The sequence below is a fragment of the Topomyia yanbarensis genome, chromosome 2 (assembly GCF_030247195.1).
Source record: "Topomyia yanbarensis strain Yona2022 chromosome 2, ASM3024719v1, whole genome shotgun sequence".
In the NCBI taxonomy this organism is placed as follows: domain Eukaryota; kingdom Metazoa; phylum Arthropoda; class Insecta; order Diptera; family Culicidae; genus Topomyia; species Topomyia yanbarensis.
The window spans coordinates 245,872,526-245,944,614 of record NC_080671.1 but is presented as its reverse complement, the minus strand read 5'-3'; the positions used below and the strand labels follow the sequence as shown (position 1 = coordinate 245,944,614).

The following is a 72,089-nucleotide window of genomic DNA, read 5'->3' as shown; positions in this document are numbered from 1 at the left end:
GCTTTTCCAACCGGAAAAAGCACACAGTTTTCCGAGTTGGAAAATTTTAAATTTTCCATTTCGGCCAATTCATAGTAAAAACAATTATCTAGGTCGTGATTTTTTTCTTTTTTCCATAATTTGTCATTTTCTTTGAAAATAAAATAAAAAATCGCAAAAAAACACGAAAAATGGCGGATTGCCCGACGGGGGCCTTAACCGATTTCGCTCAAATTTGGACAGTGTCATTGTTTCATGATTTGGAACGACGCTAGGGGGTGTAGATTAGTAATTTCAAAAATGGTCATTTTTTTGTCACCCTATAATATATATATATATATATATATATATATATATATATATATATATATATATATATATATATATATATATATATATATATATATATATATATATATATATATATATATATATATATATATATATATATATATATATATATATATATGTATATATATATATATATATATATATATATATATATATATATATATATATATATATATATATATATATATATATATATATATATATATATATATATATATATATATATATATATATATATATATATATATATATATATATATATATATATATATATATATATATATATATATATATATATATATAATATATATATATATATATATATATATATATATATATATATATATATATATATATATATATATATATATATATATATATATATATATATATATATATATATATATATATATATATATATATATATATATATATATATATATATATATATATATATATATATATATATATATATATTTAGGGTGTTTGGTTCATGGTTAAGAATCTCTCGGGTGTGATAGACTTATTTGGAGAAAAAAAATTTCTACACATACCATCAAATCTCAACCTTTACAGAGTTATTGAGCTTTTTATGTAAAAATCTTATTTATTTTAAAATACCTCTAACTTTAAAAGTATACTTTGTATTTTAAATGTCTCAGTTCAATTCGAAAGGTGAGAAAATTTCCTATTGAATGGTGTTCTCATATCTTTTAAGTAATTAGCTTTAATTCTCTTTTAGCTGTAAAGTAGTTAAAAGTTAGTGTTTTTGAGGAGGTTTTTGCTAATTTTTTTCGAAATAATGAATCATGATTATAGCATTATCTATCATCTAAAAGTTGGGTTTTAGAACGATTCATAATTTGTTCTTGGACGTCATATTTCTATCTCTTCTAATTTCTTTGTAATTTCATTACTATACTTTTCCTGTAACCGACTTGCAAGTGCTTAAAAGACTCTAATCTAAAAAATATGCTTTATATCGTTATTTACAAGATTTCATTGGAAAGCTGAAAAAATGTCCTATCAGTGCATGTACCAATATTTTTTAGTTAAGTGTACTAAATGATTTTTTACTAACGAAATAACACAAAATTGGTGTTTTTTGGAGTTTTTTAATTATTCTAATTATTAATCAACAAAATTTATCGTTACTATTGTTCATTTGATGCCCCTTAATGTTCTCTATAACTTTTTATTTGACACTTTGTCTATATCTCTTTTCATTTTGCTGCTATTTAATAGTTAACACAGCATGAGCTCGTCACAAATGTACTGGGTTCGAAATCGTTATTTTTGCATATGAAACGATGTGATAAAAACGATTTTGCGTCGAAACCAAAAGAGATAATTGAATGGAGTCAAAGAAAGAACTGTAGAACTTGCTGAGATGCATTATTTCCATGATAATAATGGTGATGTTTATTATTTACTATTTTAAGAAAATAACGAAAATGCTAATAATAGCACTAACTTTAAACTAATTTACTTTTAAAAGAATACTAAGTTCACTTATCAGAAAGGTATTAAAGCATTTTTCACTGTAAAATTTTCCTGGCTTTCGAATAAAAAGAAAAAAAAGTACAATAAGTGCCATAATTTTTCAAAGAGAGCTGGTACTAGTGAAAATGACATAAAAATATCCAAGTTGAATAAATTGTAACAATTTGCTTACGACTAACTACGCGGACTCACACTTCACTACATTTAACGGTACACTAAAACACGAGCATTTGGGTCGTTTTCTGCGGTCTCCAGGAGAATTTCACTTAGTGGACTTTCTTCCCTCAATACGTGGTATCTGGGCAAATTTATAAAAACAAACTAGCGGACTAAATTAACTCAAGGACATCACAGCTGAATATAAAACAGCTTAATACGACAAGACCTTACATTTATTTAACAAATTTAACAAAATACTTGCGCACAGTACATTCATTTCACTTCGTTGCGGCCGGGGCGAACGTTGGTCGACATACAGCTTCCATTGGTTTCCGGGACGGCGATGGCATACAGGGACAGGAGCAGTGGGTGACGTTTTCAGACCGGGTACTTCCGTCGGTCGATATCCAGATGCTGCGGCAACTCGGCCGTGTAACGTGTGGCCTGCGTTTCCGAACGATGGTCCGGGAGTGGTACACTGTGCACACAAACTTTCGCGAGCGACTTTGCACTATCGAGTGAGGTTTATAGTCTAAATTCTGGACAGGTCTTCATGACGTCTTTTGTATTGGCATCTTTTGACCACAAGTAGCACTTGCTTCTCTTCAGTGAATCGTTTTTCCCTGGCCTTTGCCAGCGGAACACTACACTTCGATTCCACTCGATTGATCCGGCCAGAAATTAGCGATCGTGTAGTTGTTCTGGCAGATCGTGCTTCGGATCTTTTAGTTCCCACTTTAAATTTGAGGGAAAACGAGTGAAACGCACTATCCCAATATGGCGAAGGGATTTCGCTGCCGCGGGACACTCCTCGGACTCGGTTGTCCTCACTTCTCGGACCGAACTTTTACTAACTGATCCCGTTTTCGGCACGGGAAGCCCTTTTTATTTCCCCGCGCCCCGGAAACCATCTCCACTCGCGATCGATGACCTCTTCTTGTATATCGCGTAGCAAAAGCAAAACATTATTTACAAACATGTATGGGTTGGTGCCCCGATAAAAAGTTTATTTGAATTTTTAGATCGGATTGGTTTCATGCATAACCTTTACATTGTATAATTTTCACAAAATAAACAAATGAACAAAAAATGTAAATAAACTATCTGACATATAATATAAATAATTGAGTAAATAAATAGTGTAAATAAATAAATACGGAATAAATAAATAAATAACAAGCAAATAAATAAATAAATAAATAACAAGCAAATAAATAAATAAATAAATAAATAAATAAATAGGGTGATGAGCCCATTATTGCTATGTTTCTATTATCACGCTACCCATTTGAAGCCGTTGGTTAGAGCAGTGTCTGCCATCTTTGTTTAACGCATTGAGTCAAATGGTAGCGCAACAATAGGGGCACTCGATTCGTGTTTTCGTTGCGCTCAAACACGAGAATTTCACTGTTTTCAGCGCATGTATGTTATTATCTTGGTACTTAACAACAAAGCAGAGCTGTTGATGCCAATTTGTACGCATTCCATTGTTTGTAGGCCGAGTAATTAATTATTCAGTGAGGCGCCCTCCTTAGTATGGTGAAAATAGGCACTTCACCCTAGATAAATAAATACTGACGGGCACCAACCGAAGACTACTAAACATGAAATAAACATCCTTCAAACATGTAAACATGGAAGCTATGACATTTATTTCACATTTAGACATTTACTGACAATATTTACAAATATAACACAAATATATGACCACGGATTTATTGTGACCAGCGAAACACAGGTCACATGTTTACTTTGTTTTTTTCCGCGCCCTCAATTTTTGTTTATATCATTGTAATTATTGCCTCGGTATCCTGCAAAACCGTTCAAACTTGTTATCCAACCACCATGTTCACTTGTCGAATGACGGTGTTTTGCTCACACGCAAGGTAGAACCGCAATATCAAAATATTCTGGACAAGCTGAAGCAGTTTGCTGATTTGCCACAACCGCCATACCACCACTACACCGCCACCTCGCCATTCCGCCATCTCGCCACTCCACCACTATCACTTCCACTCGCAGTTTAAAAAAGTGTCACCGTCCTGAACAAAATATCAACATCATAACACACGACCAAATACCGCCCATCAATGTGTTAAGCCAACATATCTGAATTCACGACATAATTGTTCATCACCCAGCAGAAATAAACATCATCGCCGCTGCTGTGTTTTATATCTGCCAACCGAAAGAGCCACCAACCATAAACGTATACATCCGTCATTTGTCGTCCGCCTTCCTGATCTCCGGGTGCCAGAACGAGAAAGGTGAGATGTAATTCGTAGTTGTTTTGGTTAGTTCTTTCTTGCGCTCCTTTGATATTGTACCCATTTAAATTTCGTACCCAAAAACATACCTGTCATCATCTTGTAGAGTGTAAGTGGCGCCATCTGTTACTGTGCATTTCAACTAGTAACCCTTACATTACGGCATATCATGAAATGCCTGGATTTTGTGAGAGTTGCACTGATAAATTTTCCGATGGTCGTAATGCTGTAAAATGTGGCGGTTTTTGCTCTTCGTCATTTTGCGCAAAATGCTGCGGACTAAACGACGAATTATTTGCCGCTGTTGTTAACAAGTCTAACTTATTTTGGATGTGTAACACCTGCAAAAATATCATGGACAAAGCACGTTTTCGTAACGCAATAGTGTCCGTTGAGTCCGCAAACCAAATGGTGATCGAGGAGCTTAAAAATTCAACTCGCAACGACATGGAAATTCGGACCAACTTCAAGACGTTGATCGACGCTGTACCAAAAACGCCAGTTCCTGGACCGCGACAATTTTCCTTTAATTCTGCTAAAAGAAAGAGATACAACGACGATACAGACTCTAATCCTTCTAAGTTGCTACGTGATACTAATGCCGCCAGTTCATTGACACAATCCATCGCTGTGAATCGTGAAGATAAAAAGTTTTGGTTGCACCTGTAAGGAATTTCGCCCGATGTTCCTGATGAAAGCGTCACCAAGATAGCTGCGGATAAACTGGGAAATTCGGACATCACTGTCGTCAAGTTGGTCCCTCGTGACAGAGACCTAGAATGCTGAATTTTGTCTCCTACAAAGTTGGCATGCCCACGGATCTCAAAGAAAAGGCTATGGCCAGTTGGGATTACTTATCGTGAGTTTGAAGAGAAGTCGGATTCCAGAAAGGTTTTTTGGAAACCGAATGCGCCCGACTCAGTAACAATGCCTGCTTCCACTGCTCTTCGCCCTCCTCCCAACTAGTTACATCGCCTGTTTCACATCCTGTATTGCCTGTTCCCGAAGTTGGCGCACATTCCGACCAGTTTCTTTCCGTTTACTACCAGAACGTTCGAGGAGTGAGAACGAAAACACAAGAATTCTATCTAACGCTTTCTTCTAGTGACTACGACATCATTGTCCTAACGGAAATCTGGCTGCGCGAAGACATTTTAAACGCTGAACTCTCGTCGAACTACGTAATATACCACTGCGACCGCAACTCACCAACAAGTCATCTGCGTCGAGGCGGTGGCGTTCTAATAGCGGTAAAGAACAACCTAGGCTCTCAGCTAAGCTTGTCTGGAATTGAACGCTTGGAGCAAATCGCCGTGCGTATCCCTCTCCCGAATCAATCTGTATATATTAGCTGTGTTTATCTCAGGCCAAATAGTGATCTGAATTTGTATCACGCGCACGCTAATACCGTTCAAACGATTCTAGAGAATGCTGGCAGCACGGACACTGTTCTCATCTTTGGAGATTACAATCTTCCACACCTTCTGTGGTCGCTCGATAATGATCTAAAATGTTACCTACCTATTAATGCCTCTTCGCAACAAGAAATAGCTGTAACGGAGTCTATGGTTGCAGGCGGTCTGTACCAGATCTGCTCATTGACGAATGTGAACGTGAGGATCCTCGATCTTGCATTCGTAAACAACACGGATATCGTAGAGCTGCGTGAACCTCCAACTACTATTCTCATAGTCGATCCTTACCACAAACCGTTTGTCCTGCGGCTAGATGTACGTACCAACACTGGAGATGATTCATTTCATTCGATTGACGACCTTGATTTTGACTTTAACCGTTGCAACTTTGAAGAAATCTCCGCACTGATTGCCACTGTCGACTGGACCAACTTAATGTGTTGTAATGAGCTTGACGAAGCAGTCGCGCTGTTTTATGGCAAAGTATATGACATACTCCGCCAAAAGGTTCCACTGAAACGAGTCAACAGGAGGGTGGATTTCAAATTTCCATGGTGGAACGCTGAGATTCGCCGTTTGCGTAGAGCCCTGCGAAAACAACGCAAGCGTTGTTTCCGCCATAAATCAGACGAAAACAAAGTTACTCTTCGACGGGTAGAACTGCAATACGAAACTGTCCGGAATTCCGCTTTTCATGAGTATTTGAATCATGTGCAAAATAGCCTTCGCGATCACCCTGCAACATTTTGGAAATTCGTTAGCAGCAGAAATCGATCTGGTAGTACTCCCACTGACGTTTTCCTTGGAAACGCAAGCGCGCATTCTCCAGCTGATACCGTAAATTTGTTTGCTGATTTCTTTCGCGTAGTATTTAGAAGCGACTATACCGTCCCTTCGGAAGTGTATTTGAAAACATTACCATCGTACAACATAAATCTCCCCCGTCCCACTGTAAGCTGACGTCTTGAAGGCTCTGACTGCTGTTGATTTGTCGAAAGGGCATGGCCCCGATCATCTCTCGCCCCAATTTATAAAAAACTTCGCCCACGTGCTGTCTCTTCCAGTGTGCATCATTTTCAATCGCTCTCTCGCTGAAGGCATTTTTCCTATCGCTTGAAAAGAAGCTGCTATCGTTCCCATCCATAAGGCTGGAAATATTCACAACGTCGAAAATTACAGAGATATCTCATTATTAAACTGTCTCTCCAAAGCTCTCGAAAAGCTGGTCTACAACGTCACGTATGCAGCTGCATCCCACATTATCTCGGAGTATCAACACGGGTTTGTCACGAAACGATCAACAACTTCTAACCTGATAGCTACACCAAGTTGTTTCCCGCCATCGGGAAGCATCATCAAGTGAACGCAATTTAGATTGATTTTTCAAAAGCTTTCCACAATGTACCAACATCGCAATCCTGAAATTAAATCATTTGGGATTTCCCACCAGGCTGACTAACTGGTTGCAGTCGTATCTTTCCGATCGCTCGGCATTCGTGAGCATAAAAAAGCGCGCTCAAGCACATTCAGAACACCCACAGGTGTCCCGCAAGGCAGCCATCTGGGCCAGCTTATTTTTATTTTGATTATTAATGATATCTGTAGTCGGATCAAGCCTGGGATATTGCTATACGCGGACGATCTCAAAATCTTCCAAACTATCGCTTCTGCACTTGACGCCGTAGTGCTTCAAGAAGATATCTGTACTATTCAAGAACGGTGCGCGCTTAACGGAATGGAAGTCAACGTTAATAAATGCAAAGTAATTAGTTTTGGACGCTTGCTTACTCCAGGGCGTTATGAATACAGCCTAAAAGAACAATTGAAAGCGTCGACTCGATCTGTGACTTGGGAGTACTCTTCGATAGGAAGTTGAGCTTTTCCGACCATATCACCGCGACAACTGCTAAGGCTTGCGGAATGCTGGGCTTCTTAAAGCGGAACACAGCGGACTTCGATGATTTCTACGCACTAAAAGCACTTTACTGTGCCCTGATCAGAAGTGTTCTGGAGTATACTGTGCAAGTGTGAGAACCATACCCGATCAGAAATACATAACAAAAAGATTTTAAAGCTATAATTTTCTGGTATTTTAACTACTAACGAGACCAAATTTATAACACAGTATGTTACGACAATTGCATTCTATTATAATCTTGTTATTTCATTCTGATCGGGTACAATGCCGTTCAAATTGACCAACTAGAACGTATACAAAGATGTTTTTCGACTTGCTGTCAGGTAATATCTACAGTCCCGATCTTCTCTCAGGCGTTAATTTGTATGCGCCTCCTCGTGCTCTTCGTAACCCAACTCTGTTGTGGATCCCTAGACACCGTACTTCATATGGACAAAATAATCCAATGGAAAGATGTTGCCGCAGATTTAACGAAGCTTCTTCAGTGTATTATTAATAAAAAAATATATAGTTTAAAAATGTGTCTGTACGGTGTATACCGAAGATAAATAAAAAAAACCTGTTTTAATCCACCTAGCGGTGCAATTGTGCCTTTCTCATTTCTCTAAACTATGGCACGGAGGCTTTTTATGTTCAACATAATTGTGGAAATGTCCATTACATTCTTAGTACACTTTGCACTTATACACAATGGCATGCCAGCCACGAACTTGATGAGCTACGTGTCGACGGTGAAACACTTGAAACAAAAAAATATCATACTACATTAGCCTAATCAGCCTTAGATCAATGTTATCTGCTTGCTAACTCATTTTGTCATGCGGTGATGGGTATGCGAGGAGGGCGAAAGTCCCATGAACGAACGACTCCCCAGCTTAAATTGGTATGCTTTGTAATATAGTGGTGGTTTAAAGATGATGGGGTTGAAAGGGAGGGGTATGAGGTGGTAGTCTGAGGGGTGATTTAAGGAGATTTTTAAAGGAGGGGAGTGAACAGTAGAGGGGGGGGTGTAACCCCTCTCCGTAAATCATCAACTACGCCCCTGTTAAAATCCAGAAACCTTATGCGAGTCGAAAAAAAAATTGGCCGGGGTTAGGTTGACGTTTTTCAGAGTGATTGCATAACCTTTCTATATGAGAAAGGCAAAAATGTGCAAAATCCAAAAAAGTGAATCTTCGTCAAATTTTTTTCGTGTTTGCATCAAATCTCGACGTTTTATGCACCTTGAATACATTTAGCATCAAAAATAAAAATTCTATTTTTAATTTTTCCTATAGTTTTTATGAGAAATTTCTGTGTGGCCGCACTCTGAAACCCGTAATTCCGGAACCAGAATTCCGATCGATACAAAATTCAATAGCAGCCGATGGGAAGGTTGCACCTTTCATTTGAGACTAAGTTTGGGCAAATCGGTCCAGCCATCTCTGAGAAAAATGAGTGACATTATTTGACACATACGCACATACATACACACACACATACACACACACATACATACACACATACACACACACATACAGACTTTTTCCGATCTCGACGAACTGAGTCGAATGGGATATGACACTCGGCCCTCCGGGCCGGGATTGGGTTGACGTTTTTCAGAGTGATTGCATAACCTTTCTATATGAGAAAGGCAAAAATGTGCAAAATCCAAAAAAGTGAATCTTCATCAAATTTTTTTCGTGTTTGCATCAAATCTCGACGTTTTATGCACCTTGAATACATTTAGCATCAAAAATAAAAATTCAGTTTTTAATTTTTCCTATAGTTTTTATGAGAAATTTCTGTGTGGCCGCACTCTGAAACCCGTAATTCCGGAACCAGAATTCCGATCGATACAAAATTCAATAGCAGCCGATGGGAAGGTTGCACCTTTCATTTGAGACTAAGTTTGGGCAAATCGGTCCAGCCATCTCTGAGAAAAATGAGTGACATTATTTGACACATACGCACATACATACACACACACACATACACACACACATACATACACACATACACACACACATACAGACTTTTTCCGATCTTGACGAACTGAGTCGAATGGGATATGACACTCGGCCCTCCGGGCCGGGATTAGGTTGACGTTTTTCAGAGTGATTGCATAACCTTTCTATATGAGAAAGGCAAAAACCTGTTTTAATCCACCTAGCGGTGCAATTGTGCCTTTCTCATTTCTCTAAACTATGGCACGGAGACTTTTTATGTTCAACATAATCGTGGAAATGTCCATTACATTCTTAGTACACTTTGCACTTATACACAATGGCATGCCAGCCACGAACTTGATGAGCTACGTGTCGACGGTGAAACACTTGAAACAAAAAAATATCATACTTCATTAGCCTAATCAGCATTAGATCAATGTTATCTGCTTGCTAACTCATTTTGTCATGCGGGGTGGGTATGTGAGGAGGGCGAAAGTCCCATGAACGAACGACTCCCCAGCTTAAATTGGTATGCTTTGTAATGTAGTGGTGGTTTAAAGATGATGGGGTTGAAAGGGAGGGGTATGAGGGCTGGTTGGGGTGGTGGTCTGAGGGGTGATTTAAGGAGATTTTTAAAGGAGGGGCGCGAACAGTAGAGGGGGGGTGTAACCCCTCTCCGTAAACCATCAACTACGCCCCTGTTAAAATCCAGAAACCCTAAACGAGTCGAAAAAAAAATTAGGGGTTAGGTTGACGTTTTTCAGAGTGATTGCATAACCTTTCTATATGAGAAAGGCAAAAATGTGCCAAAATCCAAAAAAGTGAATCGTGGTCAAATTTTTTTTCGAGTTTGCATCAAATCTCGACGTTTCATGCACCTTGAACACATTTAGCATCAAAAATAAAAATTCAGTTTTTAATTTTTCCTATAGTTTATATGAGAAATTTCTGTGTGGCCGCACTCTGAAACCCGTAATTCCGGAACCAGAATTCCGATCGATCCAAAATTCAATAGCAGCCGATGGGAAGGTTGCACCTTTCATTTGAGACTAAGTTTGGGCAAATCGGTCCAGCCATCTCTGAGAAAAATGAGTGACATTATTTGACACATACGCACATACATACACACACACATACACACACACACACACACACACACACACATACACACACTTTTTCCGATCTCGACGAACTGAGTCGAATGGGATATGACACTCGGCCCTCCGGGCCGGGATTAGGTTGACGTTTTTCAGAGTGATTGCATAACCTTTCTATATGAGAAAGGCAAAAATGTGCCAAAATCCAAAAAAGTGAATCGTAGTCAAATTTTTTTTTCGAGTTTGCATCAAATCTCGACGTTTCATGCACCTTGAACACATTTAGCATCAAAAATAAAAATTCAGTTTTTAATTTTTCCTATAGTTTATATGAGAAATTTCTGTGTGGCCGCACTCTGAAACCCGTAATTCCGGAACCAGAATTCCGATCGATCCAAAATTCAATAGCAGCCGATGGGAAGGTTGCACCTTTCATTTGAGACTAAGTTTGGGCAAATCGGTCCAGCCATCTCTGAGAAAAATGAGTGACATTATTTGACACATACGCACATACATACACACACACATACACACACATACATACATACACACACACATACAGACTTTTTCCGATCTCGACGAACTGAGTCGAATGGGATATGACACTCGGCCCTCCGGGCCGGGATTAGGTTGACGTTTTTCAGAGTGATTGCATAACCTTTCTATATGAGAAAGGCAAAAATGTGCCAAAATCCAAAAAAGTGAATCGTAGTCATATTTTTTTTTCGAGTTTGCATCAAATCGCGACGTTTCATGCACCTTGAACACATTTAGCATCAAAAATAAAAATTCAGTTTTTAATTTTTCCTATAGTTTATATGAGAAATTTCTGTGTGGCCGCACTCTGAAACCCGTAATTCCGGAACCAGAATTCCGATCGATCCAAAATCCAATAGCAGCCGATGGGAAGGTTGCACCTTTCATTTGAGACTAAGTTTGGGCAAATCGGTCCAGCCATCTCTGAGAAAAATGAGTGACATTATTTGACACATACGCACATACATACACACACACACATACACACACATACACACACATACACACACACATACATACATACACACACATACAGACTTTTTCCGATCTCGACGAACTGAGTCGAATAGGATATGACACTCGGCCCTCCGGGCCGGGATTAGGTTGACGTTTTTCAGAGTGATTGCATAACCTTTCTATATGAGAAAGGCAAAAAGTACAGACTAATGAAGTAGAATAGAAAAACACATGTAACATGCAATCAAACTCGTCTAAATTCAGCAAATGTTCTATATTTACCATTAACGACAATTGCATGCTGCTAGACTTTCATCGCTAACTCCGCTAGCGAATGACGGATCTCAATAGTGGCATGTCTGTAATAATATACGTACATGGAACTATTGAGAACCAGAGCTACAGGTCCAAAGCCCTGGTAAAGGAGGATGGTTGTGATGATCTGGGCCGAGGTCACCACGTAAAGCAAGGTAGGTCATAACCCCAATTTCAAGGCGTGAAGCGACCCGTGCCGAGGGATGAGTGATCGAGGGGGTGAAAAAGATGCTCGATCGTTAACGGAGCCTGTGGGGTACCTGGGCAACCCCCACAGTAAGCGTCCCTTACCACGTTAATGCGGAGCTCTGGCGTGGCGGACATCTATTCTCGCGCTACTCGTGGGATTTTACATGGAGTTAACAAAAAATAAAAATAAACAGTCGGAGGTGCCAAACCCCTTCGCTAGAGGTGGTTTGGCGAGGTCTCCCCCCGTGGGGAGAGTAGTGGAGCGATGAGTGCTGCATCTGAAAGCACCAGTGACGCCCCAGCAGCGGTAGGCAATAGCCATTATCGGCGATGCGCAAAGTGGTGGAGCAGCTCGATGCAATAATCGAGTACACTAGCGCAAAGCAAAACATAAGCAAGGAGTTAAAACAGTCTCCTGGAACTCCGAAAAACTGTTCGTGTCGCAAGACAGAAACAGCAGGCTTATGCTAAGAGGGTGGAATGTCGGGAGAAGTCCGACAGAGAAACCCAGACAGTGGCCTCCAAGAAGGAGGGAAAAGAGAAGGTCGATACGGGCACTCAGACAGTGGCCTTCACCTTCTATGGAGCAGCCACGTCGCTTGAAGCGGCCGAGTTCCCCTCGAAGGGAAAAGGCAAGGGCAAGGGCAATCGCAAGACGGCGTCGAACGCGAAGCGCCCTAGGAAGTCGCCAGGCGAGGGTGCAAAAAGCGACACCACACGGCGTGCAACCGTTAAGGTCAAACGCCGTCTGGGCGAGGTAAGCGAGGGCGAGAGTGACCTCGCTGAGCAGAGCGTTGGTACCAGCAACCCGGCGCGACCGGGGCAGGGGGGCCCAAACCCCTGGACGCTGGTCACCAGGAAGAAGCCGGCACCGACACCGGAGGTACCGCGCCCCGCAAAGAAGGCCAAGGACAGAGGCGAGGCCTTGTGGTTGAAAACCGACAAGGACAAATATGCCGATGTCCTAAAGTCGATGAAGGCGGCCGAAAGCCTTTCGGCCCTTGCGCAAGATGTGCGTAGCGTGAGACGCACCAACACGGAAGAAATGCTTCTGGTGCTGAAGCGAGGCGCACAATCTAGTGCGGTATACAAGGCCTTGGCCCAAGAGGTCCTTGGTGAGGGCACCCAAGTCAGGTCGCTAGGGGCGGAAATGACTCTCCAGTGCAAGCATCTGGACGAGTTCACGACCGCAGAAGATGCCGTCGCAGCCGTTAAGGAACAATGCGGCGTCACAATCGAGCGGGCCTCTGTGCGATTGAGAGATGGACCCTCAGGCACCCAAGTAGCCTACCTCAGGCTACTGAAGGCGGATGCCAAAAAGGTAACCGAGAAAGAGAAGCTGAAGATCGGCTGGTCGGTATGCCCTATTAGTATACCCCAGCCGCCTTCAGTGGATAGGTGCTATCGGTGCCTTGAGTCCGGCTACAAAGCCTACGAGTGCAAAGGCATAGATAGGAGCAAACTATGTCGTCGCTGCGGCGAGGAGGGACATAAAGAGCGGGGGTGCACTAAGGCACACAAGTGCCTTATCTGCACCGCTAAGAAGCAAGCCCATAAACATGCTATGGGCGGACCTTCGTGTCCCTTCGGTGAGTTAAATAAGAAGAAGCCGTGAACGTCACACAGCTAAATCTTAACCATTGTGCAGCAGCCCAGCAGCTGCTGTGGCAGTCGGTCTCGGAGTCGAGGACAGATGTCGCCCTCTTATCAGACCCGTACCGCATCCCTGCCGGCAACGGCAATTGGGTGTCAGACGGGTCTGGAATGGTGGCAATCTGTACAACGGGACGGTTTCCGGTTCAAGAGGTAATACACCCCTCCGCCGAGGGTGTGGCGATTGCCAAGATCAATGGTGTGTTCTATTGCAGCTGCTACGCCCCACCAAGGTGGCCAATAGAAGAGTTCTACCAGATGATCGACAGGCTCTCGTCGGACCTAGTGGCCCGGAAACCGGTAGTCATAGCGGGAGACTTTAACGCTTGGGCAGTGGAGTGGGGCAGCCGCTGTACAAATAGCAGGGGTCAAGCGCTAATGGAAGCGCTTGCGAAACTCGATACTGTGCTAGCTAATAATGGCTCCGCTAGTACATTCCGCAGAAACGCAGTGGAGGCGTGGATTGACCTAACATTTGCCAGCCCGAGTCTGGCTCCAGGCATGGAATGGAGGGTAGACGAAGGCTACACCCATAGCGATCATTTAGCAATCCGCTTTAAGATCAACTATGGTGTGCAGCATCCGAGGGTGGGAGATTCCTGTCAGGTACGCGGGTGGAAGTCCAATCACTTCGACAGCGAAGCTTTCACCGCGGCCCTGGGACTGGAGGCCAACACCGACAGTCTAAGCGGGGATGCGCTGGAAGCTGTTCTATCACGCGCGTGCGACGCCACTATGCCGAGAAAAACACTGCCAAGAAACGGTAGATGCCCGGTATACTGGTGGAGTGCCGAGATTGCAGCTCTACGGTCAGCCTGCCTCAGAGCAAGACGTAGGATGCAAAGAGCTCGCGCCGAGGATGCAAGAGAGAACCGCCGTGAAGTGTTTCGAGCTGCGAAATTGGCCCTTAACAAGGCTATTAAAAGCAGCAAGAGAGCGTGTTTCGACAACCTGTGTGAGAGTGCCAACGCGAATCCGTGGGGTGACGTCTACCGGATTGTGATGGCCAAGACCGAAGGGGGCTCCTCATCCCCAGAACGGTCTCCGGACCGGTTGGCAACGATTATCGAAGTACTCTTCCCGTCTCGAGCCACAAGCCCCTGGCCACCTGCACTACGAGACAGTGCGGGCACGGTCGAAATGGTGGCTCCAGTGACGAATGAAGAACTACTCGCAGTGGCTAAATCCCTAGCAATGAACAAAGCTCCAGGGCCGGATGGAGTTCCAAACAACGCTCTCAAGGCAGCGATCATAGTGAACCCGAACATTTTCAGGCTAGCTATGCAGAGATGCCTTGACGAGTGCCGTTTCCCCGATAGATGGAAAAGGCAGAAATTGGTGCTGTTGCCGAAGCCCGGGAAGCCGCCAGGCGACCCATCGGCGTACAAACCAATCTGTCTGATCGACATGACTGGCAAACTGCTTGAGAGGATCATCCTCAACAGGCTTACCCCGTACGCGGAAGGTACGGACGGTCTGTCAAGCAACCAGTTTGGCTTTCGGAAGGGTAAGTCCACAGTGGACGTTCTCAACTCAGTGATAAATACTGCCGAGATAGCGATCCAACGAAAAAGGCGAGGTATTCGATACTGTGCGTTAGTGACACTCGACGTGAAGAACGCATTCAACAGCGCAAGCTGGGATGCCATCGCGCTCTCGTTACACCGGCTTAGCCTACCGGTGGGTCTGTACCGGATCTTGGAAAGTTACTTCCAGAACCGCGTACTGCTATACGAGACCGATGCCGGTCAGAAAAGGGTTCCGATTACCGCCGGAGTCCCGCAGGGCTCGACCCTAGGCCCGGTGCTATGGAACCTCATGTATGACGGGGTTCTGAGACTGAAGTTCCCTCCTGGAGTCAAGATCGTCAGCTTTGCTGACGACGTAACCTTGGAGGTCTACGGGGAGTCAATTCCTGAGGTAGAACTAACCGCAGAACACGCGATCAGCACGGTGGAGGAATGGATGTGCGCGAGAGGCGTGGAGCTCGCTCATCATAAGACGGAGGTAGTTATCGTCAACAACCGCAAGTCGGCACAACATGCAGTTATCCATGTGGGAGAAGTCGCGATCACTTCACAGCGAAGTCTGAAGTCTCTCGGAGTCATTATAGACGACAAGCTGACCTTCGGCAGCCATGTCGACTATACATGCAAGAGAGCGTCGACTGCTGTTGCGGCTCTATCGAGAATGATGTCCAACAGCTCAAAGGTGTGCGCCAGTAGACGTAGGTTACTGGCAGGCGTTGCCGTATCTATCCTCAGATACGGCGGCCCGTCATGGTCAAGAGCACTGAGGGTAACCAGTTACCTACAGAAACTGGAGAGCACCTACCGCGTGATGTGCCTCAGAGTGATATCTGCCTACCGCACGGTATCACACGATGCATCCTGCGTGATAGCGAGCATGATGCCAGTCGGGCTGGTCATTCGGGAAGATGGGTGCTTTGAGCTACGTGGAAATATGGGAGCCCGCGAGCGCACCAGGGTGACCTCGGTCGCCAGATGGCAGCGTGAGTGGGACAACTCCTCGAAAGGTAGGTGGACCCACCGGCTGATACCTAGCATATCGAGCTGGGTGGGAAGACCCCATGGGGAAGTTCACTTCCACCTGACACAATTCCTGTCAGGCCATGGCTGTTTCCGACAGTACCTCCACAGGTTCGGGCACGCGGAGGTCCCAGTCTGCCCGGACTGCCCAGGTGTAGATGAAACTGCCGAACACATACTGTTCGTATGTCATCGGTTCGACGTCGAAAGAAGAGCAATGCTTGACGTCTGTGGCTGGGACACAACCCCTGATACCCTTATTCAGCGGATGTGTCAATCGGTGGAGAAGTGGAACGCAGTCTCGGCTGCTACCATCCAGATTGCCAGTAGGCTACAGGTAATCTGGCGAACCGAGCAACAGACGACGGGCACGGCTAACTAGTGATTGATTAGCTGGAGCGAAAAAGGCCAAGTGCAAAAAAAGGGAGTGAATGGTCTGTTCATGCCGAGGCAGGTTTGGCGCAGCGAATGGCAACCGCGTAAGGGGTAAACCCAGCCACCCCGAAGCAAGACAGAAGAGTGAGTGTATAGGCGTATAAGTGGACTGCCTCATGCCAAGACGGGAGGGTCGTAGCGTAGTATGTTGGAACTTAGCTATCGATGCCTCATGGCGTTGCAGAGGAGTGAAAGAATGAGCATCCAAGTCAGTCTCACACGGCATGTTAAGGGTGAGCACAAAAGTCAGCCTCACATGGTATGGTAGAGGCTAGCACAAAAGTCAGCCTAGCAAGGAATGAAAAAGGTGAGCACACAAGTCAGCCTCGCATGTTATGTCAGAAGTAGGGCCTAAGAAAAATGTCCCACATGGGATGCCAGGGGGAGTGACAAAGGTACAATAGAGTGGCACGATTGAGAGTGAATCAGGTGATAGGGTGAGCACCCAAGTCAGCCTCACATGTATGGGTGGGGCGAGCACAAAAGTAAGCCTAGCAAGGAATGAGTAAGGTGAGCACACAAGTCAGCCTCGCAAGGAACGAAAAAGGTGAGCAAAAAAGTCAGCCTCATGTGGGAGTGTTTGAGAGTGAATCAAAGTGCGATTGAGAGAGCACCCAAGTAAGCCTCATACAGGATGTATGAACGCGTGAGTGAGAGTGAATGAGTACATTTAGTACAGCCATCCCCCCAGAAGTAATACCGAGAGGTAGTTCTTGGGAGGAATGATGGCGGAGCCCAATGGAGTTTAGTCGGTATTAATGGCTGGTCACCATTCGAGTCCGACACGCCCCCAGTGCACCCCGTGTGGTCGATTGGACCCTACCAATAGCACGTGTACCGGGCTAGGACATAAAGGTCTTCTCCATTGTATAAAAAAAAAGACTTTCATCATGCTATGCTGGCCGGGAATGGATGACTCACGTACGTCGGTAAATTCATTGTAGGGGAGACTTGACTAGGTTTTCAGTTAAACCTACGTAAATGTCTAAAAACGTTTTCAATCCTTCAAAACTGATTTAAACATAATACGCAGCAGTATTGTGCGTATTCATGATTTTTTCAGAATTTTGGTTTACTTTTTCCAAAGTTATAAAAAATTTTCAGAGATGAGTTTTTTGGTCGTCTCCCCACAGCGGGGAGACTTTACCAAGGCCTAGGGAGACTTGGCCAAGAGAATTTTGTAAAATCAAAAAATATTTTTACACATTGTCGAGATCCTTAAGTACCAGTAAAGAATATAAAAGGATTACATTTTATGAATTTCGATTTTTTTACGAATTTCCTTTTAAGGATTAACTCTACTGCTTACATTACATATTCGCACGTCACGAAATCAGCCATAATATTACTAACTTTGTTTACTAGTCTTAAAAGATATAGACTGATGTTTGTGGTGGGATATTTTGCCATTAACAGTAGGTACCACAGCATAGTAAATATCAGAAATTTTGAATCTTTATTAAGCTTATTTCTACTTGGTCAAGTCTCCCCAACGTGAGTTATTGCGTAAAATGCCGTGCAAATGTTATTAATAACTATTCCAATGTTCCGCTTTATGTCAAACCATCACTTCATAAGGAATAAGATGATATATGAGTAATTAAAAAGTAATTATTAGTCGAGTAGATATGTCCATACAAAGTTTGATAAAAAATTACATCATTTAACACAAATTTATTAATTACGGAATATTTCAATTAGGAAAGTATTTATACTAAACTTTTAAAATTACCTTAAGGAGTAGAAAAAAATATAAAAATATTTTTGAAAAATTTTTAGAACCCTCATAGAACACGTCATAGCTAATAATAGAATTTGGTCAAGTCTCCCCATGTTCCCCTACCCCAATTTATCCAATAACACTTTCCCGAATGAACAGAACCAAATGCACAAATTGAGCATCAGAAGTATTAGCCACTATTCTATCATACACGCCAGTTCTGCATCCATTCCCTGACCCAACTGTCACAAATACTCCGAGCATATACACAGATAGACATACGACTAGAACATAACAATTGTATACTAGTACGCAAAACTACGATTATTACAAAGCGACAACTAATAGGCTTCTACTTATGTATTTATCAAATTAATTTAATTATTAAATTAATTTAATTAGTATATGCACGATGACGAATTCGACCGATAAATGGACACACAATGACTCCCACTGTGAGCCCCGTCCACGAATACCGTCATCAAATTGTGGAACAATATTTGCAAACACGGCACACAATGGCAGTCAATGCACATTACCGCGCACAGACCAGTGGTTGAGCGTTTGTATGCGCAGGTGTAGAGTATGAAGAAACATAGAATATAAAAAGGCGCATAAGCTCTCTCGGTCTCCTCGATGCACCACTATCGAGGCGTAATGCAATAACCATCTTAAAGCAGTTGTTCTTTAGCGCTGATGCACGCAATATGCCTGATGATGTTTGCAATACCGTCAAACCCCTCAACCTTGGGGAAGGAACTTCTACAAAACAAAATGTTTTGTAACAAAAACGCATTGGATAATGTGTTTCATTATACTTGAGGTGCACAACGAGAAGCAGCGCCATATGTCTAATAGAAACCGAGAAAAACGGAAAAAGAGATTCCGCAAACTTGCCCCAACCGCCAACTAGCCCCGGGCTCCCCTACCCTATCAATGCTCTGAATACGTTGGTTGATTTTTATGAAGATCTGGCGTCTATTGTAAAGTACTCAAACCGAAAGTAATTTTGTTTCACGATTTTGAAGGCAAGGCAACAATTGACCTCTTGTGTAATGTTAAGGTTTATTTATGCATTAATTGTGTAAGATAAAAAATAATTCAGTCACGCCATACAATACGAGCGTTTCATGAGTAGACGAGCGGATATGACACGAAACTCATGAGAAAATTGTCTGAAACAGGAAATTTAATAAGATTTTCAAAGCTTAGACTTGTAAACATAGACTCAATTAACAAAAAAAATGTCATTGTCATTTCTCTGCCCACACCCTTGCAGACGCTCATCCGCCCATCTAGACTCTGTCAAGATGAGGACCTACAACGCCTAACTGTTCGTATGTGCTAGTCCGTATAGCACACCAGTTTCTTCCACAAGCAGGCGCCTGCTGTTAACCTGTCCCACAAATTTCAGATGCATTACATAGAGGATAGTCGGAGGCAGAAAATGAAGAGGGAGTAGAGAGATTTAGGTTTGCTGAAACGAGACAAGAAAAGCAAAATAATTGTGATAAGTATTTAGTTGTAATAAATAAGTAAGCGATTTCTCATATTTTTTTCTTTTCTTGTTCGTAGTCCTCCTTCCTGTTCCTGATCTGTTTGGGCTATTAGATTTCCGTTTCCTTGGCCGTCACGTTTTCTTGCACCGAGATGCATATACTGTAGCAAGAGAAACACATGATAAAACAATAAATGCTATCCTTCCAGACCCCGAACATAATCCTTACTTTCCCTTTGCTTATCATTTTTGTATCATCCGGAAAGCCCTTGGCCTTGTACCCACTGCTCTTTCACCATCCTCGTGGTGTTCTCCATTTATCACTGGCGTCACATGTGATATTTGGGTACGGAAAATGATTTCCTGAACAGAAAATCAAATGAAAGAAGATTGCCAGGTAATTAGTGCACTTTCTGCACCAGATATCATATCGCATTTGTAGAAAGTGGCAGCACAGCCAAGTCGCTAGAAGGTGTTTTTGTTTTTGTCTAAACTTTTTTAAAGTTTTTGAGTGAAATACAGTGTAATTTATCGAAAAACGAAACCAACCATTCACTAGGTCGTGTCTACCATTAAGCTGTGTATTATTTGGTGAAAATGTCGCGAGAATAGTGCAGCTTAACAAAAAATTTTTTTTCGTTATTTTACCAGGTACGGGTGTGATTCTAGCCACTAAAATACACTCCCGTTCGTTCTACTCAGTGCCTGCAGCGCCATCTAAACCTGACTTTAAGGTTCATCGCTTTGGTTGATCGATGATAGAGGAGAAAATTTCGCAAAGGAAAGGCATCCCATTTAAACCCATTCCGGAACCGGTTTGGATTTCTGAATGGAGTCGGAATGGATTCCAACTCAGATGCAGCAACCGATTCCGAATCAATCGGTTTCGGCATCGGTTGTTGCGTTTGAGCTGGAGTCCGTACTGACTCCATTCAGGATTCCGAATCAAGTTCCGAATGGTTTGACCGGGATAGACTGATTGATTGTCGGTGAGATCGTTTTATTTGATTTTTGGATGTATAGGGTAGTGAGTGAGCCTATTTTCACCCTGTTTCTCTTATCATCCTACCCATTTAAAGCAACAGTCTCAGCCGACAACGAAATAAAGGAACAGGTAGCTTTTAGGGCGATGGACGGGTGTCGATGGCCAACCCACCCCACAGCAATATACCATACGGGAACTGGTTTTGAAGAAACCAGCGGAAACTGAAGGAGGGATTGCGCTGTAGCTGCAAATGTGAGAAAGAGAAAGGATTGCTCGGGTTGTTTGATACGTGAGAAAGAAGCTGGAGATTTTGAGGATATCTGGAGAAGGTTTGGAATGGGACGAAAAATGGATAAGCAAGTATCAATCACTCGCGTAAGTAGGAGATGAGGAAGGAAATATAAAAGCTGGTATATTTTTCTACAGACATATTCTAATTTATTTGTACAAAAATCAAATAAATACACTAAATACGCGTCGTTTTCTTACCTCATTTAAGGAATCGAAAGTCTTATTGTAATGCTTTAATCCATTTGATACAAACATTACAGTAAGGCGGGGCTGGTTGATGGAACGATGACCTCGGAACAAGTCTGGTGCTGTACACGAACCAAGTTATTTGCAAGGATATGTTAAAATACATGCAAACATCTTTTTTTCTGTAAATCACTACCAGTTAGTGGGAGTTAGGATAGTTAACACACACATACACACACACAGATATCATATCGCATTTGTAGATACACATATTAAGTGAATCTACTATACGATATGATGGCCGGAAGGATAGATAAGCAACCCAAGCTCCACAAAGATTTTTAAAGTTTAGATTTGTAAACATAGACTCAATTAACTAAAAAAATAGGAAAAAACTACAAGGGGTAGCCCTATGGAGTTGCACGAACTGTAGACGTAGGACTATACTACTTAATGTTAAATATTTATTTTCTTAGTACTTAGTTTGTGGGAAAACACCCGGACCGGTGAAGAAAAATCAAATTTTAGACAATATAATCACATCTCATCTATAGAAAAAGCTTTCTAGTTGCTCTCAAACAGATCCTAAAAGTTCAAACACCCATGGATAACCCCAAGTTTGTAGATGTGTTTCGATGCCACAGGATTGTAAAATGGTTAATATTACGTCATGAAAGTTCAATTCTTCCGTGACAATTTTTTTGCCTGCAAAATGCCCTGTGTGTATGCAAAGCTCATGATTTGTTGGGATATTAGCATTGATCGGAAAATGTTTTCCAACGCTGCGCATTGCATACATACAGGACATTTTGCAGGTCACCAGAAGCTGTTCATTTTACCACCGCCACATGTTCATTTTACCCACTCGCTATAAACATGTCTCATTTTTGGACATGTTTAGAAATCAAGAATCATGTTTGAAAAAATGTGTTTATGACGAAGTATTTTTGCCAGATATGTACAAAATATGTCTTAACAAGAAACATAAGGTGATTGTAATATCTCATTCGCTTATTAGTTAGAAAATAATGACTTTGCTTAACGTGTTCATTTTACCGCCAGTTCCCCTACCCACCAACACATTCGCCCCAATCATTGAACCCAAGCGAAAATGAGTCAACGCTGATGATGATGGGTAGAGCGAAAGAGACAACTAGTACCACCACGACACTATTAGCGCATTTCACCAAAATTCCACGCGGCCTTTCATGATTGAAAGGAACGGCCGCGCTTAGCCCATCTGTCATAATATCGTGATTTTGCAGAGCGAAGGGCTGAATGATTTTGTTCCAAAAAAACAGCCCTGCGTTATGCAACACTTTATGCAAGTTGATTATACCAGTTGCAAGTGGGGCTAAATTCACCAAGTTCCGTAAAATTCCTTTTAAATTACAGAATTGATAAAATTGCTCAGATGAGCTAAACTAATTAATCAAACTGTCCTTGCGTTTAAACCAAAATGGGAAGCTTATTACTACCACTACATTACTTAATTTCAAGCGCAAATAGCAAATACATGTGCTAGTTAAACCAAAAATTTACTGGCAACATTACAGCGGCATTTAGGAAGCAGTTGGAGCGGTCGACTGTTGGACGACACAGGGTAGCGTCCCTCCACAGCCAGTGTAACGGACTTCTAGCTCAGCTACACTGGCTGTCAAAAACACAGCGCAGTGATCTGCTTCGCCAGCCGTTCAACAGGGAACTGAGCGTGTCTGGCCAAGTCCGTTCTTTAAATAGTCGATGATGACGTCATTCATAGAAGCGTTGCGCGCTAGGTACACCAATCCGTCGTACAGGGCTTGGGAAGCGCTATCTTCTGTGTGTTAATGCGCGATATTTTGACAAGGTTGTATATTATTTAATTTTTTAATACTATGATATCAAAAATCTTTGGGTTTATCTATTGGAATCTATTCTTAGAAGTATTTCGGGGCGATTTGTTCAAAAAAATTGAAAATTTATCGTGAGATGGCTGAATTATATGCGTTTAAAATTGGACCACTTTTCGTTACATACCATTTTTGTAGAATTTGCAGAGTGCACCCCCATATCGAAAACAAAGACGTAGTCCTACGTCAAAAGTTTAACTTTTAGCAAATGGGATCATGAAAACAAAAATTTCATATTTTAAAGTAAAATTTGCTCGCTTTTCTTCAAAATAATGGAAAGAAAATCAGCGTGTACACCGAGATTGTGCGAGATTCTAGAGCTTCAATACTAACAATGAAGCGAATATTAAATATTCGATTTTTACCTACCACATCAGACACCCACTAAAGGCTTACAAAAAACAATATTAAAATAAGTGAATGTCTGAGATACTACCTTCTTATAAATATACATACTTTTTGAAAATATTTGTGAAATGTTTGATTTTCATTCTTTGTAATATGTTTATAGCACTAGTTTTTGAAAATGCCTTAGGATATTCTAAATTTTAATTGTTGGAAATTTCTATGTGATTTGGCCTTCTTTTGAACAAGAGCAAAACCTTGAAATTGGATTTTGGAATTTTCATGATTCAAATGTAATGAAAACAATGACATGGGTTTGCTTTCCTTAAAATTTGCGTTGCATAGAATTGAAACCGTGTGAGCTGTGTACAAGGCAATCGACTTACCAGCTACGCTATACCTGCTCCCCCAAATAATAAATATGAAAATTTGTTTTTTTATTTGTATTCGTAATTGTATGTTTATTTGAGACGATAGCCTGTAAGCCAAGGGGTGAGTCGCTTAGCACAAATCGAATTGTGCTCACAAACAAAAAGCGTGGTAGCTTGTGCCGCAATGTGCCATGGTGTTCAGTAAAACAAAAGTAATGGTTGCTATGATACAGTTTGTTGACGGTTTTTGAGTTGTCACACATCGTGTTATAGTAAGTGATACAGTGTGTATGGCACATTGGGGTCGAGGCCGTAAGGCTGAAAATCGTTAGACCGAAATTACATAAGGCCGAATTCAAAAGGCTGAAAAATCAAAAGGCGGACTTTCAAAAGGCAAACTTTCTGGAAGGCGGAATTTCAAAAGGCAAACTTTTCAGAAGGCAGAATTTTGAAAGGCAAACTTTTTATCGGACGAAACAAAACAAACAAAGCAATGATAATAATGTGTTATTATCCATCACCTGATATTGATTATATTTCGAGTGAATACATTTTATAATTGATTTTGCCTTCTTTTAAATATGAGAAGTTCTTTTGAGTTTCCTTTTTGAAATTATTATGCTTGTTCATTTTTGCAATTATGGATACTTGGCTATGATTTTCGTTATAGTATAATATAGTGTAAAACTGCGATCCTCCAGACGTATGTTTCGTTTTGGCCGTTATTATTATGATTGCCAGAGTTTTGGTTTTCCATACAGCCTTGTATTAATTCCAATTAAAATTATCCTATTATCTTTCCTTATATCAAGAGCTGTTCTTTCGAATTGTGAATTTCGAAATTTTGTGAAGTTTTTCAAACGATGATTTATTGAATGAACTTACGGTCGTCAAACGGTGGGCTAACAAAATCCTCACAAGTTTCCTATCTCATGCCTCCACGCGAGTATAAGTCTTTTGAAGACATTTGATCCTTAGGGTGAGAGGTTGCGAACAGATCTAGTCGAGAAAACATTGCCGTAAAAATGAATAGTTGATCGGAAATTAGCCCCAATAAGACTTTAATCTGACTAGTATCGATGATCACGGGTCAATACGTATTGAAAATTCACCGCGTCTGGTTTTATGAACCTAATTAAAAGCTCCGCTATTGCTAACAAGCCCGTGCATCAGGTTAACAATCCTTTATTTTTCCCTTCAGTGTTCGTTATTCGTTATTCGTGTGGAGTTCAAATTGCTTTTGTTTAGGGAACATAGGATACTCTCGGTGGCCGGCTGCATAGAGTTTAAAAAGAACCAAAAACTAAACAAGATCTTTTGAAGTAGAATACTTCTAACGTTTCAATATGGGGGTCCCTTTTCAAAAAATTCTGCTGAGATATTTTCCCAGTCTTCAAATTCGATTAACTTCCGTTGTACTGATCGAAATCGCTATATTTTTGCACTATCTGATCGGAAATATGTGCACGTATATTGTAATCGATCCCGTAAAATGTACGTCTATTATAGATAACGAAAATAATGTAATTGGCAAGGTGGTAATTATCTGCGCTGATTGGTCCGTACAATTCAACCAAGCAGCGAGTGTTGTTATGACTGCCTCTTTTGACATTAAAAATGTCTTACTCCACTATCTGGGGCTAGGTGTCATTCTAAAATCTAAACTATCTCCCATGTAACGAAACTATGTAAGGTTTGCACGCTTATAACTCCGATATTACTAGATGGATTTTAATCATTCATACACCAACCGATTCAGAAACACCTAACTTAAATATTGGTAATAATTTAATATCGGCCCAATAAAAGTAGACTTTTAAAAATTGGTAAAATTAAAAAGTTCACGGAGAACGGGAAAACTACCATTCGTGAGGCAGATTTCTCAGACACAGCCGTCATTAGAGGGTAGGTTAGTGGCTCAATCACACACGAAAAGTCATAAATAGAAGCAACGCATGTCCGTTTAAATCAGTTGTTGCTCTTATCCCATAAGAGCAACATCTTCTCCGGGCGATGCAATAAGCGCTATAGATTTTCGGCAACGTTGGTATTTGCACACACTCGCACCTAAGTGACTAAACCATATACGGTTAGTTTATAAATAGAGGTGACGCGTACACGTTTGAATCAGTTTTTGTTCTTATGTCGAACGGGTAAGATCATGGCTGCAGCGTCTGGGCATTTTCGGTAGCGGTGGCCGTGTGCGGATTTTTCGGGTACCAGCACGGTGTCACAGAATGATTTGCAAAGTGGGTGGACGGGGTGGTTTGGATTTAATTCAATACGGTGTGTGCTGCTTAAGAGTGTTGCGTTTGAAAAAAATATATTTAATTTTATGCATGCGTGTGCGTTGTAACTTGTTAATCCATGTTTACGGCGCTTTGTAGCTGCGTAGGGTAAAGAGCCTATTGGTGTTCATGTTTCATATTTCGGTTATATGTTTTTTATCAGTAAGGCATCTGACAACGTGCTTTTGTAGTTATTGCACTGTTCAGCAGCGTAGTATTTTATATAGCAGAGTACACTCAGGTTTTTTACGTGGATTTTGAAATTTACGCGGTTTTCATTAACGCGTTTTTTTTTTAAATTTACGCGGTTTTCATTTACACGGCCTGTATCCCCTGAGTGAAAAATCTGAGTGTAATTGCATCGGAAACAATCACATTACCAGCAGAACTTTTTGTTTTCTAATTTCAAACACTTTTGTTTCGTACTGCACACAACGGAAAATTTTAAAACAGAACTTACCGTCCCAGCAGCAGTTGAAGCGGGTGTTCTTTTTCGATTCAAATTCAAGCCATGTCTTAAGCGTTACTGGACTTAAAATTGTTTTCCCAGTTTATCCAGTCAGAATATCTGTCCTACCCTGTGTATTTAAAACACAGTTCTAATTGCGTTTTAAAGTATACAACAAATAGAACGGTTGGGTATACTAATTTAAATTTTAAAATAAATCTGTTTTAAATTATGAAACAAACCGCTGTACTGAAGATATAATTATGTCAGTCCTATTACCACATAAAACACCTATATTACATAAAACGCTGCAGAATTGGTTTAATAATACAATGTTTACACTACAGAGTTATAACACGTTTTAATAATTAGCAAACCAGCCTTTTTTTACTAGATGCACACCTAGAAAAAATCGTGTAAATTTACGTCTCCTGACCCTGACATATACCAGCATCAAAAATGACTTAGTTTTACGTTTGATGCCAATTTTACATGACATTGAATTTCGTAAAGCACGTAATTTTACTTTACATATGGCGTTGTTCTGAATGGTAGTAAGTGTAATTTTATGTCATTGAGCATGTAAAATATATGTTTCATGTAAAATTAAACGGAACACGGTTATTTTTCGTCAATTAGTGAATTACGGCTTGTTAAATTGTGTCATGTTTGCAATTACATCAACGATAAAATTCAGAATTTTTTGGTGTGTGGGTCAGCAAAATAATGCCAATCACCTAGTGAGATACTTGATTAATTAATAGACTACCGTTAAAAGACCTTCAATAAATTATGTTTTGATGGGGAGGGTATATAGCAAATTGTAACATATGAAAACAGGCGAGTGAACAAGAACGTGAGTCGATATGTGTGATAGATAAAATTCATTTGCACGCTCTTGAAAAAAGCTACATTTTTAATGTCACCGTGGTCGTGTCCTGTACACAACCCTTTAATTTTTTTTTTATCAAATGAACTTCGCCAAGTATAAAAACGGCACATAAGAAAAAATTCGTTAGTTTGCTTTCTGACCTCGTAGTAGCTGCTACGTTTTGTGTCAGCTCAAACTCTTCGTTTGGAATATATTCAATGACTGCCGCCAGGCATCATTCCACCCAATGATGCACAGGCTTGGCGTGCATACAATGATCAGCGCACATCGCATAAAAAGCAGAACGCACTTTTGTCGGTGGTTGAGTGCGAAAAACCCCGCTCTCTTACTTTTTAAATTATGCGTGGCGGGCTCAGATAAATTCATCATTTGGGTAATTTTTCTTTGGAAAGCGGTAGTATGATTGATGATGATGATTTTAATAGCATTGGTTGTTGTGTTGTGTGAAGGAAATGATGTTGGCTTATTGGATACTGATATAATATGTTTCTGCCGTTGATTTGATACTCGGGGCAAACTGGGATAACTTTTCACATATCATCTATGTATATGCTGTTATAAACACAGTTCAATTGTATAACTGCTGCATGTACGACGGGATTTACAGACATGTTGGAATTCTACAGACTTTTGATAGCCTCCTACAGACGTAGCACGAAATCTACAGACTTTTAAAAGAGTAATAGTATTTAGCAAAATTTACTAGAATAACTGTATTCGACTACGAGTGATTCCTTCATTAATAGTTTTCTAATTTCAATCTATTTTTAAATTAATATCCTACTATCTAGAGACATTTACAGACATTTTAATTATTCTTCTGCAGACATTTCATAAAAAACATGTGGCATCGCTGCCTGGCACTACAATCGTTGTGGGTTATTATCATACGTGGCAATTGCAGAATTAGTGCGAAAACTCCATGCTAATAAACCTGCTTGGTGAAGGTTTGAACATATTATGTATAGGGTATTCGTCTTAACTCTCTAATGCTGACATTCCACGTGCAAATGCCCTTCTGCTGGCTCTTAACTGTAAGGTAAGTACAATTTACAGTAAGTCCAAAAACTATTTGTTATCCGATTTGGCCCTTAATTTACTTTATTTGTACATGCCATACTTTAAAGTGGCCTATTTCTAAAAATATTCAGCAAGTGAATGCATTTTGATCCCATATACATATGTGTAATGATCCCATATACATATGTGTAATGAAATATTCAATAATCAGGGCCGGTGGGTAATATGAGTAGTAAAGGTAGTACTATCCATTCGTGATTCGTCTTTGGCAGTAACTAGGTGAGGAGTAAGGTAAATTGCGAACAACTTTGTTTACATACCGAAATTCAAGCAAACATGCATGGGGATGTAGTAAACAATGTTGTTAGCTGTCGTTTCTAGAACCAACATGGCTGATCGGCGATTTCGAGGATCGTATCACCTGAGAATAAAAGCTCCTTGCTACTTGTTGGAGACGTGGACATCCCTACAACTCAATAGGCTGGGCTCACTGGTGGCACCCGCCTGTCACTCAGTTGACGCACCTAACAGCATCCGGTTAGCTAGTCAGAATGTAATATAGTTCAATAGCAGTAACACGCGTATTTTTACCTCTCCGTTTGTTCGCGTCTCTATTTTAAATAAAGTATATGGTTTAACGTATGGGTCGTATAATCGTCTCTATCGGTCACCTCCGAACACGGCCCACAACAGTGGCGACGAGAACTTAGTAATATTGGCAATCGAAAGCCAATATTTATCACCCACGTGTAAACGGAAAGCATGGCAGAATCTAACCTCAATCCGGAGCAGCATCAGCCGGGAAACGGCTTGTCAGGCGGTCCACTACCGCCAGGAGTAAACCCACAACACCCGGGAATGCAGCAAAATCATCAGCGGCATTCGGCTCCATTTTTCAACGGTCCACCATCAGCGCAGCAATCTTCAAGTACCAAGTCGTCTTCCGCCGAAGAATCCTACCAGCTCTTTCAGCAGTTAATGCAGCAGCAACAGGTACTCATGCAGCAGCAGCAACAACAGTTAATGCAGCAGCAGCAAGATTTCTTCCGGAGTGTCATCTCATCAATCAGTATTCAGGTCCCTCCAAACCCTGAAATGATTCTCGATTCACTAGCAAACAATATCAAAGAGTTTCGCTACGATCCCGATGGAAACATAACCTTCGCTGCATGGTACGGCAGATACGACAATTTGTTCGAGCAAGATGCTGCACGGCTGGACGATGAAGCGAAAGTCCGCTTGCTCATGCGAAAACTCGGATCATCTGAGCACGGAATATATGTAAGTTACATCCTACCGAAATTGCCGAAGGATTACAAATTTACTGATACAATTGAAAAACTAAAAATCCTTTTTGGCGCTGCAGAGTCCGTCATCAGTAAACGGTATCGGTGTTTGCAGGTTACCAAACAACCGACCGACGATTACGTCACATATGCTTGTCGAATCAACAAGACCTGCGTCGGAAGGAGACAGCGAAATACGAACGCGGCTACTGCCAAAAATTGAGGAACGCGATGACATTACTCTCGATCATCTTTCGGAAGATTGTCAGCGATTGTTGTGCCTGAAGCGGGACACGGCAATGATCGAGTCATCAGCATCATCGTCATCGGTAAATTTCATCAAGCGAAAACAATTTTCAAAACATCAACAGAAGTCGCCAGTGGAGACAGCCGGACCCGATAAAAACATTCCCTCAACGCCCTGCTGGTTCTGTGGAGGAATGCATTTCGTTCGAGACTGCACTCATAGGAGCCACAAATGCAAAGATTGTGGTATTGTCGGACACCGTGAGGGTTATTGTTCCACTGCCAAGCGAACATCCAAAGCTAGTCGAAACAAAAAGCACCCGGGATCGTGTGCTACAAAAAGCGTAAGTCTTGTGATTAATACCGTCGATAAAAGGCGCAGTTTTGTTACAGTGATGTTGAACGTTGTGAATGTGCGTCTGCAGTTGGACACGGGATCTGACATAAGCATCATTTCGAAACGTTTGTGGGAGAAAATAGGTAAACCACTCACAGTACCGGCAAACGAACAAGCCGCAACAGCGTCAGGCGACTGCTTGCAGTTTTTGTTTAAGTTCAGTTGTGATATTTCGTTCAATGGCAAACAACATACCGGTCAGTTTTACATTGTTGAAAAACCACTTTACCTTCTTGGCATCGATTTGATGGATGCATTCGATCTCTGGTCACTGCCCATTAGCACGTACTGCAACAACGTCACTGTTCCTTCTGTCACTTTGCAGTCACTTAAATCAGCATACCCGACTGTGTTTAGGAACGAGCTGGGGTTGTGTACGAAAACAAAAGTGAAATTGGAACTGATACCTGGTGCAACTCCAGTTTTTCGTGCCAAGCGTCCAGTGGCTTATGCGGTAAATAGCAGTGTGGATAACGAACTCGACCGACTGGAACGAGCAAAAATCATCACACCGGTAGACTTTTCGGATTGGGCAGCTCCCATCGTTGTCGTCCGAAAAACGAACGGATCTGTTCGTATTTGCGGTGACTATTCCATCGGTCTCAACAATGCCCTGCAACCGCATCAATATCCGTTGCCGCTACCGGAAGAAATGTTCAACAAATTGGCTAATTGCACAGTGTTTAGCCGAATTGATCTGTCGGATGCATTTCTGCAGGTAGAAGTGGACGAAAGCAGCCCTGAATTGTTAACCATCAACACCCATCGGGGACTTTACCGGTACAACCGTCTGACACCGGGAGTCAAAGCAGCACCGGGAGCATTCCAGCAACTTATCGATACTATGCTGACAGGCCTCCCTCATACGTGTGGTTATTTAGATGATGTCGTCGTTGGTGGTGTAAATCCTGAAAATCACTGGGCGAACCTTCAAGCAGTGTTTCAAAGGATCAGCGATTTTGGATTTACCATTCGTGTAGAAAAGTGCATATTCGCTCAGCCGCAAATTAAATATGTAGGTCATCTGCTTGACCGCAACAGTCTTCGCCCGGATCCATCAAAGGTTCAAGCCATCAACGAAATGCCACCGCCCACTGACGTTTCCGGTGTTCGCTCTTTCCTAGGAGCTATAAATTACTACGGCAAGTTTGTTCCTAGTATGCGCACCCTTCGGTATCCTCTTGATGAGCTGCTCAAGGCGGATGCAAAATTTGAGTGGACGGAAAAATGCCAAGCGGCATTTAACAAATTTAAAGAGGTGTTGAAATCCGATCTACTGTTGACACACTACAACCCTGCGCTTGATATAGTTGTGTCGGCAGATGCGTCGTCTGTTGGTGTCGATGCAACATTATCACACAAGTTTCCGGACGGTACTCTCAAGGTGGTACAACATGCCTCCAGAGCACTCACAGCAGCAGAGAAAAACTATAGTCAGCCCGATCGTGAAGGACTTGCAATAATTTTTGCAGTGACTAAATTTCACAAAATGTTGTTTGGTCGTTGCTTTCATCTTCAGACTGATCACGAGCCGCTGCTGAGGATTTTTGGTTCGAAGAAAGGAATTCCCGTTTACACATCGAACCGGTTACAACGTTGGGCTCTTACGCTATTGCTTTATGATTTCACCAGCGAGTACGTCCCGACAGCGAAATTCGGCAATGCTGACATACTTTCCCGTCTGATCAACCAACACGTCAGACCTGAGAAAGATTACGTGATTGCTTCGGTCGCTTTGGAGAATGACTTAAGGTCAGTTACACAAGATACACTAACCGTTCTCCCTCTGAGTTTTAGAATCGTACAACAGTCTACACAGTCCGATCCTATCACCAAAGCAGTTTATCGATACCTGATTAACGGTTGGCCTGAGACCGTTACTGATGCAGAGCTCAAGCGGTTTTATGCACGACGTGAGTCACTTACCACGGTACAAGGCTGCGTACTATTTGGCGATCGACTTGTTATTACTTCGCCCCATCGCAAGCGCAGTCTTCAGCAGCTTCATCGTGGCCACCCTGGAATCCAGCGAATGAAAGCGATTGCCAGGTCTTATGTTTATTGGCCAACTCTCGATAACGACATTGTTGATTATGTGAAATCCTGCCATCAATGTGCGACGGCTGCGAAAACGCCACCGAAGTCAGCGCCTTTGTCTTAGCCTAAATCAACAAAACCGTGGCTGCGTGTACATCTGGACTATGCTGGACCGATCGACGGGGAATACTACTTGGTCGTAGTGGATTCTTTTTCGAAGTGACCTGAGATTGTGCAGACTCGCAGCATCACTACAGCCGCTACAATTAAAATCATCAGAGAACTGTTCGCATGCTTGGGAATGCCAGAGACGCTAGTGAGCGACAACGGCTCACAGTTCACCAGTGCAGAATTTCAATACTACTGTACGGATAACGGTATCGAGCATCTCACAACAGCGCCGTTTCACCCACAATCGAACAGTCAAGCTGAGCGGTTTGAGGATACATTCAAACGGTCAATAAAGAAGATTAAGGAGGGGAGAGCGACAATGCGTGAACCACTCAGTACATTTTTGCTGACTTACCGGAGCACACCTTGTTTTTTTTTCTTCGGATGGAAAATCACCAGCAGAAGTCATGTTCGGTCGTCCGATCCGTACCAGTTTGGATCTACTCCGTCCTCCACCAGAATCAATCTGTGCAGTTTGAACAGCCGAGCGAGAGCCGGACTTTCAATATTGAATTCAACGCGAAATATCCGGTGTACGTAAAAGTCTTCGTTAAGAACCAATGGAACTGGGATCCAGGAACAGCATTCGAACGTGTAGGTCGAGCAATGTACAACGTTCTTCTCGATAGTAGAAGGCTTGTTCGGTCCCATGATAACCAGCTTCGATATCGCGCAGTATCAGAGAGTCTCAACGTATCGACATCGACAGATAGTACGAAACTTCCACTCAACATTCTACTTGGTGCATGGAATCTTCTGGTTCGTCGCACAACGGATCCATTAGCACACTCAACGCCAGTAGCACCTCTTACAAGCTGTTCTAATTTGAGACCATCGTCAACACCAAATACTCTGGTGAGAAGGCCTACCTTATCATCGGAGTCATCGTCACAGTTATCAGTATCGTCTTCTTCATCTTCACCATCGCCAAGTTTCAATCTGCAAATGAAGCCGATTCAGCTGTTCAGGTACCTCGCCGCTCTTCGCATGTCCGAAGAGCTCCGCAATGGTTCGACCCCTATCAGCTGTATTAGGAGGGGAGATGTTGGAGACGTGGACATCCCTACAACTCAATAGGAATTGCTGGGCTCACTGGTGGCAGCTCGCCTGTCACTCAGTTGACGCACCGAACAGCATCCGGTTAGCTAGTCAGAATGTAATATAGTTCAATAGCAGTAACACGCGTATTTTTACCACTCTGTTTCGTCCGCGTAATATTTTAATAAAGTATATGTTTTAATGCATGGGTCGTGTGAACTTTCTATCGGTCACCTCCGAACACGGCCCACAACACTACTAGCCACTTGAAAATAATCGAGTTGGTAATTACCCACTCGAAACTTTGGAACAAACCTAACATTTGAATTTTGCAACGCATGTGTCTCGGGTGCACGTTTGAAATTTTCAAGGTATGATCAAGATTTCATTTGCACAAACGCGTCACAAGTGATTTATGTGAATGTAATGCAAGCGTACGTAGAGGTAGATGGGATAAAATACACCCCTAAGAAAATATAATCATAACTTAGCTAAAGATCATCAATTGGGAGAATTTAATTAATGATATCATTTAGCCAACATGTTACTCTGAAATCACAATCGCTTTGCAAAATATTCAGGAACATGAAAAATATTCAATTTTTCAAAATCATTATAAATTGCTCTTTGAAAAATGGGCAGGCCAAAACACACATGTGCAGAGGTAAAATGCACCACAACAACGGGGCACAATACATCATAAGAAATATAGAAATAGCTGATTTTAATGCAGAAGGTAGCAAAAATTGCAGCATTCGAATTAACAGCCTATGTGTATTCTACTTCACTTCGGTTATGTCTCTGACATTACCTACCCATCTTTTTTTCGAGTGATTGTGTACTCGAAGACTAACTAAACAACTACCGAAGACTAACTAAACAATCGACCTAATAAAATATGTTTTACAGGTCGCATCGCTTGCTTGGATCGATCCATAGACCTTATACCCTTCCAAACCATCAACTCCGCGACACCTATGGAAGAGTCTGATGAATCGTCGCCCTTCCGTTAAGTAGGTGGAGCATCAACACTTCCCGTCTACCTTATCCTTTATCCTTCCCCGTGAACGATGGAGATAGAGGCGGCCGGCAATGATGGCTATCCTGTTGTTAAGGTTTTAATATGGGTCGGATTGGTATGAATTTCTACTTACTATTTCCTAAGCAACTCTTATTAGATAATCAGCAGTCAAACATGATGAAATCAGTGTGCAATCCGCCAAAATCATCGTCACAACGCAACGCAGTGCAACGCAACGATGATTTATTGAATGAACTTACATATATTCAACCATCAGTTGTTACACTGCTCTAGGACTTGGGACAAAGCCAGTGTAATGCGATACCAAGGATCTGTAGCGGCGCAAAGCCGCTGAGGATCCACCGGGCGAGGTGGCCGCCGACCCGCCGTCGGAAGCGGCGGCCCCTCGCAAGCACACATGTGATCCACTCGTTTGCCCGGATTGCTCAAACATAGGAGCTATAAATTAGTTTAAGTCCGACGGAGCGACAGTGATGTCGGACAACACGCGACGTGAAGCGATGTGGCGTAGCCACATTGGGCGTAAATGTTTTTTATTAATTGGTAAAGAAGAATAATCTAATAAATTTTGGTTCAAGTACAATATTACTACTATTGGTAAACAAACTCATATAAAGTTATTTAAATATTTAGGAAGTTGCCGTTATGCTCAAACATTTGAGCTACATGCCAGTTGCTTACAACTGCATAACTGTTCGTATTCCCGGTTTACTCGAACATAGGGATTGATTCCTTCTTTCAAATATGAGCAGTTCTTTGAATCTGTATGCCAAATAACTCTTGCACGCACACTTGTGATCACTTCGGCAGCCCGGTTTACACTGCAAATAATCTACACATATTTTCAAAGATATACACACATATAATTTTAAAGTTTCAAGCCACACTGAGAATTCAAGAACTTTCCCTTTGCCCTTTGATAGAATTACACTTATAATTTAAGTGTGCCGCGCAATGATATGATGGACTGTCATCAAATTTAAATTTTAAGTGTCAGGGTATTAAATCATAAATGTTTTGCCCATGGAATCCATGGTTTTGACAAATGCGGCAGCATTAAGTGTTATCACAATTAAATGTTAAAAGTCAGCGTATTGAATCAGAAATGTTTTGCTCATCACTATAAATAAGGTACACTTTCTTTCGAAGAGATTCGACACATAAGTTTTAAGTTTAAAATCACGCTGAAGACTCAATAACTTTCTTTTTGGTCTTTAACAAAATAGTACACTTAAAATATGTGTGCCACCCGATGGCTTGTTCGACTGTCATCACATTTAAATTTTAAGTGTCGGCATATTAAATCATAAATGTTGTGCCCATAAAAACCATGTTTTTGACAACCATTATAATTTCACTGTTCCACAATCAGTCTCAAAACAAGCGGAAATACCTAATTGTAAGTTTTATAAACATATTTGGAAGATTTTGGATGGTAAGTAAATGCTGAAAATGTTTGCTTGCATTATTTATATATAAGCTTGTATTTGCAGGAAACGAAATCGATGGTCCATGACTTTACAGAAGATGATTTTTTAACTTGGAGGAAGCGATGGTTAGGTGTTAATAATATTTGTTAATTGTAATATATGTAAAATTTGTATAACATTAACATACGCATTCTTTCTTTTTTTACAGAATGTATTCAGTTAAATTCAAATAAAAAAATATTTAAGGAATTAAAAAAAAATCTTTAAATCATTTAGATACCTATGTTCTTCCATTTAAAAATCAACATATTTTTGCATGACTTTTATAGGAAATAAGATAATATTCAAGTTGATGCAAACTTAAATTCTATATGAATTATATTTAACAACCGTTTGTCAGACACTTAACTTGAATGAACCATGCATATGAAACATAAGTGTCTGACACATGAGATCTAAGTGTCAAGACAGATGCGGCAAAATTAAGTGTTGAAAACTTGAATTCAATGTGCGGATTATTTGCAGTGTACTCAAACATAGGGGATGATTCTTTCTTTCGAACAATCTTTGAATCTGAATTAAAATCGCAATGAATGCACAATTTGACAAAGGGTTTGGTGGATTTTTAGAGCATTAATCCTTCTTTTGTATTGGAAATGTTTCGTACGTAAACGTGTGATCCGCCCGATTGCTCGATTTACTCAAACATGAGGCGATGAATCAATCAGGAAGAACACAATGTGAAATAATCGAATAATCAAAAAAGTTTGCCTTATGAGATTCGGCCTTTTAAGTTTTCGGCTTTTTGAGTTTTCGCCTTTTAAGTTTTCGGCCATTTGATTTTTCGACCTTTTTAGCATAAGGCCTTTTGAATTTTCGCCTTTTGAAATTTCGGCTCATTTTTTTCGGCCTTTTGATTTTCAGCCTTTTGATGCTAAATCGGCACATTGTTCTAAGCGACTCACCCCTTGCTGAAAGCTTATTTGCCTTATATCATGCCAAAGAAATAAATTTTATTAACATTAACATGATCAGCGAGCAAAGATAAACTATCTAACAATCAAACAAACATTTCAAAAGCAGAAGAATGTCATCGATTTGAATGTGTATTTCAATCTTGTCAATGAAGGCCTAGTTTATCTTTTTTTAAAGCCAGTAACGCCAAAAAAAAAATTTTTTTTCAAAATATTTTTATTTTTTTTTTGCAACGTTTCTCAAAGCATAATCCATGTTTACTTCAGATTTCAATGGTATAAAAAATTACCAAGAAAAATAGGGTTACTGCTCCCTAATTCATCTTAGCTACTCTATTCATCCTACCTATTTGGACACATTAGTTAGAGCAGTATTTGCTATCTCTATTCAACGCATTAGATCAAATGGTAGGGTGAATAAGGGTACGTTGTACTCGACTTTTCGCTTCGCTCAAACGCGAGCATTTTATATTTTCCAGGCAAAAATTTTAACTGTACTGCTTTTTAGGAAAGAAGCAAAGATGATGATACCTATTTAAGCGCAATCCAGTCTCTCTAAGTCGAGTTATCAACGAAATAGTGTGACATCCTGACTAATAAGATGAATAAGGGCTTATCTACCCGACGTTCCAGAAAATGCCATTCCGGGAAAATGTCATTTGGGGAAATGATATTCTGGGAAATGGTACATTCCGGGTAATGGGTTTTCGGGAAATGACAAATTCCGGGAAATGGTTCTTTGAAAAATATTCCAGGAAATGAATTCACACTTGTATTATTGCGAAAATTGGGGTAAACGGGTAAAACAAGTTCCGTGCCCTTATTCTATCATCCATCGTTTCCTCGGACTTTTTAACATAAAAATTACTACTTTTGATCAGCCGCATTCAACCTCTTTTTGCCTGGTGTAACTTCACATTTGAGTTCTGGAGCAAATTGGGATAAAACGGGCACACATGTTTCGTGCGGTTATTCTAATTGTATTCAATTGATTTCCCGGACTGTTTAACACAAAAAATACTTTCGATCAGCATTATTGAGTTCCTTTCTGAAATGATGGGTAAGGTATAACCAAATACAAATTAAATACGCCAAGGTCCCATACAAACGGGTCATCACTTTTTGACACGCCGAAAAAACTACAATACCAAATTGCTCTGTTTCATAGAGGAGATTTCATGTTAGTCCGCTTTTATTAATTTATGAGGGATGAAACGTTCACTGACTTTGATCTTCTTTTGATTTTATGAGAAAAAATTGTACTTACTGTTAAACTGTAGTATTTGTTTGCCTTGAAATTTTCCTTTTTTCCTTTCTACATGGAATTGCCTTCGACGGTTTTGTACCGCTAATATTAAGGAAATAAAACTGTTTTTCAATTCTTTTTCATACTCTAGTTCATCTCTTAACGCTAGTTCAGATATTAGTGTTTCACTAAACTCTCTAATTAAAACTTCCATTTCCATGTACAATTCATTCAACTGCGTAATTGATAAATATCGTAACTCTACAATCAGGAGAGAATGTATCAGGGTTTATATATTTATATACATACTTACTTTCCTTGTATAATGGAGAACTCAACACCTCTTTTCCTTTTTCTATTATTTCATTCTCTAGAATTCCATCGTCAGATGTACTTTCGTCCATTATATCGTCAATTTCCTTTATTACTTCCTCAGCTGTTATGATTGGACCGTTGTCAGTACAGAGACCACCCAGGATAAGAGTATGCATATCCAGGTCGCTAGCAACAGCTTCGTCCTCACAAGTAAGGTCTTGATTAACATAATAATTTGACGAAGTTTCAGCCAATTTTAATGCCGGAACATGCATTTGACGAGTATATGTTTTCGACCAATCAATAGGTAGAATATTCCCAAAGTTTCCCGTTATCGTCCACCACATTCTGCAGATGAAAGAAAAAATCGAAGTGATTAGTTACTGTCATTTATCCGTTTACAATTTATGCAGAACAGTTACGCATAGAGTGAAGCCAATCTATCTATCCAACACTCCAAAAGTCAATCTATCGAGTAGAAAGAATAACAGCACACGAATAAAAATACAAGAATATGTAGCGATGTAATAATAGCTCGTGCGATGGTATTTTTGCACTGACTTTTTTTGCCAAACTCTTATTGTCCTGTGTCCAACGATAGCTCAATTTAAAACTTTGGCAGGAAAATCGGATGGTTCGGCAGACTAAATATAGCGAACAAAAAAATTTGCTTCCGTCCGTTACAATGATCTATATATTTCTGTTTTTTAGTCATTACAGTGTTGCTAGTTTTCAAATTCGGGCATTGGGTATCCGGAACAACACGACAAATCAAAAATACCAAAAATACAAAAGAAATAAAGATATTTCACTCATTTGCATAATTCATTCACCCCCCGTTGATAATTCAGTTTCAACCGTTTCACCCGTTTCGACAGAAGGCATCAAAGCAACCTTCGCTACTCATCGTTTATACTCTCCGTTTACCGTTTTAACTGTCACCACTCGAACAATATTGTCTTCGCCGGGATGTACAGCAACAATGCGGCCTCGTTTCCATTGTTGCGTCGGTAAGTTTTCTTCCACTAACAAGACCATCGCACCAATCTTGAAATTCGAGTTAACCTTCGTGTTCCACTTTTGGCGGCCTTGCAAATGATGAAGGTATTCGCGCGACCATTTGTTCCAAAAATGTTAATTCATCAGCTGGAGATGCTGATACCTGTTGAGACGTCCTACCCGTTCATCATCATAAGACGGCATAGGTAAAGCCACACCAGAGCGCCCGATCAAGAAATGGGATGGCGTCAGAACGGAATAGTCGCTGGGGTCCTCTGACATTGGGCACAATGGTCGCGAGTTGAGAATGGCTTCCGTTTGCGCAAGAAAGGTGCTCATTTCCTCAAAGGTAAGTCGTGTCTCACCTACAACCCTCTTGAGATGGTATTTCATAGATTTCACACCCGCTTCCCAGATTCCACCAAAGTGTGGGCTTCTGGGGGGAATGAAATGCCAGCGGATGCCCTTAGTACTACAGAATTCCTTTACCTTTAGATCATGCTGCTGGTCTTCGAAAAGTTGTTTGAGCGCTGCTAGTTCATGGTTTGCACCAACAAAGGTAGTTGCATTGTCACTGTATATATCACTCGGCAGTCCACGACGGCTGGAAAAACGTTGCAGAGCTGCTATAAAATTATCCGTCGACAAACTTGAGACCAACTCGAAGTGTATAGCCTTTACTACCAAGCAAACAAACACGACAACGTATCCCTTGTATAGCTTCGTACTTCGGCCTCCGAGCTTAATCATAAACGGACCAGCGTAGTCTATTCCAACCTTAGAGAAAGGTTGCGATGGATTCACTCGAACTCCTGGAAGATTGCCCATGTATTGTACACCCGGTTTCGGACGCTGTCGAGCACACACCTGACATGCTGAAACAACCTTCTTAATCAGCTGCTTTACATGGACCGGCCAATACTTCTCACGAACGATAGCTAATAGTCCATTTTGACCAACGTGGAAGTGCTCCTGATACAAATCTCGCACAATCGTTTCTGTGATGTGATGTTTTTGTGGCAACAGCACTTGATGTTTACCATCGTACGGAATAGCTGAATATTTCAAGCGACCACCGACTCTGATTAGACCATCATCACCAACAAACAGCGCCAGATTTCGATACGATGTATGCTGGGCAGAATTTGTTTTTAATGCCTTCAGAACGTCACCTCTCTGCCCGTCTGACTTCATCGGCTGTAATCTCACCAATTTTATGTATTTTATGCACCTTATAATCGATGTACCGATGAACGTACACCCACGCTCGTTTGATCTTTTTATAATTGCTTAGTCTATTGAGCACTATCGGTTGGCTCGAACTTACTACCGTTAACACTACAGCTGATTTGATTTCAGGGATCATGGATTCATCAATCGACTCAGGTTCACACAATGTAGGTTGTGGTTCCCATAAAATGTGTGCACCACACCACCACTGTTTCCTTTGTAGCAAACCTTCAGGTAGTTCTCCTCTAGATATCACATCGGCAGGATTATCTTCGGATTGTATGTAGCCCCACTGATAGTTCTGCGTCAACTCTACAATTGCAGCAACACGGTTGGCAACAAATTGATTTAGTGCGAGAGGAGACCTTTTCAGCCAACATAAAACTTTTTGGGAATCACACCACAATTTGACAGCATGGAATGAAATATTCATCGCGGAAACCACTTTCTGTACCAGATCGGCCAACAGCCTTGCACCACAAAGTTCGAGTCGTGGAATCGTTGTCGGTTTGAGTGGAGCTACACGAGATTTGCTGGCCACCAAGTTAACGTCGATTGTACCATCCACAGCTACGCTTCGAACATATAGAACGGCTCCATAGGCGCGCTTGGAGGCGTCCGAGAAACCATGCAGCTCCAGAGTAATCGCTTGAGCTTGTGTCACACAATGAGATTTACGCATTTGATTCACAGCCAAAAGTTGCTGTCGAAATAAATTCCATTTTCTCATTAGGTCCCCTGGCAGCTCTTGATCCCAATCAAGACCAAGGCGCTAAATGTCCTGCATTACTAATTTGGCATATACAATAATCGGACCCAAGAAACCGAGCGGGTCGAAAAGCTGTCCGATTTCCGATAACACCTTGCGCTTAGTCGGCACCACTCCGCAATCCTCTGGAGCCACACGGAACATAAAGTAATCATCCTGGGGGTTCCAGATCAACCCCAACGTCTTGATACTGTTGTTTATACCAGATTCATCAAAGCTGACTTGTTTCTCTTGTAGTTCCTTAGGAATGGCTTTCAACACGTCAATGCTGTTTGAACAAAACTTATGCACTTCAAAGCCACCACGACGTAGCAGCTCTGATAATTCCGAATAGATACGAATGACTTCTTCAATCGACGAGCCACCAGTCAAGAAATCGTCGATGTAACTCTCTTCCGTAATAGCCTTTCTTCCTAGCTCAAATTCTTCACCTTCGTCAGTGGCCAGTTGAATTAATACTCTCGTCGCATGATGAGGTGAGCTAGCAATGCCATATGTGACTGTTTGCAGTTCGTACACTTTTAGCTGCCCGTTATTATCCCAGCATAGAATTTGTTGAAATTTGCAATCATCCTTATGTAGCCTTACTTGCCGGTACATTTTTGAAATGTCGGCAGTTAGCACCACCGGGTGGATGCAGAATCGGAGTATGATCGAGACGATGTCATTTTGCACCGTAGGCCCAACCAATAGCGTGTCATTGAGGGATAGACCAGTGGTGGTTTTTGCCGACGCATCGAAAACCACTCTTGTTTTTGTAGTCGAACTCGACGCCTTATACACGGCATGGTGGGGAATGTAGTAGCCACTACCATCCGTGCACTGAATAGCCTCCGACATATGACCTAAGGCTAAATACTCGGACATAAAATTGTAGTACTCATCACGTTTGACTGGGTTTTTTGCTAGTTGAATCATTAGCTTATTGAGGCGTCTTCGAGCAGCATCGTAAGAATCACCAAGTTGACATTCCATGCCATTGAATGGCAGTCGCACTACATATCGACCGGAGTCGTCACGGTAGTGTGTGGTTTTGAAATGATTCTCAACCACATTTTCAGCTGTTGTCGTAGTTTTCTCTGGGTGAACGTTTTCCAATTCCCAAAACTTCGCCATCGTTTGATTGAGCATCTCTTCATGGCGGTTAAGCTGGTATACCTGAGAATATTGCTGGGTGTTCTTGATTGGTACCGAACCTGCTACGACCCAACCTAGTTCCGTTTCTGCTAACGTAACACCGTCGACGCCGAACTTCAATCGACCCTTTTTTATTAGGTCAAAAAATACCTCATTTCCGATGATCATGTCTATTTCACCTGGCGAATGGAACTTAGGATCAGCGAACCGCAGGCCGGATGGAATCGGCCACAATTGGGCATCAATCTCAGCAACTGGAAGATTTGAGGTTACTCGTGGAACGACCAGAAAATCAAGCATGGCCGAGGTAAACGAATTGGTGCAGGACCGGAACTTTGTTGCTAATTGATACTTGACTCGTGTTTCGATGTTGTTCAAGCCGCTGATAGGAAAGTCTACCAGAACCATCCTCAATTGCAGCTTTTCTGCTAATTTCTCACTTATAATGTTACTGTCGGATCCAGAATCCAATAGAGCACGACACTTCACGACCGAATTGCCTTTTCCAGTAACCAATACTTGGGCCGTCGATAAAACGACTTGCTGTCTGGCACCACCAATGTTAGCACAAAGAGTTGTAGCACTGTTTCGCTGTTCAGGAACCTTCGGCTGCTTCTCAGATTGTAAATCGGATTCTGCTTCATGTTCTTCGTTGTTTGCGTGCTTGTCTGGACTTGCCACACCGAGAGTGTCATTGCTGTGAAGCATGCTGTGGTGCCTGCGACCGCAACCTTGCGTTTTACAACCTTGCTCCGACGGACATTTGCTGACTCGATGTTTGGCCTTCAAGCAATTGAAACACAGGACTGCCTTGGCCACAAAAGCTTTTCGTTCATGCAGGGGCATAGCTTGAAACTTGGCACAGCGATAGATCGAGTGCTCTGCTTTGCAACATGGGCATATCTCCTTTGCTACCTGTACAAACGAGTTGGAAGGTACGTGTGACTTCTGATTCATTGGTTGTCGCTTATTAGGGGCTGCCTGATGTGCCGCTGGCTGCTGCGACCGATTCGTCCGCTGCAGTACACGACCTCGCTCGCGCAAGAAATCGATGAATTCATCAAATTCAGGGAGCTCGCCACTACCCAACTTTGTTTCCCACTGCTCCTGTGTCTCTTTGTCGAGTTTTTTGTACAGCACGTTTACCAGTATGAGTTCTGCCAATCCTTCGACGGGGTATCCATGGCCGTTCAAGGCATCGGTATGTTTACCGCAAAGCTCAACTAGCATTGAAAGCGACTTGCCACGATTATCTCGAGTGATTTTCGGACAGTCCAAGATAGCGTCGATATGGGTGTCCATAATTAGACGCTTGTCTTCATAGGCATCTTCCAGGATCTTCCACGCGGTGGCATAATCGCTGTTGTTAACCACTTCTTGATCTATTTTATCTTTTGCTTAACCAGTGAGCGAGTTTCGTAGATGCAGAATTTTCATAGCATCACTTTCGTTTGTGTACTTAGCCATGATACTCTGGAATAAGCTTTTGAAGCTGTACCAGTTATCGAGAGTACCGTTAAAAGTTGGAAATCGAGCTTGGAGGTGAGGAGCTGAACTCTGCACATATAGTGGAGCTATCTGTGCCTGTGAGGAAGGCAGCGAAACCGGAACATGCTGAAGCTCTTGCACTTTTAATTGCTGCTGTACTTGGTCGATTCGCGTCTGCAGCGTCACGTACACATCGTTATGAATCGTTTCGAAGTTGGCATATTCAAGTCTCAAAGCATCGCGTTGTTCTTTAGTTACCAGAGAGACCATTTCGGAGTAAACCTTTTCAAATTCATCCGCTGTTCGGCGCAGTGTTTCTACGTGAAGCTTTAATAGATGAACGCTGATATTTTCCTCCTGCAACGTTTCACGCATTCGTAGCAACTTGTCTGTTAGCAGCTCCTGCCGGTCGACAAGAATCTCTAAATTCTGCGCCATAATGCGCTTTGAAATTAATGCCTGCTGTGCGGCCTTCTGCTGGGCAACGGTCGGGATACGATCCACTCCGCCTTCTTCCCTCCCGAGTGATCCTGTGAGCGCGTCGAGAATGTTTCTTCGTTGAACTGTGCTCGACGATCTACGGGGTGTTTCACTTTCACTCATCAATAATTTTCAGTCTCTTCTTATTTTATATAATCACATGCGACACTACGTCCAGTTTTTCGTGCCACGGGCACACTCTTGTCGAGTCACTTACACAATTGATTTTCGCCAAGATGGCGTGCGTCCAATCCTTTGTGCCACGGGCACACTCTTGTCGAGCCGCGTCGACAACTACTTTTCGCCAAGATGGCGACCGTCCAATGTTTCGTACCACGGGCATACTCTCGGTGGCGGAGCGCCACCAATGCGTAATTTGGCCTTGTGCCGATATTAGCGCACGATGCAATAAACACTTTGCGAATTGCCGGAAACCATACGAAAATCCTCCAAGATCCGGGAGAACGGACCAAAATGTCCAACGACAGCTCAATTTAAAACTTTGGCAGGAAAATCGGATGGTTCGGCAGACTAAATATAGCGAACAAAAAAATTTGCTTCCGTCCGTTACAATGATCTATATATTTCTGTTTTTTAGTCATTACAGTGTTGCTAGTTTTCAAATTCGGGCATTGGGTATCCGGAACAACACGACAAATCAAAAATACCAAAAATACAAAAGAAATAAAGATATTTCACTCATTTGCATCATTCAGTCCTGTTTCTTAATTTTGATTACATGTTAAATAAAACTTATAGTTATTTATGCTCTTCTCGTTTGTTGGCACACTTGTCATGTAGCATAACATCGACGAAAATTCTTTAAGGATTTGTTGACGGGTACGTCTAGTTTGTTGTTGGAGAACCGGATATATCCACTTCTCCTTTTTCCTGCAGCTGTAAGAGCCGTCGATCCAGGCCCAGAAAAAAGCTTCGTTGGTAAGTCCAAATGTGCTTGTTTTCGCTGCATTGGAATAGGTGATGTTCGATGTTATCCGTCTGGCCACGACAAATATTGCAGTTAGTCAGCTCTCCTGTTTACCCTATGCAAAAACTCGTTGGTTACAATTTTGCGATGCATAACAGAAAACCACCCTGATCGTTGGTGTGAGTTTGGAAGCTTGTAGTGAATATTTTTAAATATTGTCTTCCAATCACGTTGAGAATTTTCCCGCACTATTTTGGGCTCTTTAAGCTGTTTTAAAAAGTGGGTGTATATAGAGCTTGTTCCGACTGGGGAACGGTTGTTATCGTGGAGGGTTGAGCCCGCAGTAGAAATCGCTTGGTTTCTCTGGAACTCAACTGGAACCTTCTCGATGGTGGTGGAGAGCAATCGCCTTCGGAATGGAATTTAATTCTTTTGGTCTTGAAAAGGACCCTTTAGGCGATTATCTGGTCGCTGGCTGGCGGCGAAATAAAGATGAAACGCTAATAATACTGCTTTTTTCACTTATTATATTTCCTTCTGTTGCTGCTACTGATGCTCGCAGTATCGCGGTTAGAAATTAACTGGCCCTACGCTAGCTATCTGTGCTAAATTTATAGTACTGCTGAGTGGTGTATTAGTTCGCTGTTTTCTTATTATTATTGGTGGTTACGCATGTGCATGCGCTGTGACGGATGGAACATACTCCCCCGGTTGGAACTACGTTGCAATATGGTTGGCCGAGGATGATTCGTTGAAATTGTCTTCGATGGGTAACACGGACACCTTATTGATTGGGCATCGGTAAGTCGCGCCATCGCAGAACACGTCCACCACACGTACCAGTCCTTCGTCGTCAGGGTGCACAGCGGTAATTCGTCCCATCTTCCATTGTAAAAGCGGTTGATTCTTATCGTGAACGAGAACGATCATGCCTGGGCGCAGATTTGGCATAGTCCGATGATTTTTCTTACGCGGTTGTAACGAGCTAAGATAGTCTCGGCTCCAGGCACGCCAAAAATGCTCACGCATGAGCTGTAGATGTTGCCAACGGTTCAATCGGCTTACCTTTATGTCCTCAAACGATGGTTCAGCTGGTGCGATAAGTGGTTTGCCTATCAGGAAATGTGCTGGAAATATTACACGTGAATCTTCAGGATCGGATGAAATACTGAATAAAGGTCTCGAATTCAGCACAGCTTAAATTTCAGTAAGTATTGTCGCCATTTCCTCTAATGTTAGTCTAGCATTGCCGACGACACGCTTTAGATGAGTTTTAGTTGATTTTACTGCCGCTTCCCAAAGCCCACCAAACTCTGGAGCGTCTGGAGGAATATTTATTTATTTCAAGTCGTCAATCAGATGTAGACCGGTTTCTTACAATAATTATTAAACTAACTTTACACTAGTTAAAATTTTGGTTTACTTTAAACTGCTGCTTAAGTTTTGTTTTCGACATAATGAAGTCAATGCTTTCGCAATGTTTGTTGTAAATATTCATCATTTGGTTTAAAGGGCCAAACTTGGCATAATTAGTGCGATGGCGAATTGTACAAAAGATGCTGCGGTTACGTAGTTGTCGAGAAGGAGCATAAAAATTTAGTTTCGATAAAAGTTCGATTGAATCAATACGATGTGATACAATGTCGTTTACAAATGATACCATAGAAAATTCACGACGATCTTTCAAGGTTTGAATGTCAATTAGCATGCACCGTTCTTCATAAGATGGCAAATGTAGTCCAGTCCAACCTAGTTTACGAAGAGCGAACATCAAAACTGCTTTTGTACTGATTCTATCCGGTTTGCATGCGTTGCTGAAAAAGGCGACCAAACTATACTACAATATTCTAGTGTTGAACGCACATAGGTTACATATAATGTTTTTATTGTGTAGGAATCTTGGAAATTATAGCTGAAGCGTTTAATAAAACCTAGTGTGCTGTTTGCTTTGTTAATTATTGTGTTATAATGATCTACGAATGTTATTTTGGAATCTATAATAACTCCTAGATCTCTTATTCTGTCACACTTTTCTACTTGTTGATTTCCCAATAAGATTCTATTGTTCTATATATTATTCTTTCTACTCAATGTTATGGAATTACATTTTTTTACATTCAGTTTCAGAAGGCTTTTATTACACCATGTATAAAATATATTTACTTCGTTTTGAAATGTCTGAAAGTCTTCACCATTTCTTATTTCTAGAAATAGTTTCATATCATCAGCATATATAAGAACTTTTACATTTTTTAGAATGAAGGAAATGTCGTTAACAAATAAAATAAAGAATTGCGGGCCCAAATGAGACCCTTGAGGGACTCCTGATGTAACTTGAATTGGGATTGATTTTATCCCTTTAAATCTAACAGCTTGTTCACGATTTGTAAGATATGATTGTACCCATGTAAGAAGTCCTGGCTCAAACCCTATTTTTTCTAATTTAAAAAGTAGCATGGGTATGTCGATGCGATCAAATGCTTTGCTAAAATCTGTATAAAGAGCTTCAACGTGGTTTCCGTTATCCATTGCTGTTAATGTGTAGTTAATGAATTCGAGTAGATTTGTACTTGTAGAACGCCCTTTGAAAAAAACCATGTTGCACATGGGTAATTCTGTTCTTGATTTGGTGGAATAAATTTTCATTAACAATCGGATTTTTTACCATTTTTAAAAATTGGAACTAGGAAAGAGCTTTTCCATGTTTTAGGAAAACAACCTGATTCTAGAGACATGTTAAAAAGCCAAAATAAAGGAGCGGTTAGTTCTATTGACAAAGTTTTTAAAAACACCGGTGGAACGCCATCAGGTCCAGGGCTTTTAGAGCTATCCAAGTTTTTTAAGGCATCCATGATTGTATGTACTTTTATCTGTTTAATGTTAATATCTCTTGAAAGTTCTGGGAGGAATGAAAAGTATTCACGCTCTCGATCCTTCTCTGAAAATGTAGTGTAAACTTCCTGGAAGAATGTTGCAAACCGAACTGTAACGACGACTTGAATGCAATAAAGTGCCATTGAATCTCTCGTTGTGCACAAAATTGATGTACTTGGTCAAGCATTTGTTGATTTTAAAATAGGCGATACAATTGATGCATCTCGTGGTTGGCTCCCTTGAAATTAGTAGCATTGTCAGAAAAAGTTGTTGAATTAAGCCTCTGCGACTGATAAATCTCTTTAATGACGCCTGAAATGCCTCAGTGGTCAGGTCAGATACTGCTTCAAGGTGTACAGACTTCTTGGTCATACATACGTATACAGCTACATATGCCTTCACGAGCTTTGGACGGTATGTTCCTTGCTTTACCCAGAACGGACCAGCGTAATCCACACCTGTCACAGCGAAAGGCGGAAACGGTACGATTCGCGGCTGAGGAAGATTTCCCATGAGCTGAACGGACGCTTCTGGTCTTGTATGGTAACACTTCATACATTTACGGGTTATCTGACGCACGATGGAACGAGCCTTCAGTGGCCAGTATCGTTGTCGAATGGCATTAATAAGTGCTGCTTGTCCAGGATGGAGAAGCTCGTTGTGCATTGTATTGATGAAAATCATTGTGATTGGGTCCCTGTCTGGTAGAATGATAGGATGTTTCGATGCAAACAGTAGTTTTGAATGGACCAATCGGCCCCCGACGCGGAGCAGACCGTCATCGTGTAATTCAATGGTCAAATGGCGTGACAGTATGCGTGCTGATGGTTGATGTTTCCGACAGTTGATAGAAAACCGTAAAACGTACGCCATGATACGCTGAATCTTGCGGAAATTATTGTACTTAGAAAATAATGGAAAAGGTTCAATTTTCATTGCTGGCAGTGCAACTAACATCTTCATCTCTGGGAGCAGTTGTTCCGGGACTTCTTCGGGATCCTCCACTTCATAGTTAACCACATTGAGGGAAGCTGGGCCGTTCCACCATAATTTGTTGCGACTTAGTTCCTCGGGAAGCTGCCCTCTCGATACTACATCGGCGGGATTACACGCTGATCGAATATAACACCATGTTCGTTCGCACTATTAGTTTTGGCCCCACTGCGTGAGATGTTTCGTTCTCACGCGAGGATCGGTGCTACCGGGCACCAGTTATACCGGTTTTCCTAGCCCTTCTGGCAACCGGGCGATGATATGAAGTGGTGAGCCAACATTAACTCACACTGTGAGAATGACACAGAAAATTCAGTCTACAATAAACCAGCAACGAAAGTGGATCATCTTTTTTCGATCCCGAAAACTAAGTGTAATTTTATATTAAGTGCATGCAAAGTGCAAGTCGTATGTGCAGCAATAAAAAGTGTTCGGATCAGTGCAAAGTTATATACCGTGGTTAGTTAGCCCGAGAAAATCCCAGGCAAAGTTGTTCGCTACTGCTGGTTGTTCGGTGCATCTGGTGATTGCAGTCACCGGTAGTTTTTGCTCCTTTTCCTCGCCTTCATTGCGAGCTGCCGTTCGTTAGTGGAAGACTTTGCTGACCTGTTGCTGCCTGACGGTGCGGTGATTTGCGCTACCTGCAACAGGTGATCGAGTTGCAGCCAGTAGGGTGCGTGAACCTATTGTTACCTTCGTCCCTTCGGAGAAGTTTTGGTCATATCGCAAAAGGGAAAGCACAACGTAGGGGTAAGCGACATCATAATTTTTGGTGCCGTGACCAGGATTTCTGTCCGGACCGCGTGCAGTGCCTTCCATTGAGCATCGCAATTTTGGAAGCCAACACGAAAGGAGGTTCTACGAAGGAAGTTTCGGATTCTTCGCTTGCTGCATAATAATACTACAAGGCTCGATTTATCGGGCGTAAGGTAATTAACTGTCCAAATTGTTTTGCGGGTATCGCAGGTGCCTTCTAGATTTTCTTCGCATTTCTTTGCATACTTCGACGGTTCCATTTGTTCCTGGTCGACAATTGCTGCTATTCGACAAGGCTTGGTGGCATTGTCGCTGGCTTCAAAGCGACATTTTGCCATCGGACAATTGGACCATTGTACTTCGTGGCGTCCCTAGCTGCGTTGATCGTTGTATGCTGTTAGCTGGTTCCTGCTGTGGCATTCCGGATCGTGGCAAATCCTGCTGCGACGATTTTACCACTAAATTGTTAGCTGTGGAAATCCGTGCCTAGTTTTTTTGCTGGTTTTTGGAGCTGTGTCCGTGGCATTTGCTGCTTGCTTTACAGCGTCCCTAGCTGTTGCAACACGTGTCGTGGATTTTGCTGGTTGCTGCTGTTGCTGTGGCGTCCCTAGCTTTGGCAACCCCTGCTGTGGTGCTACTACCGTGCACTTTTACCAACTGTTCCTGCCATACGCGCATTGAACTGCCTTCTTTGGAGGTTTTCGGCGATTTCTGCTGGCGTGGTCTGGCAATTCCGGAAGATTTTATTGTAATCCAGTACGGTCGGTACTGCAACGAGTTCCTGTTGGCTGTATACACTGCCCATAACAGCATAAGAGTCCCATGTTGAAAAACAGCAAGCCGAGAAAAACGCTGTTCAAGATTGTCCCATCCATTGAGCCAAATGGATGGGACAACCATGTTTTGGTATTTTTTTTTGATATTTTCTGAACAAACCCGGTAATCTTATTTGTGCAGTGTGATTCAGTGGTGATACAGAATACAATCCAACGGATAACTCATTTTCGACAAAAATCCACATGGGACTCTTATGCGTTTATGGGCAGTACAATACAAGGCACTTTTTGCCTTGGAACAGGTGAGCACCTTTCCAAGTTTCTTTACCACGTTTTGTGGGTCTACTTTTGGTCCTCTGGTCTGCAGGTCGTTCATCAGACATCGACGCGCTCCTGATCCATTGTCCCGCTTTACAAAATGGCGGAAGGGCAGTCACGAGGTCAGCTGCTTGCACGACGGGACACACTGCTTGCTGCTCTGGGTCGGGCAGAGGCGTTTGCTGCCGGTTACGACGCTCAACGGGACCATACGCAGATGACATTGAGGCTCGAGTACCTGAATGGAGTATGGAACAACCTGGAGACAGTACAGGCGCAGCTTGAGGACAACGAGACGACCGAGGAAGGTAGGGCAGAGCACGCTGCCACTCGTGCATCCTTTGAACCTCGGCTATTTGAAATAAAAGCCAGTTTCATTTCAAAATTGCCTCCTATTCCTAACAATCAAAGCCCTGTTCCCCCACACGTGTCCTCTACTCTCTCTGGTATCAAGTTACCGACGATTTCTTTGCCCGAATTTAATGGAGATTACATGCAAAGGCTTGCATTCCATGATACATTCTTGGCGCTCATTCATTTAAATCCGGAGGTGCCGGATATTCAAAAATTTCACTATTTGCGGGCAGCTGTCAAGGGGGAAGCTGCTCAGTTGATCGAGTCGATTGGTATCAGTTCCGCTAACTACGTTTTGGCTTGGCAGACATTGGAGAATCGGTATTCGAATGACTACTTGCTAAAGAAGCGGCATATGCAGGCACTCTTCGACATCCCGCGCATGAAGAAGGAGTCAGCTGCATCACTACATGGGTTGGTTGACGAGTTCGAGCGGCATACGAAAATCTTGCATCAACTGGGAGAACCAACCGGCGCTTGGAGCACTATATTGGAACATCTGCTGTGTACGCGCCTGCACGATGATTCACTGAAGGCATGGGAGGACCATGCGTCGACGGTAGCGAATCCGGACTACGCCTGTCTCATCGAGTATCTGCAGCGGAGAACACGAGTGCTAGAATCCATCTCTGCTAACCATCATACAGTAGAATCAGCGTCAACTTCTGGTATGTCAGCTCATCCACCAAAGAAGAATCATCTCCACTCTCAGTTCTGCTTTACTTCGTGTGCGTCGACTGCAAGTTTGGGTGAAAAGTGCATCGCCTGCAACCAGTCGCATTCCGTGACGAAGTGTCAGAAATTCAACCGGATTTCACCGAGTGAACGTCAGCAGCTTGTGAATTCCAAACGCCTTTGTCACAACTGCTTGAAGGGTGATCATTTTGTCCGCAATTGTCCTTCAAATTTCATTCCGGGCAGAGCGATGGTTCCCGAAAGAACGTTAACGAAGGAGCTTCCTCTAGTCCTGGTGCAACCGCTTCCACTACGCCATCTAATGGGTCTTCTGTGGTCGAGTCATCTACGCAATCTACGGTGGCTGCTACTGAGAATGTTCCTGTGGTCGAAGTTAGTTCTGCTCTACAACATCCTCGCGAAGACGTCTTTCTTCTCACTGTCATTGTGAAGGTCATCCACACCTACGGTGTGGAACATCTAGCTCGTGCACTTCTGGACAGTGCATCTCAGCCGAATCTCATCACGGATCGCATGGCGCAAATTCTACGATTGCGGCGACAACCCGTGAATGTTACGGTACAGGGAGCCGGCAAGCTATCTAAACCGGTACGTGAATCGGTGTTCGCACAGGTACATTCAAGGACGGGTGACTTTTCGTGTGGCGTCAGCTTTTTGGTGATGGACAAAGTGACGGCAAATCTCCCTTCGCAAAGCGTTTCAACTGTGGGATGGAAGATTACGAAGGGGTTGCTTCTGTCTGATCCATCCTTCAACGAAAGTCAACCGATCGACATGGTTTTGGGTGCACGGCACTTCTACTCCTTCTTCCCCAGCGCTGCACGCATTCAGCTTGACAGAAATCTTCCGATTCTGGTCGACAGCGTCTTCGGCTGGATTATCGTAGGCTCGGCTAGCACAGACCCTCCCGAGCAGACTGCTCCTACGCACACCACTTGTGATGCAGTCACTGTTTCAATGCTTTCGCTAGAGGATTGCTTGGAACGTTTTTGAAAAAACCGAAGAGCTGACAACGAACGATAATTATTCAATAGAAGAACGGCGCTGCGAATCTCTGTACCAATCTACCGTTTCTAGGGACTCCGAAGGCAGATATGTTGTACGATACCCCCGAAAACCTGATTTTGATGTAATGTTAGGCGAATCCAGAAGCAGTGCACAGCGACGGTTCGGATATCTGGAAAGACGACTGGAACGAGACTGGAAATTGAAGGACGAATATCATCAGTTCATGCGAGAGTATCTCTCCCTCGGCCACATGCGGCTGGTCGAAGCGGATGACGAACGCAACTCTCCCACCTACTATCTACCTCACCACCCCGTAATTAAGGAAGCAAGTACGACGACCAAGGTCCGGGTCGTGTTTGATGGCTCTGCGAAAACTTCTTCCGGCTTCTCCCCCAATGAAGCTCTTTGCGTTGGTCCCGTGGTGCAGGACGATCTGCTGAACATTATCTTGCGGTTTCGAACCTTTCCCGTTGCTCTCGTCGGAGATATTGGCAAAATGTACAGGCAAATACAGGTCCACTCTGACGACACACCGTTACAACGCATTCTGTGGCGATTCTCCCAACATTCTCCAGTACAGACGTACGAACTACTGACCGTTACTTACGGCTTAGGTCCATCATCGTTCTTAGCGACACGAACTCTCCAGCAACTAGCGGTGGATGAAGGTGATGCGTACCCGGTAGGCGGTCCAGCATTGAAAAAGAGTTTTTACGTCGACGATTTCATCGGTGGAGCTGAAACAATTGAAGAAGCTATCCGTATGCGAGTAGAGCTGAGCGAACTTCTGCAGAAAGGAGGATTCGAGCTCAGAAAATGGACGTCGAACTGTCTGGAAGTCCTCCAAGGTCTCTCCGACGATCAGATCGGCACGCAATCCGCGTTGCACTTTAGTCCCCACGAAACCATCAAAGCACTTGGAATTAGCTAGGAGCCTGAAGCAGATTACCTCCGTTTTCATTCGCAGATTCGAACAAGCAGTGAACCTCCAACAAAGCGGTCTATCCTCTCCGACATCGCCAAGTTATTTGACCCTCTTGGACTCATTGCCCCCGTTGTCGTACGTGCGAAAATCCTGATGCAGGAATTGTGGTTGTTGTTCTGCGGTTGGGATGATCCTGTTCCAGAACCGATCAAATCGAGATGGGAAATCTACCACCAAGAGCTGGTGAAAACATCTGAGCACCATGTCAACAGATGTGCATTTCTTCCGAGTTCCGTTATACAGCTGCACACTTTCGCGGATGCTTCTCAGGCAGCATATGGAGCTTGTACGTACGCCCGATGTGAAGACGACCAAGGAAAGGTGAGGATTCAACTGCTAGCGTCGACATCCCGAGTAGCCCCGCTGAAACGAATCACCATCGCCCGTTTGGAATTATGCGCAGCCGTGCTAGTCTCTCATCTACACGCGCGAATCAAAAAGACCATCGATGTCAACGTTTCTGCACCCTACTTTTGGTCAGATTCCGCCGTCACTCTACAGTGGTTACGATCACCTCCGAACGTCTGGCCTACCTTCGTCGCAAACAGAGTCTCGGAAATACAGCAGTACACGAACGGATGTCAGTGGAAACACGTTCCCGGAGCTGAAAACCCTGCCGACCTGGTCTCGCGCGGTATGTCAGTCGACGAATTTCTACAAAGCGACTTGTGGAGCTGTGCCCCAGGCTGGTTGTCACTGTCACCACAAGATTGGCCAATCTTCATTCCCCCAGGCGTGCCAGCAGAAGAGCTGGAGTTAAAAACTACGGTTGCACTCACCCAAGCAGTTCCTACCGTTCATCCCTGGTTTCTCCGTTGGTCTTCCTACAGCCGACTACTCCACGTCATCGGATATTGTATGCGATTTGTCACCAACACCCGTTCAAAAGCACGAACCCAACCTTCGCCATCCCCCATTCCGGTCGACCAATAAATTACCGTAGCAGAACTAGCCAATGCCAAAACGTTTCTCGTCCGACTCGCCCAGCAGGATGGATACGCCGCCGAAATAAAGCAACTGGAGAAGGAAAACACCGTGCCGAAGCAGTCCCACATTCGCCGAATGAGCCCATTTTTCGACCCAGAGAGTGTTGAGAGTGGGAGGTCGTTTAAATCTTGCCCAGTTACCCTATCAAGCAAAGCACCCTGCGCTTATTCCCACCAACCATCTGTTCACTCGACTAATCGCTGAACATTTTCATCGCAAACTGCTGCACGGCGGCGGGCGCCTGCTGCTCACTATGATTCGCGAGGAATTCTGGCCACCCCGCGGTCGTAGACTGGTTCAAAGCGTAGTACGAAATTGCTTCCGTTGTACTCGTCTTAATCCAATACTGGCCCAACAACAAATCGGTCAGTTACCTGCCCAGCGTGTGATCCCAAGTCGTCCATTCAGCATCACCGGTGTCGACTATGCTGGCCCACTATACCTTCGCCCGATACACAAACGTGCCGCACCTGCAAAGACTTACCTGTGCCTCTTTGTATGCTTTTCAACCAAAGCAGTGCATTTGGAATTAGTCAGTGATTTGTCCACTCAAGCATTCTTGTGTGCCCTGCGACGATTTATCGCTTTCGAGGGGGCAACAAATGAGCTGGCTGAACTGTTTGCCAGATTTCATAACCGTGCTGAACAGGCTGAAATAGCTTCTGTGTGTGCCGAGGAAGGGATCACCTGGCATTTGACACCACCCAAGGCACCTCACTTTGGCGGCCTGTGGGAGGCAGCAATCAAAATAGCCAAAAAACATTTGTACCGACAGTTCGGTTCATCTCGCCTTACGTTCGAGGCTATGTGTACCGTACTAACACAAATCGAAGCGATCATGAATAGCCGACCATTGCTTCCACTTTCGGAGGACCCCAACGACCTAGCCGCATTGACACCAGCGCACTTTCTCGTCGGTTCATCACTGCATGCCCTGCCCGACCCAGATTTAATGAACGTACCTGCCAACAGACTCAACAGCTGCAACTGCATGTGCAGCAATTTTGGTCGCACTGGAAAAAGGAATATCTACAAGAGTTGCTGAAAGACACCCGTGGCTGGAAGCGAAACAACGAAATAGTTCCGGGGAGAATGGTCATCGTAGTCGACGAAATGCAGCCACCAAATCGATGGCCCCTTGCTCGCATCGAAACAATTTACCCGGGGCGGATCAACTAACTCGAGTTGTTTTACTCCGTACTATTCGTGGCATCATCACTCGTCCCATCGCAAAAATTTGCCTTTTACCTTACGCCTCAGAAGCAGAAAAACATCCAGCAGCGATCAGCGATGCACCGACAACCTAACGGAGTTTGGATACTAGATGTAATTTAGGCTAAAATCACTAAAAACTGTTAAAATTAAGAGCAACTAATTTATTGTCCACTAGTTATAAGATTCTATGTTGTTTGTTTACCTTTTCTATGTTGAACAGATTCGTTCAAGGCGGCGAGTATGTTCGTTCGCACTATTAGTTTTAGCCCCACTGCGTGAGATGTTTCGTTCTCACGCGAGGATCGGTGCTACCGGGCACCAGTTATACCGGTTTTCCTAGCCCTTCTGGCAACCGGGCGATGATATGAAGTGGTGAGCCAACATTAACTCACACTGTGAGAATGACACAGAAAATTCAGTCTACAATAAACCAGCAACGAAAGTGGATCATCTTTTTTCGATCCTGAAAACGAAGTGTAATTTTATATTAAGTGCATGCAAAGTGCAAGTCGTATGTGCAGCAATAAAGTGTTCGGATCAGTGCAAAGTTATATACCGTGGTTAGTTAGCCCGAGAAAATCCCAGGCAAAGTTGTTCGCTACTGCTGGTTGTTCGGTGCATCTGGTGATTGCAGTCACCGGTAGTTTTTGCTCCTTTTCCTCGCCTTCATTGCGAGCTGCCGTTCGTTAGTGGAAGACTTTGCTGACCTGTTGCTGCCTGACGGTGCGGTGATTTGCGCTACCTGCAACAGGTGATCGAGTTGCAGCCAGTAGGGTGCGTGAACCTATAGTTACCTTCGTCCCTTCGGAGAAGTTTTGGTCATATCGCAAAAGGGAAAGCACAACGTAGGGGTAAGCGACATCACACCACTTATACCCATTAGTGCTTTTCTGGATCTCAGCTATACGGTTTCTTACGAATACTTGTAGACGATCGAGAGGCTTCTTCATCCATGCTAAAACGATTGTATTATCGGACCAAAGCACTACTTCTTGAAATGTCATCTGAGTGGCTGGGATTACTTTATCTAGCAGACGCGTCAATAATTGAGCGGCACACAGTTCCATTCTTGGGATGGTGAGTTCGTGTAGTGGCGCAACCTTGGATTTACTGCTGATAAGTCTTAACCTTGCCGAGCCGTCGGTAAACATGCTGCGCAGGTAGATGCATGCACCGTACGCTACGGTTGAGGCATCGGCGAAACCATGTATCTCGTATCCAATGGCATCTGGAAACGTAATACACCGTGGCACCTTGATGAGGTTCAACTGTGGCAAGGCTTCTTGCATAGTAAAACACGTTCGCTGAAACTGCTCCTCTACGATGTCATCCCATCCTGCGTTTGTCTTCCAAAGTTGCTGTACCATGACGATGAACGGAGCGAACAATACGGAGCGAAAAATTTTGCGATTTCAGAGTATATTGTTCGTTTTGTTACCCTTTCAATTTGAGCCAATACTGGTCGATGCTGGTGGGCGATTAGGAACATATCATGGGTTGGATCCCATAATAGTCCCAAAACCTTGATGGCCTCATTAGCGCCATATTCTTGGAGCGTTAGATGTTTTTCACGGTCCTCGGACGGTATGTGTTCCAAAAACTCGACGGAATTCGAACACCATTTATGTATGGGAAAGCAACCTCTGCCAAGCAATTCCTTTAACTGACGTTGATATTCGATAGCTTCTTCAATGGTGTCAGCACCAGACAATATGTCGTCCATATAACAGTCCTCCTTAAGAATGCGAGCGGCGATCGGAAAATCAGGCGATTCTTCTTCGGCAAGCAGATTCAGGCATCGAGTGGCTTGATACGGGGCGGATGCGGTTCCATACGTTACCGTATTCAATTTCAAAATTCGAAGTGGATGCGTAGGTTGTTCCCTCCAGAAAATTCGTTGGTAGCAAGTGTCCTCAGGAGCCATGCGTATTTGGCGAAACATTTTACTTATATCCACCGAAAACACAATGGTATGCTTCCGGAAACTTAACATGATGGAAAATAGGTCGCGCTGCACATAGGGCCTACCTTAAGAACGTCGTTTAATGAAATTGCGGATGACCTAGACGAAAACTACACGGCACTTGGTACTGGAACTGGATGGACGAACAACAGCGTTGTGTGGCATATAATACTTCGTTGGATTGACTGGATCGTCGACTGCCTTCACTTCGTTACAATGTCCAAGTGCTTCGTATTCTCGCATAAACGGCGATCGAAGTTCAGGACAACGCTGCAACCGCTTTTCCAACATCAGGAATCGCTTAAGGGCTAATTCGCGGCAATCATCCAACTGGCTGAAGGTATCCCTAAATGGAAGTCTGACGATAAATCGTCCACTCTGATCTCGTTCAGTTGTTGATAAAAAATGAGCTTCACATGACTGCTCTTCGGCTGACAACGTTGTAGCACCAGGAACTTCCACGATCTTCCAGAACTGACGCATCATCTCCTCTACTCTGTCTATTGAAGCTAGGTTTGCATGTTGAATGGCAGGTTAAGTCACGGTAGGCTCGTGGACTACTCCTGCGACCACCCATCCTAGGTAGGTTTCCCTTAGTTGCGGCATATTATCAGCGATAATTAAATGCCCAGGCCTTAGCAGGTCAAAAAATAGTTCAGCTCCGACCAACAAATCGATTTTTCCTGGCTCGTGGAAAGCAGAAGCGGCAAGTTCAATATTACTGGGAATATTCAATTTTTTCACGTCGAGTCTGATAGGCGGTACTGCAGCGGTTACCTTTGGAGTAACTAGGCACTCTATGTTGGCGTAGAACCTTTCATGTCGAGAACGGAACTTCACAAATACCTTGTCACGGGCCAACGTTTTGATGGCATTTATTCCGGCAATTGGAACGTTGGTTCGTTGCTTCGGAACACCAAGGATGTTCGCCATCTCTTCGGTCAAGAAGTTGACTTGTTATCCACAGTCTAGCAGTACACGGCATTCATGTGGTTGATTATTTCGGTCGATAGCGTGAACTACTGCTGTCAGCAAAAGCACAGTTTTCGTCGACTGCCCATAATTGCAGGAGTACGTAATCGATACTTGTGGATCATTTCCAGACACTGAAACAGGATTTGGCGTAGTAGTAGGAATGACTGGATTCACTGTTTCAGGATTATCTGTTGGCTTATCTTCCTTTGCATCCTCATGGAGAAGTGTATGGTGACGCTTTTGACACTTTCGACATGTGGTCTTGGATGGACAGTTACTGGAACGGTGTCCTTTTCTAAAGCAATTGAAGCATATGCCAGCAGCTGTAACCTTCTCGAACTTCTGAGATGCGGATATATTTCTCAAGATGGCATACTGAAAGTTAAGATGTGTACCACCGCAGAATTCACAAGATTCCCCTAGGCTGGTGGTACTAGAAGTAGCGATGTAGCTTTTCTGAGCAAGCAGTATTGGTGGCGCTGACATAAACTTAGACCTGGTCTTCTGTGGTGCTGTAGCCATCTGCTTTTCAAAAAGGCGATGGTTGATTCGTACTTTGGCAGCTCTCCTCGTTTTTGCGTTGATTCCCATGCCTTGAGAGTAGATTTGTCCAATGCATTTGTGATGACATATACGATTATGTGCTCAGAAACTCCTGTTAGGTCTTGTTTCAAATAACGAAGACTTTCTACATGGCGTGTGGAATCGTCGAGAAGGTCACGCAAATCCTTATGTGATTCTCCAGTCAACTTTTTTAGCTGGAGTAAACCTCGAATGTGTGACTCGACGATCACGCGTTGATTTTCATAGCGCTCCGTTAACACTGACCATGCTTCCCTTCGCTAATAATATTTTCATCCAAAATCCCAGCAGCTGCACCAACAAGAGCTTTATCTAGGTGGTACAGTTTGATGGCATCAGTATCTGAGGAATTTGCCATCAAATCTTGGAAGACTGCCTTGAATTTTGGCCAGCTTGCATAGTTTCCGTCAAATGTTGGAATCGGTGCCTTCAGTGGTTGCTGTTGAATCACAATATGCGGCGTGGTGAGTGGCGAAACTGTTGTATTTTTCGTCTGCAAAATAATCTCTTCAATGGTCATGTTGGTTTTTAGTCATGAAGATCTTCAAATGCATCGTATGCTCGCTCTTGTTCTGGTCCGGCTTTATCCGAAACGAGCGCCATTATCTGGTTGTGAATGTTGCTAAACTCGGAATATGCTGCAGCAAGCTTGTTCCTCATCACGTTCAATTGAACCAATCCAACATTATCCTTTTCACTGTACATCAAATGCAACCGCACTAATTTGCGATGATCTTGGTTACGTTGACGAAAAAGTCCTGTGAGTTCCTTCATTGTGGTAGCATCTACACAATTTTCTTAATCATTGAAACCGAGAAAATTTTCAGATTCACTGTGTTGCGGCGATGGTGGAAGCGATGGTATCACATTATTCTGCTCCCGCGGCGATCGATCAACATTTTCACTTGCGCGATACACTATTTCGACCGAACACGTACTGACGCGATTGTTTTTATGCACACGCACAGCGTAAGCAAACTTGTTCCGACTTGTTTCGACGAGCGCGTACGTCCGTTCACACAGCAAGAGAAGAAAGCTTTGAATCGAATTGCACAGCGTTTTTAATTTCACCTTCTCGTGGCGTCGTTGGTTGCACTGGGTTGGAAATCCTATCCGGTTCGAAAGAGCATTTATGTTCCGACTGGGGAACGGTTGTTATCGTGGAGGGTTGAGCCCGCAGTAGAAATCGCTGAGTTTCTCTGGAACTCAACTGGAACCTTCTCGATGGTGGTGGAGAGCAATCGCCTTCGGAATGGAATTTAATTCTTTTGGTCCTGAAAAGGACTCTTTAGGCGATTCTCGAACCTGGTCGCTGGCTGGCGGCGAAATAAAGATGAAACGCTAATAATACTGCTTTTTTCACTTATTATTTTTCCTTCTGTGGCTGCTACTGATGCTCGCGGTATCGCGGTTAGAAATTAACTGGCCCTACGCTAGCTATCTGTGCTAAATTTATAGTACTGCTGAGTGGCGTATTAGTTCGCTGTCTTCTTATTATTATTAGTGGTTACGCATGCGCATGCGCTGTGACGGATGGAACAGAGCTCGAGTTTGGTGCTCTAGATATTTCTTCATTCAAGAATGCTGTTTCTTTAACTACTGTTCGGATGTGCTCGTATTTTCGTGGAATGCACGACAGACTTGGAGGATTTGCGTTATGCTCCAAAAACTCCACAAAAGGGTAGATCCGATCCGATATGCATAATGCGGCTGATTAGCTTAGCAGGGCCTTGGCTTTGATGGGTGGTGAGTGTAAGTTTAAACCACCCTGGCATTTTGGTAATATTAGTGTCTCGAAGGCAATTGTGGTCCAATTCTTCCCATACCACAAATGGAGCCGCTCCTCGAAATAAATTTTCCAGCGTATTAGGAGGATCACTGACGCTGTATTGGTATGTAGATTTTCGACGTAATGAACGTGTTGAATAAAATTGTTTTTTGTGTGAGATTAAGATTCCTGGAGTTTTTCATCCACGTCTACGTTTGTCTACGAGGGGGGGAAGGGGGGGTCTTTGAAAAAGTCTACGTAGACTTTTATTTTTTGTTATTCTCGTATTAATAATTATGAATGGGATCTAAAGAGAGTTGTATTCAAAACATCGGTCTATTCAGTACTTATGCAGAAACTTCAAGGCTAGTACACTATTGAGGTAACTACTCGTTAAGCGACCACTCAACTCAGAACCAACGATTTTTTTTCGGACAACCTCACACGTTGTTGTTTCTTGCGTATATTTTGATATAGTTTTGATCTAGGAATAATATAAAATGACAGTTCTAAAGACGATCGCCCAAAATTCCTCTCGAGGGAAATTTTGACTGCGAAATCATCTGAGACACCCCTAGTTAACAGACATGCATGGACCATTAAATGCATGAACCATAAAAAGTTAAAAAATGGTCAAAGTTAAGCATTGTAACAACAAAACACCCAATTTTTAACAATAAGTAGATTATTTCTTTTATTTTTTATTTATTAATTTCTGTGGTTAAAGCAGTAGTGTAGTTAAACTTCTACAACAAAGTGTTTACTCGAGTTAATCAGTTTCTCTTGCAATCATTTACACTGATTTCAAAATCTTTAAGCACCCGTTAAATTTTACGTCTTGACCCTACGCAACTCCGTGCAAACCGGCTCTACTATATTTATCTTCGAAAATATTCGGAGTTATACTATGAAACTTTGCGATAATACTCTAAGGTGATACGGCTATTAATTACATAAGAAATATAAATATTTTTGGGAAGATTTAAATAGCTTCGTTCTCTTAATCAAATAAGGCAATTTAGATTATCTCATTATCTTAGAAATATTGAAATTTCTTCACGAAAAGTGAAATTTGTGGTTGGTTTATTATTTTAGTCTAGATGATAGTACACATCGACACTATTAATTTGTAATTGTTTCTTATAATTTAACAATTTTCAATGCACCACTAATGCTCAAAAAGTGTTTAGCAATTCTGCATTGTTGGTGTAGGTCGCACGTCGGCCAAAATTTAAGCTAGTTATAGCAATATATCTTTTTACATATATTTGAGTGACTAACCTTGAAAAGAAGTATTCCGCTATACAAACGTTGGAAAGCACTTTGAATCGGTATTAATTGATTTGATCAATCATAGACAAAAAAACCAATGTGAAAAATCTTTCTTTAATATTTAAAAAGCTTGAAATAAGTCTGAACGCTAATTTTTAATTAAACATTATAATGTGCTTCTTGCTAAATTCACATTTCCTGTGAATAAAAAAATTTAAAGTCTGCGTAGACTTTTGGCGGGGGGGGGGGGGGGGGGGGGTAAAAGTCTACTAAGGTCTACTAGGGGGGAGAAGGGAGTTAAAATTCTCAAATTTCGGTCTACGTGGTTTATGAACGGTCCATTAATTGCTTGTAAAATCTCTTTGGATGGAGTATCACTCAGTATACGCTGATTGTCCTCATTCTCGTTCGGGATGCATTGTGTTGGATTGAAATTGTCGTTTATTGTGGTGTGCGTGGAGGAGTACATGTTCGCGAAATATTCCTGCACGCTACGGCGTATCTCATTTGGCTCCCTTATCAGAATCATTCTGCAGCGTTTTAATCGAGGTTTCCGTTCGTCGAGTTTTTTTGTTGGCTACGTGGAATATTGATGTGCTTTCACCTCCGATGTATACTTCGTTCCAACTTCTTGTTTGCTGTGCATAGCTCGGTTGCAGCAACAGCATTTTCCCAATCCGGTCTATCCTGGAGGCAGAGTCGGATCTAATAAATGAAAACTCGACATGTTGACGATGTATAAGCTCCCAGCTGTCGTCAACTCCTGAGGCAGGCATAAATCTTTGAAGCATTGGACTGTGTGCATTTAAACCAGTGGCGTCTTTTTGATTCACTACAGAGTTGAAATCACCCCCGATGATTGCAGTGTTCGTCGTATTGTAGAAGTAGTGTGGTAGAAGTTCTCCCGAGCGTTTCGATTTTGCGTTCCCGACGGTGCATAAACGTTGATGAACGTTACGTCATTTATTCGTGCGCTGATTATTCTTGAGTCCATGTTTCTATCAATGTAAGTGAGGGGAAAAAACTTCGTGCTGCAATCGCTGTTCCTCTTTTATGCTCGTCTAAATTGTACTCAATGCTGAAACCTGGTATGCTGAAGCTTGTCGTTGCCACCTCTTGCAGGAAGATAATATCTAGTTCGGCAGACCGGATGAAGGAATTCAGGGCATCGAGCTTTTTCCCGTTTGTCACTGCGTTCATGTTGATTGTAGCAATCTTGTAGCTCACCATATCAGCTATTTGCATCGTAGAGAAGGCAGTTCGTTGACATGTTTGCGCGAACAGCTAAATGTTGTCACGATAGTGGCAGGAACACGAAGACTAGTAAGGCAGCTTATGGAGATGGCAATAACAGCGGAATCTGAGAGAGGTGAAATCTTGCTGAGGGTGGCAGTATCGTATGTTGCTTCGTCGGGACATATACTGTCTAAAATGCATACCGAGGAGGCTGAAAACCTAGTGTAATGATAAGTTTATGTGAGTAGATAATGAATACGAAAATAAGTAATATTTGTAATTTTCATATTAGGCAATTAAGGCCGATTAAATGGCGCGTTCCCTGGGCGATTTGGGGGCGATTTAAGGGCGGGTAGAGCGGCTAAAAAATGACGGCGGCAAATCGCCCAAATGTTGCATTTGAAATAGCCCCTAATTGCCAGCAATTTGCTGGCAAATTGAAGGGCAATTAGCGCATCCGAGTTGGCAAATAGCCCTCCGTTAGCCAGCAACATGCCTTTTTTGACTGGAACGGCTTGTGCAAATGTAAACCCAGTCAAAAAGGGCAAGTTGCTAGCTAGCGGGGGGCTATTTGCCAACTCGGATGCGCTAATTGCCTTACAATTAGGTGGCTATTTTAAATGCAACATTTGGGCGATTTGCCGCCGTCATTTTTTGCCGCTCTACACGCCCTTAAATCGCCCCCAAATCGCCCAGGGAACGCACTATTTAATCACCCTTAATTGCCTGATATGAAAATTAAAAATAATAATTATTTTCGGATTCATTATCTACTCACATAAATTTATCAGTACACTAGGTAATCACCACCAAACTATAGGAAGAATCGATGGTGAAATTCGTATTGCACACAAAACTTACCACAATCAGACTTTTATTTAGTCTTTAGGTCAAAGATCTTGTTCCACTATACTTACACACGATTCCACAATTTCCAACATTTGTTGGCTAAATTAAGTGCACTAGACAAACAAAATACAAGCGAGAACACGCCAATTGCTTAAAAAAAAATTTAAACTTAAGTCAAACATGAACCGCCATGTTTGAAAAACTCAAAAAACAACCAAGTCCATTTCATCGATTGTAGTGATAAAATACTACAGTACCCTCCTTAAGGGGCCAAAATTTGCCAAGCGATCTAATATTAAAATATATTACTCGTTTAAGCTAAGTATGCACCTCTTGCGAAATGAAATTTCCTATACAAAACCTATGCATAAAAAACGTCGCGAAATGTTCGCGAAAAAAAATTTCGTTTCCATTTCGTAAGCGGTACGCAGCTCTCGCGAAAACGATAACGAAAAATGAAGTTAGCTGAGACACGTTTCGACAAACGATAAGTTTCATAATAGTTCCGCGAGACAGCGCTGCTTTCTATGCGCTGTCACCAAGGCAAACTTTTTCCTTGCGAAATAATGGTCAGCGGTATTATTTCGCACGGAGGCTCGCGAAATTTTGACAGGTTGCAATGAAAAAATATAAGAAAACACAAGATTGGCAATTTTTTTCATCGCAACCTGTCAAAATTTCGTGGTTTAGAAATTCAATATTTCGAATTTGAATGGTAAGTTTAAAAATATTACTGGAAGTGATTGTTTCTAGTTTTAAACAATTAAATTTAAATAAATAATATTATTTGCAGCACACCCAAACAAAGCAAATCAGCTCAACTAATCTTGTCTCAACATCCTGGATCTGGCAATCAGCCAACCAACATTAAATCGATACAACCGCAGCAGTACCAACTACTCCAAATCCAGCAACAGCCCCTCAAAAAAGGACCACATAGCAGTTACTGCTCAAACGAACAACAGGAGTTTACGAATGATGGACACATCGGAAAACATTTCATCGGCACATTCTGCCTTAAAACATGTCTGCCACTATTTTTGAAAATATCACTGCCTACACAGTGCTCGTGATTCCATTCCAGCAGCAGCAAGCAATCACTATTCGAGTGCTTATCGCCAACATTTCACAGCAAGCTCAGCAGCAGAACCACCTTCAACCACAACATCAGAAAATTAAGATTTCTTCCAGACCATGACCATCATCCTAAAGGTCGGTAGCAATAACGTTCAACCGACGGTACAACCTGGTCAGCAACCGCAATTAGTGCAATAGATCCAACCCAAATGTAGATTTACCAACTGCAAAAAAGATAGCAACAGCACATTCAAACACAGTAGCAGCAGCATACTATACTGTACCATGCGGTGTGCAGGACTTTTTTATTCAGTTGGTGCGGCAAGGTGAGACATTTTTATTACCTTTTTTATTTCGAAAGGATCAGTACCGTGTTTAGTACATTGTAATGTAATACCCTATTCTTCTTTAAAAAGCTCGAGTTCACTCATTTACGGATATTTTTTTATTATGATTTTTTTCAGATCGAACACCAACAACATAATATCATGGTAATCACCCAGCAAGAGAACGCAGTGATAATGGGCCAACAGAAAACACAACATCAAGATGCTCGGAAAGGACTTTCTCTTTCGGTATGTATTTACCAGTAGCATCCCTCCTCCAAACATTCCTTTGTATATCTAAATGTCCTTATCAATTCACAGAACAAACATAATGGCACGTCATCTTCAATCGGCTAACCGTTTGGAATAAGCGCTCATCATCGGTTTCATGGCAGGGAAGTGAGCAGGCAAAAGAAGGCATCGTTTTTTCCGCAAGGTCGCTCTGGTCAAAATTTCAGCGAATTGCAAGGAATAAACCACCCGAGGGACAGTACCCGTGCTGATTCAGGACGATTTCCCATACTTTGTACCTTGCTATTGAATTTTAATACCCGATCGAAACGATGGCAAGCGCTGCCGATAACTGGGTCAAAAAGACGACGGATCAAGAAATTTCTGCACTCGGTAAGTGTTTTTTTTGTTATAACCTATTTTTGAAGCGATCATTGGGATGGGATTTGAATTTTTCTTTTCAATACAAATAGGTTAGCGAACTGAGTACATATCATCAAGGATAAGGATTCAGAGCCGGCGGCTGGCAGTCCAGAGAAAGAGAATGCGGAAAAACCTAGTCCACCGGCAGTAGAACCAAAGCTGCACCTGATGTTTGGAGTTCGGTAGCTACAGAAATTCTGACTCTAGCAGCTCCTGAAGAAAAACAAGCTGCAAGAGAAAATGGAGAAACACCTTCCTCCGCGGAAGATGCAGAGGCATTCAAGTAAGTCGAAATCTGCAGAAAATTTTGATTAGGACATAAGGAACATTGACAGCCTCTCGTTGTTTACTTTCTCTTTCGATTATGACGTCACTATAACACTTTGCACTAATTTTCCAGTACATAGCCGATGGTTTTTACTAAAATATTAGGCAAAGAGTTGAGTACTAAATATTGAAACGACCGAGTAACAAACAGAAGAGAAAGACCCCAAAGAGAATCTCATTGTTGCTTACGTCCTATTCTAAATTTTCTCCCGAAATATTTAGTATCAGCTTTAAAATTATCCGTGACTAATCTTTTAGCCCGGCGGATGCAAGTTTGCTAATGAAAGATGTTCACTAAGGTCTAGTAGAATCAAAGCTGGATCTGAAGGTGCAGCGAAAGGATTCTTCTTCGCCGGTTGGTTGGTTAAAACTTTCGAAGTTTTGCTCGTGAAGCCGGGATTACTTCAGGGAGTCTATGCGATGGGTTTCAACGCCCTTCCAAGATTCAGGAGATGGCTCTGTTGGCCGGTCCGCCACGGAATAATCGCCCAGAGTCAGTCGGGAACAGGAAAAACCGCTGCCTTTGTGCTGGCAATGCACAGTTGAGTCCATCAGTTAAAAAACTATCTGCAGGCAATTCAGAAGGGGGAAGTAGCTGCCAAAATGGCAAAGTTTTGTCCGGAAATCAAACTTCCTTACGCCGTTCGCGGTGAGGAGACCGTCAAAGGGGCGAAGCTGACTAATCATATCATCATCGGAACACCCGGCAAGCTAATTGACTGGGGTATAAAGTTCAGGACGTACGACCTAGTTTTTCCTTTTTGTACTGGACGAGGCGGGTGTTATGGTCGGTGTTCTTCTTGGCCACGTACGAGCGCGAGGTAATGGAGTTTGCCGAGTACATCGTACCCAATCCGATCGTCATTCGGCAGGCGCGGGAGCAAGAATCACTCGATAACATCAAACAGTACTACGTCAAGTTCCGCAACCAGAACGAGAAATTGTGTGATTACCGTCGGACAAGCGATCATTTTCTGCCATATGATGTATAGGACAGTTGTAAACGTCCAAGTAAACTTATTTTCAGAACTGTTAATCGATCGAAACAGGTACGAAAAACGGCCGGTTGGTTGACCTACAGGATGTCCCAGGATGGTCACTCGGTAGCGGTACTGTCCGGTAATCTAACGGTGGAGCAACGGTTGGAACGAACGTTTTGTCCAGGGGTAAGTTCCACCACTTGATTCTGGCTACAGCACCAGGTAACGGAGAGATTCTTTCGTCTTAGGTATCGACGTCGAACAGGTGACCATTGTCGTCAACTTCGACCTGCCGATGGATTAGCAGGGACGAGCCGATTGCGAAACGTATCTACATCGAATTAGACGCACCGGTAGATTCGGTAAGTGTGACTCATTCTTGTGATCCTATAGATTGTATTTCTTCCCACTTCTTTAACAGAACGGAATCACCATCAACCTAGTGGGCAGTGATCGAAACATGATGATTTGCAGATCAATCAAAAAACACTTCCGGAAAGATTCAGTTGCTAGACGCGGAGAACTCGGACGAAATTGAAAAGATCGCACCGTAAAGTGTTTTCGACCAGCTACTGGTCATACTTGTTTTGATTCTGATTTTTTTTTTTTTTTTTTTTTTTTTTTTTTTATTTCGATTATAGAGGTTTTAACCTTAAGGTCATTCGCCTCTTCGGGTTTGAAAAATCTCTTGTGAAAAATTTCGAACCCTATGTGCGGGGTCGGGACTCGAACCCAGGTGCGCTGCGTACAAGGCAATCGATTTACCAACTACGCCACGCCCACCCCCATATTCTGAATTTATAATTTTATATTTTTTTAATTTACAAATGTAACCAACAGGGTATCGCAAGCTAATAAATTTACAATTACAATTACAATCTCTACCCAGTTCTATCCAAACATTTGAAAAGGGCCTAACCACAAAATGTAACAAATTGAAATTTCATGTTTTCCATTAACAAATATCTACCCGAGCACGTACATAACGCAACATTTGATTATGAAGAATTTTGATAGCGATTTTACAACAATTTATAAAAGGGCCTAATTGATTTTTATGACCGAACTGATTATGAAAAGACATAACTGATTGAAAAGTGCCTAACTAGCAATACACTCGCTTTAAATGGATTATAACGTATTATTGGATTATGACTGATTGTAAAAGGCTTATAACATCTTTTCCATAATTTACATACAGGGTCAATTTGACCATCAAATTAGAATTCAGTTAATTCGTCTAACTTTCGGTGTAATATCAGACTTGAACAGCATTTTTTGTGTGAGGTATTCTGCCGCTAGAAGCAAAACTGTCCCATGTTCTATGGGAATCCCTATACACATGGGACAATTATGCTTCTGGCGGTAGTAATACAAGTAGTAGCAATATGCGCAATTCCTTAGTGTTTCATGCAATAAGAATTACCACGAATTACTTATGGCAATAAATTTCAATTACGATTCTCACAATTGTTACACCAAAAATAGGTTTGTATCCGTACTGATTATTGGTAGCATTCCCTGAGACTTCCGGAACCTTTAGTAGTAGCCATTGTTATCATAATCGATTTTTAACGTAGTTTAAAGCCTAGGGTTTGGTTCGACCTGAAACCGGTTGAGTCGGAGTCGGTTCACTGAAAAAAATCCAAACGATAATTCTATTTGCTTCAAACCACTTAAAATTCATATGAAGAAGAAATGCTATTGTTATCTCGGCAACACATACCTTCTATGTGTCAACTGTATAAACTATGTATGCACACACATAAGTTATATGTGCATATTGTTATAGAATGGGGTTTTATATGCCTAATAGTTATGAAATGTGAATGTAAGATTAATATTTCTTGTAAATACAGTTATTAGGTTTATGTGCCAGCAAATAGTGTCTATATGCCTCCGTTAATTGCAAAAATCTATGTGTAAAATCAATAGACATAACGTTTACTTTTTTTTGAGTGTTGTTATATTTGCGTTATATTTCCGGATTCCGAAACGTGTTTCGAAAGGTAGTTTCCCCGAGACTTGTGAAAGCGGTAAAGGCGGCCAAGGCAATCAGATTTGCTTCTTAATGGTCAAACGCCGATTTAGACTTACGATTCGGACAATTACAATAGATTTGGTTTGAGCGAATTTCGATCATTTCCCTGGGTCTTCTAGAACCGGTAGAAGCAGCCAATTTAGATAGAAATTGGCCAGCCAATGATTTAAATTTCCGATTGCAGGAATTGTGCTGTCTAAATTGGTCAGACTGAACTTCCCCGAGACATCCGGAACCGTCACAAATAAGCATTATGATTAATCATTCTCGAAATATGATTCACGCTGAGTACGTCACTTCCCTGAGAGCTTCATGAATGGCAAATAGGTTTACAATTGTTACCGATTTCATACACATCCGTGATGAATTAATAAAATACATCATTTAAAACATTTAAATGACAGAAATATAAAAAAGAAATAAACAAACAACAGCTGATGTCGTTTTCCAGTTATCAAAAGCGACATCTAACAGCAAACACACAGACTAGTTTTCGCGAGCAAATGTCAAAATTCCGCACGGAAGAAGGAAAAGTATTTCGCGACCTCATTTCGCAAGAGGTGCATACTAAGCTTTAGGAAGAAGTAGTTAGGTATCAAGAATTGCGACGTTTTTTGACGTATGGCACCCATAGCTAAGCTGAAACGTGACACACATTTTCTATTGAAGCAAACCGTTTATTCGTTACGCATTGTCCAGGTGGATTAAGAATTTGTTACCAAAACTTCATCATAACTCATTTCACGGTGTGATTTTTTAACTTTTCAAGTGAACTAGCATAGATTATAGTGCAGCACAAAGTTTTGAAAAATGTTGCATACCCCCAAATTAATTTATAGCAGAATTAAATGTGTTATGAATTAGTTACCTGAATATGTGGTAGTTTACCTTAGAGTGTAAAGAGAATGAAATGCTATAATACTATAATCGATTAAATAACATCGATATGAAATTATATCGATAATCGAACTGTCAGAAATGTCGACATAGAAGGTTTGCTTATCGAACAAATAAAAGTGAAGGTTCTCTTATAGCTGGACCATCAAAGTGAACAGTTGAGTTTTTAATTTATTAAAGTGGCGACGAGCGATAAAATCTATATATACATAAGGACGTGGAGAGTGGCGAATACTGGTTCCAAGGCAGATCCAGAAGACAAGCCAACGTAGTTTACAAA

The 72,089-nt window shown here is 42.2% G+C and overlaps 5 protein-coding genes and 1 long non-coding RNA gene across 8 annotated transcripts; 4 read left to right on the top strand and 2 right to left on the bottom strand.

Annotated features, from left to right (window-relative positions):
* The first annotated feature begins 29,449 nt into the window (after positions 1-29,449).
* On the top strand, positions 29,450-32,652 carry LOC131680212 (uncharacterized protein K02A2.6-like). The gene is made up of 4 exons (XM_058960932.1): positions 29,450-29,968; positions 30,054-32,368; positions 32,414-32,529; positions 32,609-32,652. The coding sequence occupies exons 1-4, from the start codon at positions 29,450-29,452 to the stop codon at positions 32,650-32,652; spliced, it is 2,994 nt and encodes a 997-aa protein (XP_058816915.1).
* Positions 32,653-41,870: 9,218 nt separating this feature from the next.
* On the bottom strand, positions 41,871-44,306 carry LOC131680211 (uncharacterized). The gene has a single exon (XM_058960931.1). The coding sequence runs from the start codon at positions 44,304-44,306 to the stop codon at positions 41,871-41,873; it is 2,436 nt and encodes an 811-aa protein (XP_058816914.1).
* Positions 44,307-54,753: 10,447 nt separating this feature from the next.
* LOC131680210 (uncharacterized) lies at positions 54,754-55,593 on the top strand. The gene has a single exon (XM_058960929.1). The coding sequence runs from the start codon at positions 54,754-54,756 to the stop codon at positions 55,591-55,593; it is 840 nt and encodes a 279-aa protein (XP_058816912.1).
* Positions 55,594-55,900: 307 nt separating this feature from the next.
* Positions 55,901-56,692, top strand: LOC131680209 (uncharacterized). Its single transcript, XM_058960928.1, has one exon. The coding sequence runs from the start codon at positions 55,901-55,903 to the stop codon at positions 56,690-56,692; it is 792 nt and encodes a 263-aa protein (XP_058816911.1).
* An 856-nt stretch (positions 56,693-57,548) lies between these two features.
* LOC131680208 (uncharacterized) lies at positions 57,549-58,786 on the bottom strand. The gene is made up of 2 exons (XM_058960927.1): positions 58,301-58,786; positions 57,549-58,220 (listed from the first exon to the last, which is right to left on the bottom strand). The coding sequence occupies exons 1-2, from the start codon at positions 58,784-58,786 to the stop codon at positions 57,549-57,551; spliced, it is 1,158 nt and encodes a 385-aa protein (XP_058816910.1).
* A 7,201-nt stretch (positions 58,787-65,987) lies between these two features.
* LOC131683030 (uncharacterized) lies at positions 65,988-69,454 on the top strand. 3 transcript variants are annotated; one of them, XR_009304331.1, is made up of 8 exons: positions 65,988-66,222; positions 66,301-66,910; positions 67,049-67,159; positions 67,232-67,534; positions 67,615-67,847; positions 68,150-69,057; positions 69,120-69,233; positions 69,293-69,454. It is a non-coding gene; the product is annotated as an uncharacterized LOC131683030 (long non-coding RNA). The 3 variants fall into 3 exon arrangements; XR_009304332.1 differs by having other exon boundaries at positions 65,997-66,120; positions 66,198-66,222; positions 69,120-69,436; XR_009304330.1 differs by having other exon boundaries at positions 65,989-66,222; positions 69,120-69,436.
* Positions 69,455-72,089: the final 2,635 nt, after the last annotated feature.

Bases quoted from the DNA above. Each gene is read 5' to 3' on its own strand.
- LOC131680212 (XM_058960932.1), top strand. From the start codon at position 29,450: ATGGCAGAATCTAACCTCAATCCGGAGCAGCATCAGCCGGGAAACGGC. The intron at 32,369-32,413 runs GTCAGTTACACA...TCTGAGTTTTAG, and splicing joins GCTTTGGAGAATGACTTAAG to AATCGTACAACAGTCTACAC. The intron at 32,530-32,608 runs GTGAGTCACTTA...TCGCAAGCGCAG, and splicing joins CAAGCGGTTTTATGCACGAC to TCTTCAGCAGCTTCATCGTG.
- LOC131680211 (XM_058960931.1), bottom strand. From the start codon at position 44,306: ATGGACACCCATATCGACGCTATCTTGGACTGTCCGAAAATCACTCGA.
- LOC131680210 (XM_058960929.1), top strand. From the start codon at position 54,754: ATGCAGGAATTGTGGTTGTTGTTCTGCGGTTGGGATGATCCTGTTCCA.
- LOC131680209 (XM_058960928.1), top strand. From the start codon at position 55,901: ATGATTCGCGAGGAATTCTGGCCACCCCGCGGTCGTAGACTGGTTCAA.
- LOC131680208 (XM_058960927.1), bottom strand. From the start codon at position 58,786: ATGGCTCCTGAGGACACTTGCTACCAACGAATTTTCTGGAGGGAACAA. The intron at 58,221-58,300 runs GTAACAAAACGA...GTCATGGTACAG, and splicing joins TATTGGCTCAAATTGAAAGG to CAACTTTGGAAGACAAACGC.